This window comes from Pinus tabuliformis, chromosome 9, assembly GCF_031772625.1.
Source record: "Pinus tabuliformis cultivar Carrire ecotype Pingquan chromosome 9, CPIR1, whole genome shotgun sequence".
NCBI classification, from domain to species: Eukaryota; Viridiplantae; Streptophyta; class Pinopsida; order Pinales; family Pinaceae; genus Pinus; species Pinus tabuliformis.
In genome coordinates this window covers 703,788,101-703,860,189 of record NC_142307.1, presented here as the reverse complement: position 1 = coordinate 703,860,189, position 72,089 = coordinate 703,788,101, and the positions used below count along the sequence as shown (strand labels likewise).

The following is a 72,089-nucleotide window of genomic DNA, read 5'->3' as shown; positions in this document are numbered from 1 at the left end:
TCATGTTTTAGTTGAGATGAATTGCCAGATGGATTCGAAGCTAAGTGATGTGGATCTCCAAAATGATAGTATGCATGGCCTAGTAACCCCCTAAGCCAGATTGTGGGTTGCAGTAAATCAATATTTTGTGTTGCATTAGATGGCCTAGGAATCCTTGCTAGTGAATGGTAGGATATATAGTAAGTCCAAGGGGTCATTTTCTCATCATTGGGCCTAGTAATACTAAGTTTGGGATATGTGATAAAGCCTAGAGAGTAGGTCTCAGTTTAGGGCCTAGTGATTTGAGATTGGATTGCAATAAAGCCTAAGATACTGGGAGTTATGAAAATTCCTCATGGTGTAGGTGGAGAAATCTGGTGGCATCCATGCTTGTTTGGCCTATTGATCGAGTGTAGATCATGGTAAAGCCTATTATGATGTGTTCATTATATTGGCCTGGTGATCCAGGATGGATTACGGTAAAGCCTGGTCTCTATTAATGAGGGTGAGGTGGTTTAGGCTCGGAATGCCCTCGTTGGTTCTTTTGGTTTGAGTCCCACATTCATGCTTGGAATATGACACAGGGGTGAATGGATGAAGAGAGATTTGGTTCAGCCATTCTATGGTTGGGTGGAACATGGAAGTCACACCCCAAGTTTGGTTTTGCATCATTAATGAAAGGTTATTTCTCCTTGTATTTATATGAGTATTTTGATGGATTATATGTGGTCTATGTGGCTATACTTTCATGAGTATTTTTGTTGTTATTATGTTGGTTAAATGTGTGTTTTATGACAGCATCTATGTATGGCTCTCAACATGATTTTACTTGTAAATGAATGGATAATTCATCTATGGCCTAATAGATGATAATGCAAAAAATGGCATGAGGGAAAAATGGTTCAGAGAGATTCTCAGATAAGTATGAGATCCCTAAAATTAATTCTGTTGTTTACACCTGTAGGTTACATGTTGATGATATGTTTAATGAAATTCCTGTCATGGCTAGTAGGGATTAGATTAAAGTCTTGTTCAACTTATGGATTTTGTATCATTTTTCCCTGTTCTCTTACTATTCCTCAGTTATCATCCCATTTTGGGCAGTGACTTGGGCTTTGGGCCTAAAAAATTGGCTCAAATCTCAAGGTCGTTGGCAACACACTGACAAATTTAGTCTTTGGTCACTAGTAGGCAAGCCTATGAGAGCGACTTTGGATTTCTTAACACTCTCTTTCCTATAGCATGGGAGCGACTGAGCCCTGAGATATCCAGAACATCAGTGGGACCCAAATATAGGATGTTTGAGTGGTTGAAATATCTCTTGAGGGTTTTGTTGCTGATATGGATAGGTTGGTTGATGTGTTCCATCGATTCCACTACCTTAAGGTCACATAGGAGGTCAAATATAATCATAGTAGTCTCTTGTCACATGTTTACTTGGTTGGCATGGTTACTTAGGTAGATGTGGGAGGAGGGTGTTACAACACCTAAGGAGTTGAGGAGATAAGATGATCATCAAGCAAGAAAACGAAGGAACACTGGATAATAATAGAAGTTGTAAGATCAAGATCACATTGAAGACTCCTTATCTTCAAGTCATAAGGAGGAGGAAGAAGACAAACAACCACCATCATTTCAAGAAGACACAAAGAAAGCAGCAACAAAAAGTGACTTGACATTGCCATGTTGTCATGCATTCCATGTCATCAGTGTCATGTTATTTCAGGTCATGAACCATCATGTTCCACATCATTTGTGGATTATGTAATTCTATATTGGAAAATTTAATGTAAAGTGGAAGTCTAAGAGTCATCTATGTGATGTGAAGAGTCATGTAGGAAGTCGAAAAGTCATGAGAAGTTGAACTCTCATGAAGGTAGTCCAAGATTCATAAGGGAGGTGAAGGATCACCCTATTTGTTATATATACACCCTCATTTTTCATGCAAGGGAATTTTCACCTTGGCTTCTCCCATAAGGCCTCAGAAAGACAGAGTTAGTACTTATAGGGAGAAATTCGTGGCTCCAATGCTCCACTATTAGAGCTAGTGATGTTTGTTGTATTCATGTATCTTGGGACTTTTACTTAATACTTGAAGCCTGATGGGCAAAAACCTTCATGCATGGATTGTGAATATTTGTAAGATTATTTTGTGAATTCTTATGATCCATGATTTCTTTAACCTATAGTAAAGTATTTGAACTATTTTGGTTATTTTAGTGCTTATCTTATTGAAAATATGTTTTAATTGTTGTAACAATCATCGCATATATGTGGACTATACTCCTTGATGTTAGGCGATTCTCTTTTGCTTGTGTGCACCTCTACTATTGTGGTACTATTACCTCTCTCTTAGAGGCTCACCTTTCCTCCCTCTCCTATAGAAGAACGTTGATAAAATTGCAACTGAACATTCACCACACACACTTACTTGCTTTTTGCAAAGGCACATACACGGTTCTCTCACTTGTTGACAGCTAAATCCAAGGAAAAGCTATAATAATATATGGAAACTAGGTTGATACTCTGGATGGGGCTCCTATTTGGGGAGACCCCCTTGGTTAATAGATTTCCAACATCACAAACAAATGGTGCTAGAAGGAGGGCCGAGCGATAGCCTGTGCCTATTGAATCTCCTCTGAATCTCTTATCCAAAATGGTTCTTCCCAAAATCATAATCGAGAGATGTTTTTCTAAAGATCTTAATCTTTCCATTCCTGTGGAATATTTTCATAACCTATCCCAATTTAAGTTTGATGGCAAGGTTGAATTAACTCTTCATGAACATTTGTTTCAATTTATCCATTTTTTCATTTCTAATGGAATAAATTGAAAATATGCGATGGCTAGATATCTCACCCTCGCATTTGAAGGTCATGTTAAGAGATGGTATCACACATTACCTATTACTTATATCCATTCATTCAACTAGCTTGTGAAGGATCTTCATAAAGCATGTGATAGGTATGATTACTAGAATGTTCTTAAAATAATTAGTCAACTAAGAATGAATCCTAACGAATCAATTGATGATTTTTTTTATTGATTCCTTCACCATTTTTATGAACTTCTAGGAGAAGACAGGGATTTGGATTTATTTAAAAAAAAATTAAGCATTTGGTTCATATCTCTTTGAACAGTGAATCTAAATCCCCTCGTGTTTTTACTCCCCCAAATCTTGTAAATCATGAGACACATTGAATTTGAGAGGAGGAACCTACTACTTCTCTTGTTCCTTGTCCTCATCCTTTTCCAGTTTTGATGAGGGTGCCTCCTTGTGATGATAATAAGTTGGGAAATATGTTAATGAAATTCCTAATCCAACTTCTCATTCCCCTTCCGATTTTCATGATTAAGATCCCATCAAGGAAATCGCAGAATGGTTCATGAAGCTTACGATGAAGACTAATTTCTCCATTTCACAAGATATTATTACTTCTCATAATTTAAATCTTGAATCTAACTTGGGCACTTGTCATTCTCTACCATCTCCTTCTCATGACCCCTTTCCCCTCAATCTGCCCAATCAGTCTCATCCAAATCTAAGCAATGAATAGGTGCAAGGTAGTCACATTTCGTACGTAAAGGAGCAAGAAGGTGAGGATTCTTTCAATCTTTCTTCTCTTTTCTAGAGTCTTCTATATGAAGATGGTGCTGCTTCACTCTTGGCTGATAATGAATCTAAAAATCTTGGTGATGAATCCAATAGAATAAACTTGACTGATCAATCTGAAGTCTTGGACAACCATCATCCTAATGATTCTGACTACATTATTGTATGGGATGATGTATGCCCAAGCGCACCAATTGATCTTTCAGTTTCTCTAGAAGATGTTGAATCTGATCTGGCCAAGTAAAATGTTCTTATTGAAACTTCCTCTTCATATATCTATCCCTTGCGCTCTCTCATTTGTAATGCATCGACTTGCAATGAAGATCCTCCATGCTTTTCAAATTGTCCATCTAAAAAGTTAAATTTTCAATTGACTCATGTTGTTGATATTATCCATGATGAAAATGAGAACAATCGAATCATTGAGTATTATTTCCATCCCTCATCATCTCTTGTTTTGCATGAAGACATTTTTTTCAAATCAACCTGCTCATGAAATTTCCCCGATTCATTCATCTTTGGAGTTGCGACCAAGATAATATTCCGACTTGAGTAATTTGATTATTCTTGTAAAATTAGATAAAATCAATAACAAAGATGGCTTCCATCCTGTTGGTAGTAGTTTTATTGAAATCAATGGTAGTAGCTATCCCCACACCATGCACGATCTAGTTCAATATTCAAAATGTGATTTACAATCCTTGAAAGTTCTGAGACTTGTCAGGGAGTCGAGGCACTTCAACTTTTGTTGATGGATATGACAGGATCTTGCGACTTTGGTAAGGTCCCCGAACTAACTCGGATATGGTTTCTCTCATGAAATCATTCTCTTTGCATGGTTTCACTTGATGAAAATTTCTTCTGAAAGATGTTTGGTATTTTAGATGTAGTCTTCCAAGAATTCATTTTTCATCGAATTCATGAATCTTCCTCGGTTGATTCAACTTCTTGCAAATTTCTTGTATCAAACTCGGGTTTGGAATGTGTATCGCTCATAGAAACATGGAAATATGAAGTTCATCATTTCAAAAATAATATTTCGCTGAAGCAATCATGCTTATCAGATTCATTTTAGAATAGTCAGCTCCTGGTTTTTCTTGTGAATGTTATGTCACAAATCTTGTTCTTCATCGCACTTACAATCCTCTTGAGTGCTCATGAATGCATGAGTTATTGTGTGAATCAAACTCTTTTGTGTTCACTCTATATTGATTGGTCTCATGTTTTTATTTTACTGACATTCCTTTTCATTTCTTTCGATGACTGCCATGCTAGTACAACATGCGACCAGTCACAAGGAAATTGTTTGTTACATTTATCATGTGAGGGAGATGATTCCCATGTTCAAGGCATTCATAAATATGTTCAAACTGATATATCTTTGTTATCTTCTAATTAAGGATCTCTTGCCACAAATGGTCCATCTGATCATAATATTGACTGCCATTCATTTTATGATTTTCCCACCAGTATATTTTATGACAGTTGTTTCACATAAATTAATATTTATGGTCTATCTCACCATTCAAATACTTGTCAAAAAGCTGAGGCACTTCATCCTTTTTTGATGGTTATGTCAGGCCCTCACTATCTTGACAATCCTTCTGAATATGATAAAAATAATTTTCCCTTCAAATATTCTCATCCTGATCCCGCGCTTTTAGTTTCAAATTCATCTTTTCAAACGTTTTAGGATTCTCAAGAGGATTGTTTCGAGTTTCATGATCCAATCGTTGAATGGCTGGAGAAATCTTACTCAGAAAGATCCATCATAAATAAAAGGTTTCGGCCTTTTCTCAGGCTCGCTAATGAGTATAGTTCAAATGAAGATACATTTGCAAGAAGCCCTCTTATTACGGTTTTAAGAAAAAAGGTAAAAAAATAAAAAATAAAAATAAAAAATTATTTTTTCAACTCGTACTTTCAACTTATCTCCTTTTGATTTTACTCAAATTTGAAGTGGGAGCACTTGTTGTATGGACCCTACTACACAAAAAATGTAAAATACATGAAAAAGTGTGATTGCAATCTTAGGGAGATAAGTTGAAAATACGAGTTGAAAAAATAGTTTTTTATTTTTTCCCTCCATAACTTAATGAGGTAATTTAATATTATTTTATTAATTCCACTATTATTGTATAATATTCTTTAGACGACCCATTTTAGACCTCAAAACTTCTCTAATGGTTCCTCCATATTGGCATAGATGTTCTAACAACAAATTGGATTATGGGTTATATCTCGTTTGCAAATTTTTTGGTGCTTATAATTGGAGCTTCATCTCCTTTGTTCTCTTCCTCTCATAGCTTCAGGTAGGGATGTACGATTTCACCATTATTATTCCTCATAGTAATCAAAGTTCTGAGTAGGATGATTATTGTAGCGACGAATGAAGGTCGTCTCAAAAAAGTGAAAAGTTTATCAATCTAACACACATGTTTTTTTTAAATGACATTCTTATCCTGGGTGATGGTACTGAAGTTGAGTGGAATACCTTTATAGCATCTTCACTATTTATTGCTCGGCCTCGGCTATGAAAATAAATGAACAAAAGTTTTCATTTTTTCTTTAATAGTGCCTCTGGTCAGAGTACCCATTCCATTGAACCTATTTTCCCGTACAAGATGTTGCCTGTGGATTAAGGTTTTCAATATCTAGGCTACTTTCTCAAACCAAATTGCTATAGGAATAAGAACTAGATATGGCTTCTAAAAATAATTGAAGGTAAGGTGAATAATTGATGCTATCAGTGGCTCTCAATTGGAGGAAAATGGACATTGACTGGGTCAAATGGGTCAGCTGGTGGCATTCCAAACTTTGGAATTGGCCTGTTGTGCCAAAATTAAAGTGTTTTATTTGGCTTTCCTTAGTAAACCACATTCTAACTTGGGATCACTTTTTGAGGAAGGTTTTTCAGGGGCCAAATATTTGTGTTCTTTGTTCAAAAGATGAGGAAACAGTCAATCATTTATTCTTCTCCTGTGATTTCTCAAATTCCCCTTGGTCTAAAGTTCATGGTTTTTAAAAATTACTGGAAAATGGGTCAATTTCGCCTTGGGAACAATGTTATTTATGGTGGGACCAAAATAGAGGCAACTATAATGCTTTTCCCATTTTCATTGCTTGGGGAATTCGGAAACTTCGAAATAATTTTATCTTTGAAGGTAGACCCTAGGATATCAATGGCATTCTGGGTTAGATTGTTGGTTTATTTTTGGATTTCTTCAAGCCTTGGAACTTGACCAGAAATCACTCTTTTCATTTTCTCCCAATTCCCTTATCTATAAATGCAGGTTTCTTGATGGAGCTTATCAAGATGGGGTATGTGGAGGGGGTGCCACCATTCTCCTTCAAGATCATGTTTCTTATTACATCTAGTTGAATGCAGGAACATGTAATAATACAAAAGAAAAAGAGCGGTTTCCTAGGCTCTCTTATTCTTTTCACCCTCATTGAATATTCCCACTATGCAGGTTTTCGAGGACTCTAAATGTGTGATTAATTGGGTGACGGGTAAGGACCAACTGAAGGTAATTTTGTTAAAATACTGGAGAGGTCATGTTTTGATTCTTAGAATTTAATTTCAAAATCTACTCATCCAACATATTTTGAGAGATTGGAACCATCAGGAAGACCTCTTATCTAAAAATGTTTTCCAGGAGAAGGATGGCGACATATTTTTTTAGGAACATAAAGATATTCATAGAATGAGAAGAGGCTCTCTTCAAATACCTATGGATTTGAAGGTGGCCAAGTTGGACCATTTCCATTAAAGTTTTCTCCTGTTTTGTGTCATTGACTTGTCAAGTTATGTTTTGCATCTACAAGTGTCTAGTTATTGTGCATCCTTGTGGGGTCTGTTCTTTTATTAGCATGTGTATTTCTAGTTATCTCTCTAAATTACTTTGATTTTTGTATTACTCTGTAAGTCTATCGATGATGTTATCTTGCTTTTAATTATTCTGATGGTTTATTACTCTTGGTTTCCTCAGGGGGATTCAATGTGTTTGGTTTCCCAGATGTTTGTTTCATATATGTAATTGTACTCCTTTTTTCATTAATGAAAGTGTGGTTTCTCTCTTTTGGAAAAAGTATATCATTAATACCTAGTGGGTTATGACAAAGGAAAGAAGCCTTCATTGTGTAAAGATTTATATTATATTTGTGATGCATATATGAGTTACTAAGGTGTGATTTGGTTGTGAAACTCATACTATGAGTGATGATGGTATATATGCTTTTTGAATTGAGTTCACGCATGCTTGTATGAAAAAAAAAATGCATGATTGAATGATATAAAGGAAATATATTATAATAATTTTAATGTATTGTTGAGTAGTGGAATGAGTGGCATGAATACCTCATCCTACAAAGTAAAGTGGAAGCTAATTACTCATGAAATTAGAGATATGTTTCTTTTAGTTTTCACCATTTAGTTATTGGAATAAATGTTTGAATGGATTATGAAATGCTTGGAATGATTGCGATGCAAATAAATAATGCAATGATAACTTCATTTCAATTTTTTTTTAAATCAATTGAAACTTATTGAATTGTTATGTGTATAAGAATTCTAAGATCGCTTCAGGGGATGTTATAAATATTGTAATGAAAATATTTTATGTGTGAACACTTACCACTATTTGGTTGATTAGAAGTACTAACTACAGTTCAAATGGACTTGGTTATGTAATTTCTACCTTGGCCCACTACTGGTCTATACTAGACTTTACTGAGGTCTAATTTTGTCTCTGATGTCTCTGATAACCTATAATCTAAAAAATTTCCCCTTTTATGGGAAGTTCCCCACCTGATGATATGCATATATAAATTCATACTTGAATGAAATAATTATGCACATGCATATTCTACATGATTATCATATGAATATGTTTCACTAAAACATATAGATCATTGCAGTGGAAATAAACACAAAAGAAAAATACTTATCTTTTAATTGTACCCAACTCATTCTAGAACATCAACATTTCACCCAACCATATACCACATTGTTTGTTTTCTTTTAACAATGAGTCACGTAAATGGTTTATTGGTTTATTGCATACAAACTGTTGGATGAAATGCTCCAATGAAAAAGTTTTTTGTGGAAAGGGATAGTATTTTTGTATGTTAACATTTTTGTATGATAGTATTATAGGTTACTTATTCCTATTTTCATGCAAGACGTTTGAAGAAATGTGTTAAAGGTGTTTTATTACAATTTGCATACAAACTATTTGATAAAATACCTCAAAGACAACAAATCGAAAGTTGCATGATTTAATGGTATATTTCAGTTAGTATGTTACAAGTGGAATGCTAGCAATGTTACTTATTTGATTTCATACAAAATGTTTGAAACAATGTCTACAAGAAAAAGACCACTTAATTGGTTGTATACAAAATATTTGAAGAAGGTTTACATGTAAAATGTCTGAGAAAATGTATAAGAGATGAAAATTAGTAGGGGTACGTCACAAAGTGGTATCAAAGCTTATTTTCAAGCAATTGAAAAGAAAAAAAAGTTGGGTATCTCTTAATCTCCACAAGTCATTGATTGAGAACTGGGTATGTCACAATATTAAGGCTAGTAGCCTAGAACTAATGTCCTTGAGCTGTAATTGTATTTCTTACAACTATCGTATGAGTATCATTGGAATAAACATTTCAACCTAGGTTGTCTAATATACTTACAAGTATGAATCCACAAAAACATGTGACATCCCAAAAAAAGTGATCGACTCTAATTATTGCAAATGCGTAAACTAAAAGCATTAACACAACAATTAAAACTAGTCAATTATTGGAAAGTTAATTCATAGTCAAGGACTTGAACCTCCATAGTAGTATTAGAAAATCACTAATGACCTAAGTGTGTTGAGGCTATTAGTACAAAACTAACTTCTTTCAACTATAATTGAATTTCATCCAGCTATAATAGGATCTCTTCCCTAGCTTCTTGCTCATTCCATCAACAATTTCCCCACAAATATTTTCATGTGAAAATACAGTGCATAATTTTCTAGTATTTGTTTTACCATGTCTTTGTGCTCCTTGTATGAGGGATATAATTCCCTAATTCAACATTGATGTTTTGATCAGAGATAACTCCATGCTCCCTGAGGACATGATTTTCCCACAATTTTCCATTGTCTCAATTTCTATCGCATATGTAAGGGGGGACCTGTTCCCTCAAAACCTTGGATGAATCCTTGGTCGATGCCTATACTAGCATGGATGCGCTTCTAGGATACACTCCATGGGAAGAGTTTCCAACATGACCGCCACTTGTACTAGAAGGACCAACTTAGACTCAATGACTAGGTAAAGATGACTTCCCATGCGTCATCAATAATATTCCTTCATAGGGTTGAGACCACAAAATATAGGAAACCAAAAAGAGACAAAATGTAGTTCAAAGAATTGAAGAGTGAATAAGAAACAAAATGAAAGTGACAATTACAAGAACTAAGACTTAGATTTAGAAAAATCCATATAACCTACCTTCTCATGCTTCCATCTAAATCATGAAACCAAAGCTTTATCGTAAGCATTTCCTTATCCATTTTGCATGATTGAATGCTAAATAAATCCTTTACAAAGACATCAAACAATAGATAGGTAAAGTGTTATCTCCATAAACATCAAACATTAGAGTGGTCTAGCATTATCCCAGAAACCTCGGTGTATAACACACCTTGCATGTCCTCCATGTTTCCAAGTTCACGCATTCTATTTTCAAATAGGGGAATCGTGTAAGGAGGTTAGTACACCTTGCATCCTTGTTCCCTAGATTTTATTTATGGATCTCTAACAAATTAGGGAAAGCAATTAAAATTTCTTTAGATCTATTTAGAATTTTTAAATTTATTTTTGAGATATATATATAAAGTTTTTCTATATTAATTTATTTATGTAATTATAATTAAAAATATAGATAATAAAAATAATTAATATTTATTAATATTAAATTCTGAAAAATAAAAATATTTTATACAATCCAAATTAAAGGAAATATATACCACTCCCATAAACTAATTTCTAAATCAAGTTTTAATATTTATTATTAATTCATTATTGTTAGGTAATATATTGTATGTATTCTAAAAATATAGTTCATGAGAATTTGGACTTTCTTCTTTATTTATTTATTTATTTTTAATTTCTATGTGGTTCATTATTTTGAGAGATCAATGGTTACATTTTTATTACGCAGATTTACCCTGAAGGATCACTTCCAGATGGCTCAACCAAGGAACTTGACCCTACAGGTGACAAGAGAATTTGAACCCATGACCTTTGAATAATAGATATGAGAATTAAACTTTTAGTCTTAAAATAATCAAATCGATCATCTTGTAGATTAAGATACAACTCTATAATTTAAGATAATTACCAGCTTAGATCCATCTTAACTTAATCTATCAAGTGCCAAGAGAGATCAAATCCCTCAAAGTGCAAACATCTTTTTTGAGTGCAAAATCTGAGAAAAAATTTGTTCCTCCAAATATTTGATCCCTCCAGGCACTTATAAATTATGTGGTTCCTGAAAGTGGAGTAGAAAATCTAGTGGTCTCTGGAGAGAAGAACATGTTGTGGCATCAAAGGCTTGGACATATTGGAGAGAAGGGCCTTCGAATACTTCATGGTAAAGGTATGGTAGAAGGTATGAGTAATAGCTCTCTGGATTTTGATTTCTGTGAAAATTGTGTATATGGGAAGAAGAATCGGGTGACTTTCCCCTTTGGTGGTAAGAGGGCGAAACACATATTAGAGCTTGTGCACAGTGATGTGTTTGGACCTGTAAAGGTCCCATCACTGGGTAAGTCTGTGTACTATGTATCATTTATAGATGACTTTTAAAGGAATACATGGATATATTTCCTTAAGAAGAAATATGAAGTCTTTGACAGGTTTAAAGAATTTAAGGCTCTTGTGGAAAACCAGACAGAGAAGAAGATAAAGGTGTTGAGGACAGATAACAGTGGAGAGTTGTGTAGTAAGGAATTTAAAGAATTCTATAAGAAGTGTGGTATAGCACAACAGAAGATTACTCCATATACACTTTTAGCAAAATGGAGTTGCAGAAAGAATGAATAAGATGTTGATGGAAAGGGCAAAAAGCATGCTCATTGGTGCCGGGTTAGGACAGGAATTCTAGGCAGAGGCAGTGGAGATAGCATGTTACCTAGTCAACAGATCACCTTCATTAGTGTTGGAGAATAAAACTCCACAAGAAGTATGGACTGGTAAGAAACCCTCTCTTTCACATCTGAGGGTATTTGGATGTGATGCATATGTACATGTTCCAAAGGAGAAACGAGCCAAGTTGGATAGTAAATCTAAAAAGTGCATCTTTATTGGGTATAAGGATGGTTTAAAGGGTTATAAGCTTTGGAACCCAGTAACAAGGAAGGTTGTGTACAACGAGATGTGGTGTTCAGAGAGGTGAAATATGTTATTAAACATGAAGTCCAACCAAAGGAACCTGAGAAGATAGAGTTTGAGCTAAAGGAGGAAGAATCAGACTCTACAACAGAGGAGGAATTAGAAGATGAAGAGCCATAAACTCCGGGTGTGAGAAGATCAGTTCGAGAAAGAAGGCAGCCAGAAAGGTATAGTCCATCTACCTTCTGTTCAAATTTTGCTTTATCTATTACTTATGATGATACCAAAACTAGGAAGGAAGCAGTAGATTCAGAGGATGGAAAACTATGGAAAGAGGCCATGGTTGATGAAATGGCATCTTTGCACAAAAATGAGGCTTGGGATCTGGTGGTGTTGTCGGCTGGAAGGAAACCCATTGGCAGCAAATGGTGTTCAAGAAGAAGACAAATGCAGAAGGAAAGGTGGAGAAATACAAAGCTCGGTTAGTAGCAAAAGGTTCTTCCCGGGTGCTGGGAATTGATTTTGGTGATATTTTTTCTCCTGCTGCCAAGGTAACTTCTATTAGATTACTTTTATCTATTGTTGTTGCTTTTGATTTTGAGGTAGAACAGATGGATATGAAGACATCATTTCTTCACGGGGATCTGGAAGAGGAAATCTACATGAAGCAACCGAAAGGCTTTGCGGTGAAGGGTAAGAAAGATCTAGTATGCAAGTTAAAGAAGTTTGTGTATGGGTTAAACCAGTGACCAAGGATTTGGTATAAGAAATTTGATACATTTATACAGGGACTTGGCTTCACCAAAAAAAAAGTAGATCATTGTGTGTATTTTAAATTAATTGGTGATCGTGTTATTTATTTGGTCTTGTATGTGGATGATATGTTGCTGGTTGGAAATGACAAAGAAATTATCCAGGATTTGAAGACCTAATTTTCCTTCAAATTCGACATGAAATATCTTGGTGCTGCAAACTACATTTTGGGCATGGAAATTAAAAGAGATCGAGCAAAGAGGAATCTCTTGTTAAACCAGAGGAAGTATGTCGAGACAATATTGCAGAGGTTTAATATGCAGGATAGTAAACAAGTGAAGGTTCCTATTCCTGTAGGTGTAAAGTTATCTGCTAAACAGTGTCCAAAGACACAAGAAGAGGAAGAGCACATGTCCCGTGTTCCATATGCAAGTGTAGTCGATAGCCTTATGTATGTGATGGTCTATACTAGAATAGGCATTGCACATGCAGTGGGAGTATTGAGCAGGTTCATGTCAAAACGAGGGAAGGAGCACTGGATAATAATGAAGCGGGTTTTCAGCTATTTGCACGACACTAGTGATTATGGTTTGTGCTACCAAGGAATACCAGGATTGGACAGAGTGTTGGATATTCGTGGCCTTTTTGATGCAAACTGTGCTGGAGATCTGGATCAGAGAAGATCTACAAGTGGGTATGTGTTTAACCTATTTGAAGGTGTAGTTAGTTGGATAAGTAAGAAACAATCTGTAGTGGCACTATCAACTACAGAGGCAGAACACATGGCAGCCACTCATGCAAGCAAGGAAGCAGTTTGGTTGTAGAGATTGTGTTCAAGTATGGGGTTAGTACAAGGAGCTATAAGGATAGACTGTGATAGCAAAAGTGCAATTTTCATGGAAAAGAAACCTGCATATCATTCAAAGACAAAGCACATTTATGTTCAGTATCACTTTGTGAGGGATATGATAGAAGACAAAAAGGTGTTGCTGGTAAAGGTGGACACTTTGAAGAATACTACAGATGCATTGACAAAATTTGTGAGCTCTGAGAATTTCTCTTGGTGTAGAGAAACAATGGGCGTTGCAGGGTTGGATAAATCACTAAGCTCTCTTTCAGCCCCTTGTGAAAAGAAAAAAACAAGTGGGAGAATATTGGGTTGTGTTATATTCTTTCCACGACTAGCCCGCGTAGTTAACCAGGGGGTTAGAAGGGGGGCAGTTTTATGAAACCAGCTCACAAAAAGATAGAAAATATAGACCAACACCTTAGAATTTAGCCTCTTCGAGGGGGAAACCTCCTTTACATTACATAAATGAAAAATTCTTGGATGATACAAATTAAAAGACTTCATTTCTATATATAGGAGTCTAAGGGGTCATAACATAATCAGAGCCGACATAACAATAATAATGTAAGGGCACAATAATAACAATAGTGGGCTTCTATGTGGCACAATAGTAACAATATGGGCACTACATGGGTAGATCAATATAATAATGGGTTGTACTAATAACAAGAAGGGGTTACACTAGTAGTATAGGGGCCTAACATGCCCCTCTCCTTCAAAAATCATTTTCCTCAACGCTTGAGTAGTTCTTGAAGCTCCTGTATAAAATTCTTGTCCTCCCATGTGGAATCTTCAGTAGGTAAGTTCTTCCACTTGATGAGATACTTTGAAATTGATTGATTTCGTCGCTGTTGGGTTCTTGTTTCTGTGACTGCTCTAGGTTCCAATATGATTTTTCCTTCCTCTTCAATTTCTGGCAATATTGTTTGAATTGGGATCTTTTGCAACTTTTGAATAAGTGGCCATCCTTCTTCTTCCTTCTTCCATTCATCCCTTGCTTCATTTATCCAATCTGGTTGGATAATAGAAATAGCACAAAACAATGCTGGTATGATCGCACCCTTCACCCATCCCAGTACTACTCTAGCCCAAGCACGCTTAACTGCGAAGTTCTGATGGGATCCGGTGCATTAACACTGGTATGATTGCATCCTTCGCATAAGCTCAAGGTCAGTCGATGATGCACCGTCAGCTTCCTGGTTTCCATAATTTTGCTTTCCACTATGTCACAAAGCCCTTTTATCTTTCCAATTGTTGTGGTGTTGCTCTAAAGAAGGTGTTGCTCTTTGTATCCTCATAATGTGCTATCATTTCTTCCATGAAAATTGACCATGTAACAAGTTGTTTACAAGAACAAAGCCCTTCATACCTGGTTGATCTTGCCAGTAGTCATATGCTTGTCTCAAAGATTAAGCCATGCATGTCTAAGTATGAACTAATTCAAACTGTGAAACTACGGATGGATCTGATACCAAATGTTATGAAACCAGCTCAAAAAAAGATAGAAAAGAGAGATCAACGCCTTATAATTCAGCCTCTCCGAGGGGGCAACCTCCTTTACATTACATAAATGAACAATTCTTGGACGATACAAATGAAAAGACTTCCTTTCTATATATAGGAGTCTAAGGGGTCATAACATAATCAGAGCTGACATAACAATAATAATGTAAGGGCAAAATAATAACAATAGTGGGCTTCTATGTGGCACAATAGTAACAATATGGGCACTACATGGGTACATCAATATAATAATGGGTTGTACTAATAACAATAAGGGGTTACACTAGTAGTATAGGGGAGTAACAGGCGGAGCCCCCCCTTCGATGCACCGATTGCGTAGTGGGGGGAGTCATAGGGGGTTTGAGGGGTGTAGGTAACCCCATTCTATGGGGTCCAGGGCAACGCCCTGAAAAATTTTGGTTTTAGACCCTTTGTTAGGTTGGGCGGAACTACTTATGGTTTTGTGCATGTTTTTCGCACATGGTTTTGGACGGATGGTTTTCAGTCCATGGTTTTGGACGCGATGGTTCTTCGGTCCATGGTATTGGATGCTTCGACATGTGTAAATATGTATTATAACATTGAAAGGAACATAATGAAAAGTCAAGCTGGTAGTCCTAGTTTTAGGATCCAGGGGAAAATCTCTGTGTATATGTGTTTTATGCGTTATGCTCTCGCATTGTTTATTTTCTGTGTTTTAGAATTCATATGCAGGTAATTTCTGTACGGGGTTAAAACCTACAATAGAAACATCATAGAAACTATATTCACAATGGGATCCTAGTCTATGCTATAGTGTAATCTACATTTTTGTCTAGTTTTATCTTTGCTTAATTTCAAAAATAACATTTTCTAATTATTAAAATATAGTAATTTTTTATAATTTTAATTTGTTTTGTTATTTAAAATTTATAAATAAATGGTTATTTTGAAATTGAATATAATTTATGGTGGAAATTCTCAAAGCCTTGATTGAGAAAATCCAACCAACTTCTAGGACGTTGTGGTATTAGCAGAGAGTAGCAACTAGCAGAGATGAGACATGGATGATAAAACAAAATTCCTATCCACAAGCCATCAACTCAAGGCAAACAGGTTATCGACTAACATGATTCAGGTTTGTATCTCTGGTATTATCTCCACATTTCCTTACATCCTCTACATTATCTACTGGTTCTTATAATATGACGTTCCCACCCTACAAAATTCTTCTCTCCATTGTTCACTTTGAAGTCCTCCACATCATTGTTCTTCTCTGCATTGTTACATACCTCCTCAACTACTTAATTCGTCTGCACCTACTGCCTCCTCCCAGACATCCATATGCCCCTCTGGACTGACCTCCACAACCTCATTTGTCCTGAGTCATTCCCGAGGGGGGATGATTGTCTCCATATCACTGGTTACAACATCCTCTGTTATCGTTGGTATAATTCCTTCATCATCTCCCACCCTTGCAACTCTTTTGGTATCCACCTTTGTGACAAATGGTGGACTTGCCCCGGTTTTTGTTGTTGTTGCTACTGTGATGGGCATTAATTGAATTCACTCCTTACCATTGATCCACCATTACTCTCTCTATGCCTCTCGTGCTAAGCTCTGGATCGATTTCGACCTGATTCCAAATTTTCGGCACTGGCTTTTCTCGATTCCGACATAGTTTAAAGATCATCTGGCATTGTTTTGGCTCCATCTGCTGAGACGTGATAGGGATCTATATCCCACATCCTTTTCTTCCATTCGCCATCTGCCCACCTAGATTGGGATATCCACCCACCATCCTTCTCCATATTCTATATTTAACCCTTCCTAAGTCATGTTGCTTACCACATTTGGACTTTATTTCTAGTGGCGTCCCCCTCTGTTTTCACCTATTATGGGTACTCTCTTCGAAGAAATTTTTTTCCTTGACTACTGACAACTGCGGATCCATAGACATCCCTGTCAAGGACTCATTTACCACCCCACCTTCCTTTTGTCCTCTCATTATTGATCACACATCCTACATTCTCTTGGTTTTATTGGTGCCTCTCTACCTATACATGTGGCAATGGACATTCTTGCATTGGACGCCTCAGCTCAGGAGGTGTAAATTCGCACCACGATGGATGTGGAGAATGCATTCGAGCAGCGGGCCCCTTCCCAAGACACTTGTCATTCATCCCCTCCATCACTCCTACATCCAGATGGAACACATGCAGCCTTGCCTTTGCATGGGCTCTCACATGCAGTACATGACCACCGATCTCGCCACCCAAACAGATCTATTAAGATTACCGAACTTGTGCCAGCTCTGGTCTTTGGCCAAGATGTGCTCACTGATCGTGTAATCCATCTCCAGAAATACGCTCTTGTGGGGAAGTGGCATTTTACCGATATGGGAGACGCAGACATGTGGGTCTAGTTAAAATCTAAATGGAGAATTCTATTAGACTACATGCCTACGGTGGTTCATCTTCTCAATGAATGGTATAGTTTCCACTTTCTCTACCAGGAAGAACTTATGAAAATGAAGTCCATTCCTTGGGTTAATGGGCGGAGTTTCCTTGCTTTAAATTCCTGTTACATAGGTTTCAACCCGCTGAAGTATACTCCCCAGAACAAGCTCATTTGGGTTAAACTTCCTGTCTTACCCATAGAATTCTAGATGAAGCGAGTCTTCATTGATATTGGAAATTTTATTAGTAAGTTCATGTATGTTGATCCTCGGTGTTTTGGGGCTCCTGATAAATGGGTTGCATGGATTCTCATTGAAAAGGAATACAAAGGTGTTTTTTCGAACAACATTGCTCTTAGCTAGGGTGATACACATCTGATTCAACGATTGGATTTTTGGGGCATTCCATTTCGCGGTCTAATTTGTCATCACACCGGGCATTTACTCGATCATTTCCATCAAAATTTGGGTCCTAGACCCATGGTGACTCATCGTCATCGGAATGGATACTAGCAAAAATTCAAAGGTGTACCAGTTGCTGCTTCATCTCACAGGGGGTCCAAAACCCTCTCACTTGGCTCTAGCTCTCCTTAGATTGAAGGTAACTCTAAGCCCACTACTCATAGTCTCCTGTTCAATCATTATTCTGCTAATCCATTAGAATCTTCCCTATCCCCATTTTATCTTCTTCACTATATTCCAAAGAGTCAGATTTCTCTTCCATTGATGCCACATCACCACATCCGACTGCTCCTTGCATATCACCCCCTCGTGACTGTCTGTCACCCCCGCCAGCTACTTCACGACATCTAACGTCATGAGATCCACTCTCCTCCACTGACATTATGTATGTCCCAGCATAGACACCCCTTCGCATCATCTGCTCTTCCCCGGCTATTGACCCGTCTTCAGTATCGCCTCACTCACCCCTATACTCTCCCACTAACTTCGTGGACAGTGACCTGAACTTCCTCCTTTAGAAGAAAACATTGGACCTCTGGTCGCTCACTATCCACAAACCTGTTGGCCCCTCTTCCCCACATATTAGCCCCACAACTGTCGAGAATATCACCATTCATCACAAAAATCCCCGTGACAATCGGCACTTTCATGGACATCCACGTCCCCTTCCCTCTTTCAATCTTGTTGATGCTGATACCCTCATTGATGTTCCCATTGTTGATTCTACCCCTACTCAGGCCCTTGGAGCATGGAGCCCACACACGGCCAAACATGACCTTAATCCTCTCTCTCAATATGAGGGGATTGGGGGCCGCCCCTAAATTTCTGGCCCTAAAGGAACTTTTCTCCTCTCTTTGCCCCTACATCATTCTTCTACAAGAAACTATGTGTGTTGCTCCTTAGGTGATTGATTACTTCTATAAAATGCTTCCAGACTGGCATATTGCTGCCACAGAAGCATAAGGTCTCTCGAGTGGCCTGGTCGCTATTTGGGATCCTCGGTGGGTCAAGGCCCGTGATTTCTCTTGTTTTGCAGGGATTCTCCTTATTGGTCACATTTGTGGCCTCATAGGCATAACTAATGTCCTTATGTATACGTTCCTTACTGTGATTGGGATAATTTTTGGAAACATCTAATTGAGACGGAGTTACTTTATCTTTCTTTCCTCGTCATTGCGGGAGATCTTAATTGCATTGTTGGTTCACATGAGAACTGGGGTTGCACTAGAAGGGCTAATGTCATGGTTGACTAGTTTAAGGATATTATTCTGGAACACAATTTGGTGGATATTTGTCCCTCCACTATTATTCATACTTGGGACAATGGGAGGTCGAGTGCGGGTTACATTGCAAAGCGACTTGATTGCTTTCTCCTGCATGAACAAATCATTGAGAGGCTCAACATGGTTTCCTCTGAAGTTATTAGCTACCACATATCTGACCATCGGCCTATTGCACTCCACTAGCGATGGGATGAGTACCATGGTGGCTTGCCCTTCAAATTTAATGCGTTTGGCTGGAGGATCCCACATATACTGACCTTGTTAAATATGTATGGCACAGAGATGGGATTCAGAGCTCCTCCCATATGCGGCACATTCTTGATAAGCTTGGGGTCCCGTGGAAGGAAACAAAGCAATGGGATAAAAGGAAGAGGCGGCATATGAACAGAGAACTCACTGCTATCACAAAGGAACTCCTAGAGATCCACCCCCACTTATCAGAACATTCTCTCTGGGATGAAATCTGAAGCTGCGTACATGTATTGGAATCGCAAAGGTAGAAACTACTTCATATCAAGGAGATTACATGGAGATTAAAAAGCAAAGAAATCTAGATCCAGGAGGGTGACTGGAATACCAAATTCTTCCACAGATATGCTAATTACAGACACCGAAAAAACTCTATATGGGAGATATTTGACTCAAATGGAAACAAACACAAAACATAGCAGGATATCACTCGGGCCGCTGTCTCCCACTTTCAAGAAGCTTACAGTCAAAGAACACTTGACTTCCTAGAGGATCAAATCTGGGGAATACAACACTTCCCCACCATGTTCGATGCCGATGCAATTGGGCTCTCTTCCAATTTGTCACGACGACGAAAATATTGGAGGTTCTCAAATCATTCAAAGGTGACAAGATCCTCGGCCCTAACGGCTGGACCGTCGAACTTTTCACTCATTTTTTCAACCTCTTACAATCTGATCTTGTATACATGGTCTAGGAATCTCGTGTTTTGGGCTATATTCATCCCCACTTAAACTCCACTCATATTGCATTGATTTTGAAGAAGCCACTTTCCCATACTTTCTCGGACTTTCACCCTATATCTCTATGTAATCTTGTCTACAAGATTATCTCCAAGTCCATTCCAAATCATATGTGGTTCATCCTCTCCACATTCATCTCTCCTCAGCAATTCGGTTTTCTAAAAATTCAACAAATTCATGACATTGTTGCAATCACACAGGAATGTCTACATTCGATCCACTCAAAGAAATTAAGTGCAGCTATCATGAAAGTGGACCTTAAAAAAGCCTTTGATTGTCTGGATTGGGGTTATTTGAGATTGGTTCTCCACAAAGTGGGTATACAATCCTGTGCTGTTGAGTGGATCATGGCATGTGTATCAAATGTTCAATTTTCTGTGATTATAAATGGATACCCGATGACATACTTCAAGGCCGCGAGGGGACTTTGATAGGGTTGCTCTCTATCAGCCCTCCTTTTTATTCTAGCTATGGATAGACTGAGCCTACACATTACAAATGCTGTAACTGAGGGATAGTTTCATCCACTTCACATCGGCAAAAATATTCAGATCTCCCATAGTATTTTTGTCGATGATGTGCTTATCATTGGGATCCTCAACAGGTTTTCTTGGCTACGCATTTTCCATATTTTCACGAAATTTGGGAATGCATCTAGTCTTATAATGAATCAAAGTAAATCCTCTATTGTACATGATCAATGCGATATGGAGATTATTGACTAAATTTCAAGGTTGTTTGGGGTCATTTCTGAGCATATGTCTAGAGGTATGAAATATCTTAGTTTCCATATTAAGCCATGTAATTACAGGATCCTAGATTGGCAATGGCTTGTCGACAGATTCTATTAAAAACTTTTGGGTGGGAAATTTAGATTCCTTTCCATGGGAGGCATTTTCACTTTAACACAAGCTGTGATTACTCAGATGGGCATGTACTAGGCACACTTATTCCATCTACCTATCACCATCATAAAAAAACTAAATGGGAACATAACTAACTTCATCTGGTCCGGTATGCGACAAAAGCATAAATATCATCCTTCCAAGCTAGATCACATCTCCATGGTGAATTGCCTGGGTGGCTGGGGAATTTTGAATTTGAAGAGATTCGGTTATGCTCTTCTGCTCAAATCTTTATGGCGGGGGATCTTTGGATATGGCACTTGGAGTTTTATCATCAAACATAAGTATTTGAAGGACATCGACTTTGTGGTTTGGCTGCGTAGAAGGTGTATCGGATGTAACATCGGATCTATTGTCTGGCACAACTTTACAAAAGTCCACTACTATTTTCTGTCACTCCTCTCTTGGAAACTGGGTTCCGGTCACCACATTGCTATTGGACAGGATTACATCCGGGGTCTTGATGATCTCGACAATATCACGGATCCCCTCCTTCTTCTTTTTTTAACGAATTCGGGTACTTATCTATTATAAAAGCCTGAGTTACAGAGATCTATTACATTGTAGAGGAGAAATTTTGATCTGAGGAGCAAAAGCGGGTTCGCAGACCCATATTCCTCAATACTTCTCTTGTTTAATCTGAAAGCAAAATGAAGACGGCTGTACTGCCTTACAAAGGAACCTCCTAACCAGCTAAATTTACATTGCATCTATTAAGGGAAGTGTTGGGTGACAGAATCCTCCTGGTTCCTTGCGCTTGCCTTTGTTGATGCTTCAGCCTGGTAACTCTGGGTAAGGGAGCGGATGTGGTCCATGGCCGCCTCCAGATGGCTGCAGCGTTCTTTCAACCCTTCAATCTCATTCTTCCTCTTGTCCAGTTTTTTACGCTTGGAGTTCCTATCTGCATGGTAATCATCTTGCAGCTCTTTAAGCTGCCTGGTTAGCCGATTGATCATAAAAGTGTGGGCCTTGCACATGGTGCAGTCCCTGTTGTTGAAGATGTTGTCCAGTGGTTTGGCTGGTTGGGCTTGGTCAGCTGGTTGGTTCTGTTGTTCGGCCATATTAGCCAACAGAGGACTGAGATTCGAAGGAGGAGAAGTTCCTAGATGAGCGAGGAGCTGGAGAGTAAAGAGAGGGGGCGAGGTGTCACAGTGATGCTGTCTCAGGCGAGGGGAGAGCGAAGGGATTAAATCCCGTGGAGAAGTGCTGCCTTCAACAAGGTATTTTCGACTTGAGAGAATGTAAGGGAGATGCAGATCATTGCCCGAGACTGTGCGAATACAAGAACCCTGTGTTCGATATATAATACCATGAGAGGTCCTCCCGATCTCGAGTAGAGTCTGAGCAGATCTAATCTCGGGAGAGGGAAGATCTATAGATTTGATATGGTTGCTGTTGAGGGGCGTGCTGAGAAGATGGGCGCAGCCCCCGTTTCTGAGAATGTCTGCGCTGCTTTGTCTGAAATTCTTGGGAGGGGCAGCGGGAGAGACCCGCTTATGGAATGTCTTTCTCATAAACCATATCATTTTCCTTGACTTGACCCGCTTGCCTTTCGGTAGCCTTGTTTGCCTGAGCATCTGCTTCCACATTGTTTGTTCGTAGGATGTGTTTAAAGGTGGCTCCTCCAATAGCTTTGATGTTGCCCATTATCCTTCCTTTGATATTGTTTAAGGCTGCTTGATTGAACTCTTTCCCTGTTATCATTGAAGCGATGATGATGGCAGAATCGCCAACGATCAGTAGGTTTCTTATACCCAGGTTCCTGGCGATGGATGTCCCCAGAAGGAGGCTGTATGCTTCTGCCTTATTGTTAGTCATAATGCCCAGACCCCATTCATACGTGACTACATTTCTTCCTTGCTCATCTTTGATAACTCCACCTGCTCCCGCTTGGCCTGGGTTGTTCTTTGATGCACCATCAAAGAAGAGGGTTGGTCTATTTTGCTTCTGAATCCAATTTTTAACTTCTTCCTTCGTCCCTCTCAATTTCCATTCCATATGCCTGCTTCCTTTGTTTGCTAATTTGTGAGCGCTTCTGTCACAGTTGAATTTGTTAGACCACTCTTTTATTTTTGCATCTGTCAGTTCCAATTCCTCCTGTGCTATACCGTTTGCCTCTAGGGACTCAGAGATGAGGGCCATCGTTTTGGCTAGAACATTGGAGGTACTAGGCTTTTTGTTCTTGAAAATGCATTTATTCCTGGCAATCCAAATCTGCCAGCAGAGGTTGGCAGGGATGTTGTTCCAGATCCTTTTTGCTAGGCCCTTGCACTTGCCAGATTGAGGGAAGTTGTTTCCCCATTGTTTCTGGAAGAGAGTGATCTGGTTGGGAAGGTCCCTGATGATGAGAGGGCTGGTGATGAGTTTCCAGCACACTTTTGCGAAGGGGCAATCCATGAAGAGATGGTTACTGCTTTCCTCTTCCTTCCTGCACATGCAGCAGATTGAAGGACCTTGGATGCCCTTCTTCCTGAGGTTTTCAGCGGTCAGGATTTTGCCATGTAGAAGGGTCCAGTTGAAACACTTAACCTTTGGCAGACATTCGGTTTTCCAAGTTGCTTTGTGAAATGGCCAATTGTTTAGAGCTGAGGCATTTTGCAAAACTTTATATCCCTCTTTTACTGTATATCTGCCTCCATTAGGGTCCCAAACGAATTTGTCTTCCACCGTTCGATTTGTTGGGGCTGAGCCTGTCAGCGAAGTCTTGAGCTCGGCCCAGAGGTTCTTGAGGATCTCAGGGAGAGGTAATGGTCTCCAACCTGTCCAGCAGTTCTGATCCCAGAGAGAGATATCGAACAAGGTTTTTAGCTTTGCCTCGTCCATCCACCTTTGAAGGGGCTTATATTTGATGATCGTTGCCCTTGCCTCCGTGCCCATTATCCTGTCATCCCATATATTAGTCTCTTTGCCATTACCCGGGGCTCTTGAAATGTAAGATTTGAAGTGAGGAAGAGTCTTTTTAATCAGCTTCCATACGGGAGTACACGGTCTTTCGATGATGTTTTCTGATAGGATGTTGCTATTGATCCCATTTAAGTACTTCCTCTTGATGACCTCTGTCCACCAGGTCCCTCTCTCATTAAGAATTCTCCAAACCAGTTTGTAGCCCATTGCCATGTTTGCTAGCTTTGGAATTCTGATGCCGAGCCCTCCTTTTTCTAGGGGGAGAATGACTTTGTCCCACTTAACGAGGCTGAACTTTTTTGTGTCCTGCTTTCCACCTTTCCATAGGAAACCTCTGATAATCAGCTCCATGTGTTTGTGAATGCCTGCCGGGGCCAGAGTAGTAGCGAATTGATAGATTGGGAGGGCTGAGAGTATGGCCTTTATGAGGATGATTCTGCCTGCCAGGTTAAGCCAGTACACTCCCCAGCTCTGAAGTTTCCCTCTCAATTTCTCAATTAATTTTGTCCAGATCTCGGCTTTAATTGATTCTTTAGCCAAAGGTAATCCTAGATAAGTGAAGTGGGACCAGTTCCCTTGGGCAGGGATTTCCATGATTATAGAAATTCTCTGGGTGATATTTCTTGGGACATTCCAAGTGTAGATCATACACTTGTTGTTGTTTAGTTTGCCGCCAGAGGCTTGGAGGAAGAGATCCAAAGCTTTCTTGAACCTTCTAGCCATTATGCTGGAGGCACCCCCTATTAGGAGAGTGTCATCTGCGAAGAGGGAGTGATTAATTCCCTTAGATCCTCGGACTATCTCAACCCCTGTTATTTCTTTGACTTTGCGCTTGTTTTCCAAATGTAAGCTGAGGGTTTCAGCCATTATAATGTAGAGAAAAGGTGACAATGGACACCCTTGCCTTAGGCCTCTGGAACTCTTGAAGGCGTTGCATGGCCTTCCATTGATGAGGGGTGCTGTCCAGTTATGGGAAATGCATTCCATGATCCTGCTAGTAAAGTGCTCTGAGATGCCAAATTTCATAAGGACTGCCTGGAGGAATGCATGGTTAACCCGATCAAAGGCGTTTGCCATATCCAATTTGATGATCATGCCCTTCTCCTTCCTGGATATGCTGCTGTGTATTGCCTCCTGAATGAGGATGACATTATCCGTTATATGTCTCCCAGGGACAAAGCCACCCTGATTTTCGGAAATGAGGGAGGGGAGGACCTTTTTAAGCCTGTTCGCCAGGATCTTAGTGATAATTTTGTACGAGACGTTACACAGGGAAATAGGGCGGAATCTGTCAAAGGATTGGGGGCAAGGATCTTTGGGGATAAGGGCTAGATGAGAGGACTTAATACTGCTACCCAGCTTACATTTTGCAAAAAAAAAATTTGCCATTCTGACGTAATCCTTCTTGATAGTTTCCCAATGGGTTCTATAAAAGGCCACTGTAAAGCCATCAGGGCCAGGAGCCTTTTCCAATGGCATGCTGTAGATGGATTTTTCAATCTCCTCCATTGTGATTTCCTTATCTAGATCTTTGTTTTGAGCCTCTGTGATTTTGCTCTCAATTATGTTTAGGAATTCCGGATTCTCCATGTAATGAGGGTCAGCAGTTAGAAGGGTTTGGAAATGCCGGGACGCTGCCTCCTTAATCTCACCTTGCTCTGATAACACTCTGCCCTCAACTGATATTTTCCCAATGTTATTCCCCGCTCTCCTCATTTTGATGCTATTATGAAAAAAGGATGTGTTTTTATCACCTGATTTGAGCCAGAGGCACCTCGATTTTTGCCTTTGCTCTTCTTCTTCCACTCGATTCTGCTTGTACAGCTCCATGTACAGGTCATTTTCTTTCCTTATGTCATCTTCTGTGTCTTGGCTTTTCTCTCTTTCTTGATTCCACTCCGCTAATTTACTTTGGAGATCGATTTTCCTTTTCTCTGCCTCTGTTGCATAGTTCCTCGCCCATTGTTTGATGGCTATCCGGAGGAGTTTTATCTTTGTTTCCCATACATAGTGCGGGGATCCTTTGATTTCAGTTGCCCAGGTGTCCCTTACCAAGTTCCTGAAGACCTCGCTGCTGTCCCACGCTCTGTTGTATTTGAAGGGTAACGGTCCCAGGTTTTCCCTTTTAATCAGGTTCAGAGCTACAGGTTTATGGTCTGAGATAAAACCTTGTATTATTGAGCTTTGGATCCTTGCGAAATTGACCACGATTCTTTGCTGAACTAGTATGCGATCCAGCCTCTCTTTGATGTTGTTTTTACCGGTTCTTTTGTTTGACCAAGTGAATCGCCCGTTCTGAGGTGGTATGTCAACAAGACTGTGCTCTTGAATGATTTTTTCTAAAGCATCCCTTGAGGGGTCTGCAAAGAAATTTCCTCCCATTTTTTCCTCCGCATTCCTTATTAAATTCAAGTCTCCTCCTAGGAAGATGTTTCTGCCCTGAGCACTCATTAAATCAGCTGTAATTGACTCCCAACAAGCGGCTTTTTCTCTGAAGTGGGGTGGGGCATAAACATTGTATATGGTGTATTCCTCAGTCTTGGAGACATTTTGCACATCTGTTCTTAGCCACCACCTATTCTGTCTGCTGTCCTTGAGATTCCATTTGTTTTTGTCCCATATTGTTCCTATTCCTCCTGAGGCCCCTGATGCGCTCAGTGCCATTCCTTCATAGCTTCTGCTTCTTTTCACACTGTTCTGGAATTCTTGTTCATTTATTTTGGTCTCCTGAAGTAGTAGAAAGTCTGGGTGTTCCAGTTTGAGAAGGTCGCGGACTGCATTAGTTTTTAGGGAGGAGCCCATCCCCCTACAGTTCCAAGAGACCAGATTCATCATTTACTATATTTGTTGTGTGTTCCTCCTTTCTCCTTCATCTTCTCCCCGCTTCCTTTGGCCTTGTCTAAGTATGTATCCATTGGCTGTTGGGTCCCTGTTGCCATTTCTTTTGCTGCATTCTCATCCCTGATCTCTTTATTTGATTTCCTTCCAACTTTCCTGGGTGGATCGGTGGATGTGATGATTTCCTTCGTCTTGTTCCTTGTTAGGATTCTTTCTACTGTTGGGGGAGGGGAGGACTGAGGGGGAGAGGGAGGGGTTGTTCTGGGGCCTCTCGGTGAGGGGGGGGGGATGGAGGGTCTTCTATTGAGAGAGATTCGAAAGGGTTAGAGGAAGGGGGGGGGAAGAACCAGATCCGGAGGGGTGAGAGGGAGGGGTAGGGGTTTCAGATGAGGGCTTTGAGGAGGTTCCAGGGGGGGGGTTTGTTTTCTTCTTCTTAACTATTTCCCATGCTTCTTCAGGGGTTTCATCATTGTTTTCAGAGTTTATAGGTTTGTTCTTACTGCATCTATTAGCGAAATGCCCATATTCATGACATACCTTACACTTGAACGGCAGCTGTTCATAGTCCACTTGCTGAATGTGCGTCCACTGGTCGACCTTGAGCTTGATCGCTTCTGGTAGCCCTTTCCCCAAATCCACTTCTACGCATATCCGGGCACATGCGTGCATGTTTTCTCTTGGCTCCGATCTGTCGATGTATTTCCCTACTGCGTTACCTATAGCCTTCACCGATTCGTCTCCCCAGCAATGGAGGGGCAGATGGGGAAGACGGACCCAGACCGGTACAGCGCTGGGGACGTCCATCTCGGGGTCAAAATCGGGAGTCCATCTGTTGAGGTAGAGTCCTCTGGTGTCCATGAAGTATGGGCCATTCCTGAAAATGAGATTGCGATCTTCCACCGTTTCGAAAAGGAAGGTGAAGAACCCCCCCCGCAGAATCTTATTGCAATCTTCCCTTGGACCATTGTGTTCCAGTTCCTTTCTACCCAGCGTTGGACTGTGCGAGGAGAGGGCCATAATCCCGTAAACTGACCTACCAAGCCCCTATCTGCCAGGGCGACGGCTGCTCTCCTCGGAAGGGCAGGAGGGAGCGAAACTTCTGGGATTTCATCAAGCTTCTTAATAAACTTGGAGGCTGTAGGGCGAACTTTCTCATTGGTATTCTCATGGATGAGGGAGGCAAAAGACTTCTCTAGATCCTCCTGATCGTGGGATGGGGGATCCATTGCGGGGCTGGTCAGAAGCGCAGGGGGCGCTCCAGCTGAATGCAGAGAGAGGGAAGGGCCGTAGGCCCCCGATGGAAGCGGGCAGAAGGCCCCAGGGTGACAGGGAGGGCAAGCGGCGGGGGAGAGCAGCCCAGCAGCAGCGCTGCCAGGCGCAGGCGCTCAGAGGGTCAGGCAACGCAGCAGCAGAGGCTGCGGGGAGCAGAGCGCAGATCTTCTGAAAAACTTTAGCACTCCACGGATCCCCTCCTTCATGGACTAAAGAACAAAGGCATTTAATTCTAGCAACAAGTCATTTCAAATTGGCATAACAGAGGCCACATTTGGAAATGATCTGTGGAGCTAGGACTTATTGGACAGAATGCATAGGAATGGGAAAAGCTACGCACACAGCTACAACTGGCCGGAATCTGCAAAGATGCGAAAAGAGATTTGATTGTATGGAGGGGCAAAATGAAGTGCACCAACATTATGGTGGCGGATACATATCACCTTCTTTTTTGTTGGGACACCATATATTCGGAGGTATGCTGGCTTCTAAATTCTAGAATTCCTACATTCCTTCTAAAATCACTCTTTTTCTCTGGTTAGTCTAGCGAAATAAAAATTTGATGTGGGAAAACCTCCAAAAAAGAAATTGGTCCAGTCCTGGGATATGTGTTCTTTTCAAGAATGTGGAAAAGGATAATCTACACCTGTTCATTACGTTCCTTGTTGCTTCTAAAATTTGGAAAAATATGGCTACCATTTTTGGTTTCCAACTCCCATGGTTCATCTGCATTTTTGACTACCTTGAATGGTGAGGTCAGCGAAATGTCACCTGGCACTACATTCCTCCTATTTTCTTTTGTGAGATTTGGAGGTGGAGAAATAATATTATCTTCAATAACTACGTAGAAAATAGTGCATTGGTGATAGAGAGAATTAGAATCACACTCTCTTCTGGACTACAAATTGGCATGGACAATAAAAATCCAAAAATCACTATCATGCGCAGAGATCATATACCCTGCAGGGTTTTTTGATGGTGCATCACAAACCAGCAGATGTGGATGTGGGTTCTTGATCCAATTTTCACCCGAGAAGGCATATCATGTTCACTGGGGTGCAAGTATAGGCACTCATATAAAGGAAGAGGCCATGACATTATGGGGCCTACTCTTGTTTTGGAGAATTCGGTATCTACGGATAAATACTAATTCCCTAGATAAGTAGCCATATCTAGAACAACAGTTTAAAGAACTTTAGCATTTTCGTATAAGCAATAGATAAGACAAAGAAGATGATAAGACCTACTTGTAGTTCTGCTTTCCTCTTGTCTCTTTTGTATCGATCCTGTCGCTCCTTCCCGTACTTAACACACTTGAGAAGTACCTGTAAACACCAACAAAAGACAAAGAACCGATCAAAGAAAAAGATCTATTGAATACAAGTGAATGGAATCAGATACATTTCACACATATAAACATCATATAACAATACAAACATATGGGAAAAAGGTTCAAATACTTTATTGAATAGAACAAGGAATTACAACCATCGTGTCTGATTCAAAGTCATTCCTCTAGCTTGGATCCCATCCACATCACATCAAAAGCATGACAAACTTGTAGGATTACAATACTTACCTCAAAACCAATTCTCATAGCAACATTATCTCCCTACAATTCAACATAGTCCAGCCTCTAATCACTTATATGAGTGTTCAATTTATAGGAAGATGAAGGCAGTTATGTCATAAATGGGGGTATTGAATGTCCTTCCATACTTAGAATTAGTTCCATGGAGGAAGGGATGAGAGGATAGGATGCATCTTGACTCATTCCTCATCCATTTTCGAGCTCATAGGAGTTGATAAGTGAGGGAAACTTCTATGTTACTCCAAGAGATAAGAATATTTCCCAAATCCTATGTGAATTTTGCTCAATCTCGCCCAATGCAGGTGAATGAAGGTCTAAGTGCTCTACAAAGCACCGTGGCATGGATTTAACTGCTCTGCAGCACACCCTTACATGGGCATAACTATGCTAGTCTCTCTAGAGGTCATTTTAGGATGTCTTCAGGTCATGAAACTGTCTGGGAAGGAGGCATTCAAAAGAGTGACTTGTTTAGGGCATGAAACAACTGAAAGTAGGGTTTGATGAGCCCTAAAACACTGATCTAGATGGTGGGAGTGAGTGATGTGCCCAAATGGATCTGTAACAACTACCCCCTAAAGCATGAAGTCGAAAAATGAAAATGTTGAATGACATGCTTTACGATGTGATGAGGAGGTTTCAAAGTGGAATGTGACCTGCATCAATTACAATACATATATAAAGATATTTTCTTTTTACATGAATTGCTGAGGGAAGGCATACCCATGCTCAGCATATGAACTTTCATGACATGTACATAGACAGTCATCTACAGATATAGACCCATGATCGAAATGACTATCAATGTAAAGCCATTGTACACATGATTTAGTACTCCTGAAATTGCAACCCGGATGGATGAAACTAGGTCCGGGGTCTTGTATCTCATTCAATCGTTCGCTCAAGTACAATTCTAACCATGTGAATATATGATCTGAAGTCAAACATGGTAAGACACCATCTGATTACCAACGAATGATGTAAGATGTTAACAGATATGAGAGAAATCACCAATAGTGATAATGATCCTCAAGGTACTGAAGTGCATTCTACATGGTGTGAATGGATGATTTGATATCAAATACCATACAAAGTCTTTCGGTCGAAGGCCATTAATGTCAACCTATCGACAGAAGAAAGAAACCTACCATTGATTTATGCAAGCCTCAAGATACTAGAAGGGTGTTCCTAAGTCAACTTCTTAGATAATGTGCTAATGTCGACAAGAAGCGACTCGTCACAGGAGAGCCTTGATGTATCCCACATCAACGACACGAAACGAGTGTAGTGATTTTGGAGATGGAATTTGACTCGTGACACAAGTTTCAGTAATGGTGGTCATGAAAATGAAGGTTTATGGTATTGTAAAGGATGAATTTTAATTGGATGACTTCTCTTGAACATGTCGGCAGCACTAAAATGAATTGGTATCATTGACCTAAAATAAATTGATGGATGGTATGATAACCATCAAGTTGATAACCAAACCCAAATAGTCATAGTGATGGAGTGAAAGTGTCATGTTCAAGAGCGACGTGCTACCATAAAGTGGTTTTCCACTTTTTCCCATTTTCCCCAGTCATTTCTGACCAGTACCTCTTTATTTTTATCAAGCTTGAGGAGGATAACATGTGGTTGTTGTATAATTCCACCCTTCGGTTGAATCCATTGCTATGTGATGTTTTAACGAGTCTAGCGAAGGTGAAACTCATTCTTGTCTAGATGGACAAGTTTGTCGCTATTTGATGTTTTAACGATTTTAACGACAAAGATAGCTCGGTCCTTTTCATGTTTAGAAAGTTTGAAAAGGGACAAAAAGAAAACTCCACAAGTAATTTTTCGTAAATTTGTCTCTCAAGTCCAAAAAAGCATAAAACAATATGAGAGAGAACCTATTGACCATGTTTGGTCAATGTATTTCTTTTTTGTAGTTCATTTATCTCAGCCTGAAAAAGGGTTAAAATTATACTGAGTAGATGTCATTTCCAATCCATTAACGAGCTGAAAAGGAAAAGCGCTAAGCAATATTTTCATATTTCAAGAGTCTGAAAAGAGCTTAAAGAGGATATCGCTTTGAGGAATGAGTGGTGTTTAGGATAGAAACTAGTTCCGGTGATGTTGGAACTTCTCAAAACATGTTGATTTATGTGAAGAGGCTGGCTAATAAGACCACTCATTGCAACTATTCCTCAAAAAGTGTAAAACAACTAAGTGAAAATGTATGATCGGGCAAGCAGATAGCGATGATGGAAGGAGAAAAACCAAGGCTCATCTGGCAGAAGAGGCTGATAGAATGGAAATCACGAGGGTTAAAATGGAAATGGGTTCATTTTTAGACAAGCTTGAACCATAGAGAACTATGTTTGGATTTAGTTTCATGTTTACACAAGCTTGAAATGAAAAACTATGCTTGGATTCAATTTCATTTTTACACAAGCTTAAAATGAAGAACTATGCTTGAATTCAGTTTCATTTTTACACAAGCTTGAAACAAAGAACTATGCTTGAGATTGGTTTACATGCCCCCAACATGATGAAAAGGAGAGTCTCCTGTAACTAGATGGAAGTTGTTGCGGTGAAGCAAGACGATTATCCAATACCTTTTTGGCTTCGTCCAGATAGGGACAAAGGTGAATGGGGTGATTCCCTTCACATAACCTACAAGAAAACTTAACTTTACCACTAGGTGCATGCCCACCAGGCTTCATTACATTCACCCAAGTAGACTACTCGTGTCTATTAGGTGGATGGAATGAAGGTTCGTTTACGAGATCAAGTGAAAGATTCGATTGGGATTTTACGAGATCTAATCAAAGACTCAAATTGGAACTTTGCTCCAGGGGACCTTGTTTCATTTTTTAATGAGCTTGACACAAGACAAGGAACTCTGCTTAGATTCCTTGTTTCATTTTTTAACGAGCTTGACACAAGACAAGGAACTATGCTCACACTCCTTGTTTCATTTTTTAACGAGCTTGACACAAGACAAGGAACTATGCTCATATTCTTGGTTTCGTTTTTTAATGAGGTTGACACAAGACAAGGAACTATCCTCATCTTTCTTGTTTCATTTTTTAACGAGCTTGACACAAGACAAGGAACTACGCTCGTGGGATCCGTTTCATTTTTTAATGAGGTTGACATGGTAAAAGAACTATCCTCATATTCCTTGTTTCATTTTTTAACGAGGTTGACATAAGACAAGGAACTGTCCTTGTATCATTGGTTTCATTTTTTAATGATGTTGACTCAAGACAAGGAACTATCCTCATATCCTTGGTTTCATTTTTTAACGAGGTTGATACAAGACAAGGAACTATCCTCGTATTCCTTGTTTCTTTTTTTAACGAGGTTGACACAAGACAAGGAATTATCCTCATGGGCCTGTTTAATTTTTTAACGAGGTTGACGCAGTAAAAGAACTATCCTCATGCCCTTTCTTTCATTTTTTAATGAGGTTGACATAAGACAAGGAACTGTCTTCATATCCTTGGTTTCATTTTTTAACGAGAATTTGTTTTGGAGAATGGTTGCCAATTTGTTTGGGAGAATTTGGTATCTACGGATAAATACTAGTCCCCTAGATAAGCAGTCATATCTAGAACAATAGTTTAAAGCACTTTAGCCTTTTCCTATAAGCAATAGATAAGACAAAGAAGATGAGAAGATCTACTTGTAGTTCCACTTTCCTCTTGTCTCCTTTGTATTGATCCTGTCACTCCTTCCCGTACTTAACACGCTTGAGAAGTACCTATAAACACCAACAGAAGACAAAGAACAGATCAAAGCAAAAGATCTATTGAATACAAGTGAATGGAATTAGATACATTTCACACATATAAGCATCATATAACAATACAAACATATGGGAAAAAGGTTCAAATAATTTATTTAATAGAAGAAGGATTTACAACCATCGTGTCTAATTCAAAGTCATTCCTCCAGCTTTGATCCCATCCACATCACATCAAAAGCATGACAAACTTGTAGCATTACAATACTTGCTTCAAAGCCAATTCTCATAGCAACATTATCTCCTTACAATTCAACATAGTCCAGCCTTTGATCAATTAGATGAGTGTTCAATTTATAGGAATATGAAGAAGGTTATGTCATAAATGGGGGTATTGAATGACCTTCCATAATTAGAATTAGTTCCATGGAGGAAGGGATGAGAGGATAGGATGCATCTTAATTCATTCCTCATCCATTTTCGAGCTCATATGAGTTGATAAGTGAGGGAAACTTCTAGATGACTCCAAGAGATAAGAATATTCCCCAAACCCTATGTGAATTTCACTCAATCTCTCTCAGCTCAGGTGAAGGAAGGCCTAAGTGCTCTGTAGAGCACCCTGGCATGGACTTAATTGCTCTCCAGCGCACCCTTACATGGGCCTATCTGTGATGGTCCCTCTAGAGGTCATTTCAGGATGTCTTTAGGCCATGAAACTGTATGGGAAGGAGGCATTCAAAAGGGTGACTTGTTTAGGGCATGTAACAACTAAAATTAAGGTTTGATGAGCCCTAAAACACCGATCTGGATGATGGGAGTGATGTGCCCAAATGGATCTATAACAACTCTAGTTCACTAATTTCCTAAATATTCCTTCTATCCACATTTTCGGAGATTCCAAGACCATCATTCCATGGCCACGCTACAATATGAAATTCCACACTACAAGGTTGGTTACAACAAATTACAACTCTATGGAATTCACAACATCTCTCTTCGAATCAACATATTGGTAGGGAGTTCAATCATGCTGCAGACAGTCTCTCAAAGAAAGGCTTACTAGACAACCTGGATGGTTTACACATTGAGATCAAGATGGGAGACACATGCATGGAGGCCGGGGTGCTGCCACTGCCAGGATAAAACTTCTCACCCTGACTTATTTCTTTTTTGATTATCAGATGGGCCTTCTCTGACTATTTTTGTCTAATAGTACTATCTGCTCTATTTCTGAATTCCATACTTTTTGCCTATTATCAGCCAGTCATGATGTTTTCAGGAATCATTAGATCTTTCTGTTATCTTCTAAATTATCTATACCCAGGGTCTATGTACATGGACTAGTTATATGCATGACTGTAGCATATGAGTCTCCCCCTGTTATTACTGATATTGATGCTATATTAGAAGCTTCCTATGAAGCAAATGTAACTTTTTTGAGATTGAATATAACGATTTTTTCACACTTAAAAAATGGTTGTTTTTAATTTACGATTAAAATAATAATAATAAAACTTTATTTACCCTTAAAATTTAAATCTCGGAGGGAAGAAAAACAAAATTATCTACCTGATGATGTGAACCATATTTCACTGACCTATACAATAAATATGTTATTTTTTAATAAAAGTTGTTCATCACTGAACCAGGAAAAGGGCATGTCACAAGGAATTTGTTAAATTTCTTGAAACATTTATTAAAAATGTGATATATTATGAACATCGAAGCGATATATGCTCTTTGTGTTTGTTTTCTTTTTCAATTTTATATATTTTTCCATTAAAAAAAGCAATATACAATTCCAATATTACAACTTTAAAAAACTTGTCACCTCAACTATTGTAATGTAAAATTCAAACATAAAATTTAGCTTCAATATATTTGAAACATTCTTGAACCATCTCGCGACAACGCTAGTAAAACTTTTGTGTTGTATACCATGTACGCGATGGGGATGTTTTTGTAATCCTCCCTTTATTTATTTTTGTGATTTTTTTCTAAATTCCTCTGTGTAGATGACGTCCCGAAAGACAGTACCATGACCTCTGCCTCGGGATTATCATTACCCGGGCTGTTCAGTAGCCGCCGGCTACTCAACTCGATTTGGTCTATTGGAAAGCCAAGCAAGCAATGACAAGCCCGGGGAACGTTTTGAATAGGGTTTTCCCCTAAAGCTTTAAGCGGGATATACATAGGCCTGGACCGATACATGTCTACCATCTTTGGTGATCTCAATATGATGCGCATACTACGTAGAAGACTGCTCCAAAATGTGTCCCCTCGAAATGTGTCCCCCCAGGATGGTTATATATATATGAAATCAGACTTAGTACAGACAAGAAGCTAAAGCAGCAAAGGTGTATCCCAGTGGATGGTGTGATATATAAAATATGTGAGTAATGAAATTCAAACAGATTTATTGCAGAGGGGCGAAATATAGCCACTCTTCTGTTTGGATCCCATCTTATCTGCATGAATCCGCAAAGATTCGAGGCGTGGACAGTGTTTGAGTCACATCCATTTTACATAACTCCACAGAGACTCTAAGAGTGTCGTTTCACCCGGTGTCCAAGAAAAAGAGTCGTTGTGTGCATGCGATTGCAATATTAGTTTGACTTTTCTGGCACGTGCCTGGTGAAAATGGACTACAAATTATCTCCTTCAGCGGATGTACACCAATCTGAACAAACGCTGGTAAGTAGTCAAACCTTTACACCGATGGACTTCAAGATAAGTAGGAGACATAATGGAACTTTGATGCGATCGATAGCAGGCAGAATGGAACTTTTGGTCACCACATTGCTATTGGATAAGATTACATCTTGGGTCTTGATGATCTCGACAATATCACGGATCCTCTCTTTCATGGACTAAACAACAAAGGCATTTACTTCGGGCAACAAGTCATTTCGACTTGGCATAACAAAGGTCCCATTTGGAAATGATCTGTGGAGCTGGGACTTATTGGACAGAATGAAAAGGAATGGGAAAAGCTACGCACACAACTACAACTGGCCCGAATCTGCAGAGATGCGAAGAGAGATTCAATTGTATGGAGGGCCAAAATGAAGGGCGCCAACATTATGGTGACAGATACATATCACCTTCTCTGCTGTTGGGATGCCATATATCCTAAGGTATGCTGGTTTTTAAATTCTGGAATTCCTACATTTCTTCTAAAATCACTCTTTTTCTCTAGGTAGTTTGGGGAAATAAAAATTTGACCTGGGAAAACCTAGAGAAAATCTGGTCATGAGATATGCATTCTTTGCATGAATGCAAAAGAAATAATTTAAACCTGTTCATTACATTCCTTGTTGCTTCTAAAATCTAGAAAAATATGGCTGCCATTTTTGGTTTTGAACTCCCACAGTTCACTTGCATTTCTGACTACTTTGAATCGTGGAGTCAGTAGAATGTCACCTGGCGCTACATTCCTCCTATTTTCTTTTGGGAGATCTGGAGGTGGGGAAATAACATTATCTTCAATAACTATAGAGAAAACAATGCATTTGTGATGGAGAGAATCAGAATCATACTCTCTTCTAGGCTACAAATTGGCATGGACAATAAAAAAATCCAAAAAATCACTAACATGCCTAGAGATCATATACCCTGCAGAGTTTTTTGACAGTGCATCACAAAGCAGCAGATGTTGATGTGGGTTCTTGATCCAATTTTCACCCGAGCAAGTATATCATGTTCACTGGAGTGCAGGTATAGGCGCTAATACAAAGGCAGAGGCCATGGCATTATGGGGCATACTCTCGTTCACTAATTTCCTGAAGATTCTTTCTATCCACATTTTCGGAGATTCCAAGATCATCATTGATTGTGTCCATGGCCACGCTACAATATTGAAGCCCACACTACAAGGTTAGTTACAACAAATTACAAATCTTTAAAATTCACAACATCTCTCTTCAATTCAACATATTAGTAGGGAGTTCAATCATGTTGTGGACACTCTCTCCAAGAAAGGCTTATTAGGTAACCTGGATGGTTTACAAATTGAGATCAAGTTGGGAGACACATGCATGGAGGTCGGGGTGCTCCCACTGCCAGGGTAAAACTTCTCAGCCTGACTTATTTCATTTTTGATTATCAGATGGGCCTTCTCTAGCTATTTTTGTCTACTAGTACTATTTACACTATTTCTAAATTCCATACTTTTTACCTATTATGAGCGTTGCATGATGTTTTCTGGAATGATTAGATCTTTCTGTTATCTTCTAAATTACATATACCTAGGCTCTATGTACATGGACTAGTTATATGTATGACTGTAACATATGGGTCTAGACGTGTTATTATTGATATCGATGTTGTATTGAAAGCAGCTTAGTATGAAGCCAATATAACCGATTTTAGATGGAATATAACGCTTTTTTCATGCTGAAAAAAAATGATTATTTTTAATTTACAATTAAAATTTTATTTACACTTCAAATTTAAATCTCGGAGGGAGAAAAACAAAATTATCTCCCTGATCACGTGAACCATATTTCAGTGACCTATACAATAAATATGTTATTTTTTAATAAAAGCTGCTCATCAATGAAGCGAGAAAGGAATTTGTTAAATTTCTTGAAACATTTATTAAAAAATGTGATATATTTTGAACATCGAAGCGATATATGCTTGTGATGACCCTGAAAAAATGTAGATATTTAAATTTTACTGTGGTAAAATATAGAATTAAGAATAACATTAGAAGACTGTTTAAAAAAAAAAAAACCTTAATAGTATTCCTTTCTATTTTATATGTGCATTAAAATATATTAATAAAGAAATACTTATGATAGTGTTGGCGACTTCCGAGAGGGAGTTGGAAAAGGAAGTTAGTTATCGAAACTACATATAACTACCTTCCCTAACTGGAAATGCTTCCAGGGAAAAGGGAAGGGGGATGGCAAAAATCTGCACTGTAGGGATAGGCAGAAAAAGAGAAAAAAAAAGAAAAGAAAAATGGAAAGACTAAGTCTGGTAAGGACCAGATAGTCGAGCACGAAGTGCAACCTTGTTGAGGATAGTGATCCGGCAAGAGAGAGCTAGGGGGGAGACTTTGGTCTTGAAGGACAAGTCTCACGAATGGACGGTTAAACAGAAATGCACAGATTCTGCAGGTGATCTACTGAGGGATTTAAGTGCTGGCAGCGACCAGGTAAGTAAAACAAAGAACCTTGAACATCTGCAAGTTATCTGAGTTTTTTATTTCCTTGAAAAGACATAATTATTACTTAATAATGCTGCATTAGAAGGGCTGTAAATGATAGATAACTGAACATAGAAAACTGTATTCTTGCACCCTGTAAAGGGCAAGGGATAAAGAAACGATGCAGGGCAGAGAACAACCCTGAACTGCAAAAATTTACAGTCTCACTGTCAATAAACAAGGACAAAAACTGTAAAACTGGTTGTAATTACAGTTACCAGTAAAACTGTTCCCTGAGTATTCTAGAAGAGAATCTTTGCCAGAACTAAGAAATTTGCAGGTATAAATGCACTGGAATGAGACAATAATAATAACTCAGAGCCTAGTACATAAAAAAAAAAAAACGATGGCAAACTCCCGAAATTTGTAGCGAGTTCTGGATACAAGTAAGATCAAGGAAGGAATAAGACAGACTGTAGCTGCATGCTAAGAAAACCGAATTAGGTTGTTAAACTGGAAATTAAAAAAAAAATAAACCCTTAGAGCTGGGTAAATTTCTGTGGTACAGAACCATTCCTCAATAATATTGTAAATAAAAAATACGTAAACATGTAGTGAATATCTGAAGTGCGATAGCATATTCCGACAATCCACAATCTCACGAAAAAAAAAACAGAGCTATATTTAAGCTATTAACCAAGGAATCTTTGAAATAACTGAGCAATATTCAAGCTATTAACCAAGGAATCTTTAAAAAAAAAAAGAGTTATAAAACGAGCTATGAAACTGAGAACCAATCTTGGCCTGTTTGGCATGAGCGAAAACAACAGTCTACTCACTTATACAAGGTAAAGCATAAGGTCGAAACATGACCGAGACTATTTAAATCAATCATATGAAGCAGCCATGAAATATTCTTACTAAAACCATAATGAGGGTTTTGCCAAACAAATACATACATATATGAACCTTTACCAATTAAAAGAAGACTATGCAATATGTTTAGCGAACAACGAGTGACTATTGCGGATATGCACAATATCTGGGTCGTTAGTACCCATAATAACTCTTTAAACTAACACTCCAGTCATGGGAATAAAGGCAGAGATTTAATGGTAAAATAAGCAACGGCCGCAAGGCTGCAACATTTTGATTATAAGAAACAAAAGGGGTTTGGGTCCAAACGACTGTAACCAACAACATTGTGCTTCGGAATTCATTTCCAAATACATATTCAGAATACCAATTCAGATTTACAACTATTTAGATAGGCTGTTACAGGTATTTATAGTTAAACAACTCTTCCAACTCAGAAACTTGAAGCATTAGGGTTCCACCCGGAACCCATATCTTGCAAACAGAGGAGGGAGCGGGTCAGATGTGAGCCTCCCGTCGCCATCTGCGACCAACCATGGTAAGGGTAAGGTTGGGCTATGGCCAGGCACGAGGGAGACCCTCTGCTGTCAGGTATAAAGAAAAACGAAAACATTAACCCAGAATTAAGTACCTTACGAATGATTGAAGGAACGCACCTGGTGGACAGCCGATTAACCGTAGCTCTTCAAAAAGACCCTCCTCTTCCTGAATCGAACTCGGAAGTGGGACAACCGCACCCACAAAACAACAAATCAGTAAGATAACCATTAGTTCTGTTCACCTCAGGGGAAAATCTTAAAAATACAGACAGAAGCCGAGAACGATAAAACCTAAAAAAAAACACATATGTTTAGCCACTGTAGCCTTACCAGAAATTCATCAATGGGTGTATATAATGATCAGGATGGTCGCTCGGCGGTGTAGATGGTCGCTCGGCGGAAGGAGAACTCCAATCAATCCTCTGGCCGCTGCGAGGTGAAGCGGATGGAAGCAGGGTCGCCAAGCCTTGCAGAAATCTCGAAGAGCCGAGAAGAAAACGGTGATATAGTGTTAATCTCCGGGAGTAATGCCAGGGGGCAGCGCAACCCTTGGATCCACACCAGATCATCTTAACCGTTGAATGAGGCGGTAAAACCTAAGGCGGGAACCCTTGCACACCCGGACCACACCCCCTTCACGTGAACAGGCCGGCGGAAATAAATGCCTCGGCCAGATGTTAACTGTTGGTAACGCCAGCAATGCCGCTGACCAGTGCTGCATCGATTTGCTACTTCCGGCAACGGAAAAGGGTGAAGATGATCAACCTAGGTTTTATATGCGGAGGTCTTATATACGGTGGTTTGGTGCGGAACATTAAATTGAGTAGTATTTCACACAGAACCAATATCAATCCATGGTAATTGTAATTTTAAAAAAAAAATTGTCCAGGTATGTGACAAATTGGTATCAGAGCAGAGGTTTCCATACTGTAACCTCTGGGACAAGTCTGAACATGTTAAACTTGTGGTAGTAAACACAACATTTTTTTTGCAGTCACTAAAATGTACAAAATAACTAATAATGCCAAATATTCTCCTGATTTCATTTTAGGCGAAGGCAAAAAAAAAAAAAAAAAGAGAAGAAAAACAGCGAGACACTAGACAGTGACAGTAAGTATGCAGAGAGCTAGCAGTGCTCCGCACAGATCGATAGTAGGTCAGGAACCTGCAACAAATCCTAGGAACAACCTAAAGCTGTGGGTACAACTTGGCGAGGATACACGTAGCACGAACCTGGCCATATTAGAGACGGTCCAGGAACTGAAAAATGAGATGGCCTGGTTGCGAGAGGATAATGCACGATTGACGATGGAGCAAGAAAGAATTTTAAAGATTTTGTCTGATAGGCAGAACCCGCCACTAGCCAACCCCAGCGCAGAATAGCAGAGAATGACATAAGAGCAAAATTATCAAACAGAACCTAAAAAATTAAAAGAGGGAGAGGATCATTCTGATAATGCATCCGAACAGCAGACCTCAAAACGTTAAAGGGTGGAATTACAGGGAGAATTTCGGAAAATTAAACCCCCACACTTTGACGGGGAACAAGAGGAAGCGGCTGAAGCATGGCTAATTAACATGAACAAATATTTTCAGCTGTATGAATATGACCATAACCTGAAGGCACGATTGGCCATCTTTCAGTTACAAGGGAAAGCGACCCTGTGGTGGGAAGAGGTTAAGATCGTCAAGGGGGTAAGTGAACGAACCATAACGTGGGAAAAGTTTCAGAAGTACTTCAAAGAAAGATATCTAACCGAGCGCTTTTATGATGAAAAGGCAAGGGAATTCCACGACTTGCGGTTAGGACAGCAAACTATGGACGAGTTTATTAATTGTTTTACCTCCCTGCTTCGCCATGTGCCCTACCTTAAGGAAGAAAAAGCCAAGGTGCAAAGATTTGTTAGTAGTTTACCCATGTATATACGAGAAAGGATTGAGTTTGACAATCCTAGGACGATGGATGAAGTTATCCGCAAGGCCAGAATCTGTTATCAGCAGAACAAACAGAAAGGGGACGCTTCAAATAGAAGATGGAATGAAAAAAGGGGTAGTAAAACCATTGGAAACAGTAAAGGAAGTCGCAGTGGTGGAGTCAAGGGAGGTAGTAAAGGGCATAACAGCAGAACTGTACAAAGAGGTTCGTTCAGATCCAACAGTCTGCTAGGCTGCACCCAGAAAAATGAAGATATTTAAATTTTACTGTGGTAAAAGACAGAATTAAGAATAACATTGGAAGACTGTTTAAAAAAAAAAACCTTAATAGTATTCCTTTCTATTTTATATGTGCATTAAAATATATTAATAAAGAAATACTTATGATAGTGTTGGCGACTTCCGAGAGGGAGTTGGAAAAGGAAATCAGTTATCGAAACTGCATATAACTACCTTCCCTAACTGGAAAGGCTTCCAGGGAAAAGGGAAGGGGGATGGCAAAAATCTGCGCTGTAGGGACAGGCAGAAAAAGAGAAAAAAAGAAAAGAAAAGAAAAATGGAAAGACTAAGTCTGGTAAGGACCAAATAGTCGAGCACGAAGTGCAACCTTGCTGAGGATAGTGATCCGGAAAGAGAGAGCTAGGGGGGAGACTTTGGTCTTGAAGGACGAGTCTCACGGATGGACGGTTAAACAGAAATGCACAAATTCTGCAGGTGATCTACTGAGGGATTTAAGTGCTGGCAGCGACCAGGTAAGTAAAACAAAGAACCTTGAACATCTGCAAGTTATCTGAGTTATTTGTTTCCTTGAAAAGACATAATTAATACTTAATAATGCTGCATTAGAAGGGCTGTAAATGATAGATAACTGAACATAGAAAATTGTATTCTTGTACCTTGTAAAGGGCAAGGGATAAAGAAACGGTGCAGGGTAGAGAACAACCCTGCGCTGCAAAAAATTACAGTCTCACTGTCAATAAACAGGGACGAAAACTGTAAAACTGGTTGTAATTAGAGTTACCAGTAAAACTGTTCCCTGAGTATTCTAGAAGAGAATCTTTGCAAGAACTAAGAAATTTACAGGTATAAACGCAGTGGAATGAGATAATAATAATAACTCAGAGCCTAGTACATAAAAAAAAAAACAATGGCAAACTCCCAAAATTTGTAGCGAGTTCTGGATACAAGTAAGATCAAGGAAGGAATAAGACAGACTGTAGTTGCATGCTAAGAAAACCGAGTTAGGTTGTTAAACTGGAAATTAAAAAAAAAAACATAAACCCTTAGAGCCGGGTAAATTTCTGTGGTACAGAACCTTTCCTCAATAATATTGTAAATAAAGAATACGTAAACATGTAGTGAATATCTGAAGTGCGATAGCATATTCCGGCAATCCACAATCTCACGCAAAAAAAAAGCATAGCTATATTAAAGCTATTAACCAAGGAATCTTTGAAATAACTGAGCAATATTCAAGCTATTAACCAAGGAATCTTTAAAATAGAAACAGAGCTATAAAACGAGCTATGAAACTAAGAACCAATCTTGGCCTGTTTGGCATGAGCGAAAACAACAGTCTACTCACTTATACAAGGTAAAGCATAAGGTCTAAACATGACCGAGACTATTTAAATCAATCATATGAAGCAGCCATGAAATATTCTTACTAAAACCATAATGAGGGTTTTGCCAAACAAATACATATATATATGAACCTTTACAAATTAAAAGAAGACTATGCAATATGTTTAGTGAACAGCGAGTGACTATTGCGGATATGCACAATATCTGGGTCGTTAGTACCCATAATAACTCTTTAAACTAACACTCCAGTCATGGGAATAAAGACAGAGATTTAATGGTAAAATAAGCAATGGCCGCAAGGCTGCAACATTTTGATTATAAGAAACAAAAGGGGTTTGGGTCCAAACCACTGTACCAACAGCATTGTGCTTCAGAATTCATTTCCAAATACATATTCAGAATACCAATTCAGATTTACAACTATTTAGATAGGTCGTTACAGGTCTTTATAGTTAAACAACTCTTCCAACTCAGAAACTTGAAGCGTTAGGGTTCCACCCGGAACCCATATCTTGCAAACAGAGGAGGGAGCGGGTCATATGTGAGCCTCCCGTCACCATCTGCGACCAACCATGGTAAGGGTAAGGTTGGGCTATGGCCAGGCACGAGGGAGACCCTCTGCTATCAGGTATAAAACAAAACGAAAACATTAACCCAGAATTAATTACCTTACGAATGATTGAAGGAACGCACCTGGTGGACAGCCGATTAACCGTAGCTCTTGAAAGAGACCCTCCTCTTCCTGAATCGAACTCGGAAGCGGGACAGCTGCACCCACAAAACAACAAATCAGTAAGATAACCATTAGTTCTGTTCACCTCACGAGAAAATCTTAAAAATACAGATAGAAGCTGAGAATGATAAAACCTAAAAAAAAACACATATGTTTAGTCACTGTAGCCTTACCAGAAATTCATCAATGGGTGTATATAATGCTCAGGATGGTCGCTCGACGGTGTAGATGGTCGCTCGACGGAAGGAGAACTCCAATCGATCCTCTGGCCGATGCGAGGTGGAGCGGATGGAAGCAGGGTCGCCAAGCCTTGCAGAAATCTCGAAGAGCCGAGACGAAAACGGTGATATAGTGTTAATCTCTGGGAGTAATGCTAGGGGGCAGCGCAACCCTTGGATCCACACCAGATCATCTTAACCGTTGAATGAGGTAGTAAAACCTAAGGCGGGAACCCTTGCACACCCGGACCACACCCCCTTCACGTGAACAGGCCGACGGAAATAAATGCCTCGGCCAGATGTTAACTGTTGGTAACGCCAGCAATGCCGCTGACCAGTGCTGCATCGATTTGCTACTTCCGGCAACGGAAAAGGGTGAAGATGCTCAACCTAGGTTTTATATGCGGAGGTCTTATATACGGTGGTTTGGTGCGGAACATTAAATTAAGTAGTATTTCACACAGAACCAATATCAATCCATGGTAATTGTAATTTTAAATTATTTTTTTTTGTCCGAGTATGTGACAATGCTCCCCGTGTTTGTTTTCTTTTTCAATTTTATATATTTTTCGATTAAAAAAAAGAAATATACAATTCCAATATTACAGCTTTAAAAAACTTGTCTAGGGTCGACTCCACATTAGGTTCCAATAATATCTGTACGTTACATTCCACATTTATTAAGAAGTATGTCTAGGGTGACTCCACACATTTATTATTAAGAAGTATGTCTACGATCGACTCCACCAATTAAACTAGCCATAGTCTAATTAGCTGGAGGAATTGCCCACGAAATTTTAATTATATTTCGAGAAATTTTGGTAATGATTTTTGTAAATTCAAGTTATAGTTGTTAAACTTTAAAATTTTAGGTTTTTTAGATGGCCACCATCAAAAACATGATTCAAACACTGCATTTACAAAAAATTTACCCAAATTCCAACCACTTTTAATTATACTGTCTATCTCTCCCTAGATAGATGACCCCATTAAATTAGCACAACCATATAATAACAAATTGATGAACGCGTCGTCTCCCACCTGTAAGAAATATAGAGAACTTAAGCACGCACCTGTAAGAAATATAGAGAACTTAAGCACGCAACAATGTATTTATTTTTCTTCACAAATTAAGTTCATATGCTCACGATCTATTTCACAAACCATGATGTTATTTTTGTGATGTGAATAATGTTCTTTAGAAATTAAATTTATATACTTACCGCATTTTATTAGATGATAGTAATTTTGTAATTATTAATTTCTCACATATATAATTATATTTATAATACATAAATAAATTATAAAAAAAATTATTTATGGATTATAGTTTTTTTTTTCTAGTTTAAGACTAACCTAAGTACCCACGGGGGATTTGAACCGGTGACCTATCGCAAGGAGTGCCTTAACAGCGCACCCATTCACCGTCAATCCAAAGCCCCGTGGGCATTTATGAATTATAGTTATAAATTATAAAAAAAATTATTTATGAATTATAGTTATAAATGTGTTTATTTTGAAAAAAGATTTTTAAATTTTTAATTTAATTAGATAGATGATAAACATCTAATCTCTAGAAAATATTTTACAATACTTATAATAATATTCATAAATCAAAGATTAAGATTTAGTTGTAAAGTAGTTATATCTATTTTGTCTTATTAATTAAATTGATTAATTAAAAGAATATCATATGAACAAATATCATATAAATGAATTATGATTTTTTGACATCTAATATTGATAATTCATAATATTAACCTATAATATTATTACAAAAACTATTTACAAATTAATAATATATATATATCAATTTTTTATAATTAATAATAATATTAATATTTAAAATAAATTTTAATTTAATTCTGACTTTATTTTAAATTAAAATAACTTAAAACTTCCTATAAAATAAATATTTTAATACTTATTATAAATTAATAGATTCACCCATAAAATTTACTCAACTTACTCAACTGCATTTATTTATAAAAAAAAATAAAAATATATTAACAATATAAACGAAAATATATTAACATCTTTACTTCTTTATCCCAAAATGAAAATTGCAATAAAAAAGAGGTGTGTATTTTACCATCCTCCAATACGAGATACCTATAGCCTTCGATATTTATGAATACTAACAGCATTGAATAATTTTTGCTACAAATCACAGTCAGTGATGACTTATGCATAACAGTCTCACGTGGAGCGAGGAATAAAGACGAAAAGCCCGGAAGGGTTCTTCGTCCGATTATTATGACATAACTGTTCCTTGTTCGGTTCTTGTTCCAGTGGACCCTGCCCTTCCTGTTCAGTAGTGCTCTTCTGCATCGCAAGTGGAAGACTCGACATGCAAAATTTGTTTTATTCAAAATGGACGATGTGGACCATTATTCAAAGTGTGTGTGAATGTCACATATATCACATAGAATAAGACGGCATGATCCTGCAACTTGCACATATGAAAAGAATCCGATTCATGTGTGCCGTGGATTGAATGAATGTCAAACGGTATCGTGTCCGCTCTGCAATGTTTATCCTAAACGTTAATCATTATAGTTTTACCAACATAATAATAATAATAGAATTTTAGTGTCACTGTTAAACATCAAATTAATTGACTTCGTTCGTAAATTTGGAAATGGGACAAATCAACTTATTCCAATAATGTGATGTTGGTGTTCTTTTATTAAACATATATATATGGTACAAATTTTGTTTGAAAATTGTGAAGAAAAATTTAAAATTTAAATGTTAAAAAATAAGATAAACATTTTTGGACTAAAACTATATATATTGTAATAACCCGAACACAGTCTCACTTCAAATTATATAATCAACTCTTAAAAATACAAAAAAGATATCTATCTATTAAACAATTACCACGCACTTTGTCACTTGATCGACCTTCTAAATCAAGAGAATGCAATTGTGGTACCCATTGCCACTTGGGTAATATACAGACAAACAATAACAGGAAAGAAAGGCAAGCGATAAACAATAAAGTTCGACGATGGGATTCAAATTCACGGGAAAAAATAAGAATGTTTGACTATTTGTTTCGAATATCGTATAATTCGGTGAAATTCGATTTGTTTCTGAGAATTCTGATTTGGGTTTGCTATTTCGTGGACATAGAATACTATGAGTTTGTTATTTTGTGGTGAGCATAGGATGTTAACGGCAGTTGAACATAAAATAGACAATTATGTGCATATAGAAATAAATAGATAGTGGAAAAAATCGACGGAACTTTGATTAGTTATTATATTAAAGTTTACATAGTTCATTATCAACCCGCACAATTCATCATTGTCTACATAGAAATACAGCTACAGACCAAAAAGATAACGGATGCATCTGCAATGTTAGAAACCGGCATCCTTAGTCCTGATAAAATGACCGGATAATAGAAGACCAAAGCACAAAAAATAAAACTAGAAATAACAAGACAACTAACAGAACCGACTGTAGACAATCTATCAGAAATGGGCATATCATATAACCCCAGCCAGGAGATTATCTACCCTGGTTATTTCTATACAGTTGTGTGCATATAGAAGTAAGAGTAAAGGAAATGGATAGTAACTACGAAATTGGAAAAAAATTCATTTTCTAATTTCACTTTTTCTTTGCAGGGCTGAAAACTCAATAAAACAGGAAATGAGAAATGAGAAAATTAGTGAAGTAACTTTTGAAAAGAAAATATCAAATTGCATAGCATGTTATTAAGTGGAGCAATTGCAATGGATGAACAAATATAAAATTCGGAAGCTTCCATCTGCGGAACAGGGAACAGGAGTCGTCCCCACCACTCCCAACTTGAGTGAGAGAGTGGAAAGAAACAGGGGAGTCACGACTCACGCGCCAGGGGGTCCCGCCTCGATAAATCCTGCTGTGCAAGTAGGGTTATATGCAATGAACAAATATAACATTCGGAAGCTTCAATCTGCGGAACAGGGAACAGGAGTAGTCCCCACCACTCCCAACTTGAGTGAGAGAGTGGAAAGAAACAGGGGAGTCACGACTCGCGCCAGGACATCTCGTCTGGATAAATCCTGTTGTGCAAGTGGGGTGCATATATAATATGCTATATATGATTGTCAGGGTTTCCTCATGATAGGTATGTGTACGCTCTTACCAGTGGAGAGATGTCATAGGACATAATACAAGCAAACGGATAGCGGAAACTTCGTCAAAAATATGAATCTTGCTTTGCTCCCATTGTTAGGATATGCGTGCTGTATTATAGGTGCTCGCGCTGTTTTATATATGTTCTGAACGCAATTCCGTTTATCTAAAATATCCTCTGAAACAACCTGAGGCGGAGCCCTTTTAGATTCCTTGATATTATCGCCAACCTTTCAAAAGAATATTTGATGCTCAATTATTGTCTTTCAAAGAATATAATAATATATCGATAATCGACAGATAAGATGAACATCACATCAAGAACTGTGGCGTCTTTGGCTGTTGATGTCTGCTAGGTTTGTGAGCACATGAGTTCCCATAATTAATTTATATATTGAAGTAGAGATTCAAGTCTGCGCAGGTCTGTGCGTTATGATGGTTTGCATGGTCGGGCCAAGAAGTCTGTTGCTCCAACCACTCTGAAGAAGTCGGAGATGGACTGTCCCAGTGTGGTTCTAAGCTTGGGGTACTGTCCGATGGACGCTGAAATGAGTTCTATTAATTGCAGGAAGAAGAATACTTCTCCATCTACCCTTGCCTCGGATGAAGTTGAAGAGCCGACCATGAAAGAGGCAATGGAGGGTGACTCTTCCACTGAACACAATCAAGACAATGAAGTGGGCAGCGCTGTGACTGAAGAATTCACCCCTTCTATCATGGGTTTCTCAGAGAACGGAAGACAGCTAGAGTTGGAGGAAGATCAGTTCAAGTACTGGGTTTTAGCAAGATCGAAGGGAAAGAATGTTCGAGGGCTGGAGAGTCTGGGCGGTGGAATAAACTTAGTACTGGAGTCTGCCGGAGAGTCGCACGGATTTGAGGTTATGAGAAGATATTCATTAATGTCGTTGCAGGAAACTGGTAAGCTGCAATCGTCTAAGTACAAGGGCGTTGTTGCGCAGCCCAATGGCCGATGGGGTGCACAGATTTACGAGAAACACGAACGCGTTTGCTTGGGAACGTTCAACAAGGAAGAAGACGCTGCCATAGCTTACGACAGAGCGGCCCTCAAGTTCCGGGGTCGCGACGCCATGACCAATTCCAGTTCGGCTCGTGGCGGCAATCCGGAAGCCCGATTCATGAGGGAGAACACCAACGAAGAAATCGTCGACTTGCTTCGAAAGCACAGTTATGATGAAGAATTTGAACATAATAGCAAGAGGATCATGATGACGGCTGCTTGGCCAGCCAGTACGAATAACGAGGAGCCAGGGTCGGAGGGGTGCGGCAAGAGAGAGACGGAAACCAGGTGGCCGGACGACGGAAACGAAAATTATGCGATAGCGCGTCTTCTTCGAGAGCACCTTTTCGACAAAGCCGTCACGCCCAGTGACGTGGGCAAACTGAATCGCCTTGTTATTCCCAAGCTGCATGCTCAGAAATATTTCCCTTTGGTAATAGATTCCAGCGAGAAGGGGTCGCTCTTGGATTTCGAGGACAACACGGGGAAAATCTGGCATTTCCGTTACTCATATTGGAAGAGCAGCCAGAGCTACGTGCTGACCAAAGGGTGGAGTCCGTTTGTGAAAGACAAGAAATTGAAGGTCGGCGACTTTGTTTCGTTTCACAGGGGATCGCGGGAGCCTCGCCAGCTCTACATCAGCTGGAGACACAGGGCATCGGTTCGGCCCCAACTTGGAATCGGGCCCCAATCCCGCCAATCTAAAGCGGAATTTGTGCATCCAGGATCGTTGTCCTGGGATAGTTTCAATTCCGGAACCCAGGCTACCGTCGTCGGTAACGCTCAATGGTTGCCCATCGTCTGGCCCAGTTATAGTATTCCAGCCGCCTTTACGCAGTTCAACTCTAATTATATCCTTCCCCTGGTCAACAAAGTGAAAAATTTCGATCACCTGTGCTCACATATCCCGGAAACTTCTCTTAACGAAGACTTTTCTTTCCGTTTCTCAGAGCTGCCGGCCACAGAAACGGACCAAGACAGATTCCTCAATTCCGGCGACGGAAGTACAAATATCAAATCACTGCATCAGCCCTCCGCGGCACAAGAAATGGAGACCCCGGAACACAAAGCGACATCGAGTCTCGAACCTGCGAGCAAGAAAGGAGTAAGACTTTTTGGAGTGAGTTTGACGGAATCTTAATGATCGTCACTATAGCCGAATTTACGGTGAGATATCTTCCCATCCCTTCATTGTCCCATGACGACGCTGCAAATAATAATAGGCAGTACTTAATAAGCGACACCGCAAGCGAAAAGTGCGAAATGTCTCCCACCGATACGCATAATGTGGAATTTCTTGAGCATTTTATTCGGTAAAATTGAGTCAGTGAAAGTGTTAGGGCGTTTTTATGCACTTGTACATTGCAGTGAAAGTATAGTTGTTTCGAAGTACTTGGTATTGGTGACGTGAGGTACTGAGCCTGGTTAATTACTAGTTATTATATATAGTTAATGTTTTTAAAAAGTTTGGCATTTTCTATTATAATGTGTTAGAGTTGAGCAAAAGCTTTAGTTGGTCTAGGTCATTTGGTAGGTAACGTATGTGTGGTTTTGATTACATTTAAGTCAAAAATAATAATAGATTTATTACTAAATGGGTTTTTTGAGGTTGCAGTTTTATATAGTAAATTATGTGTACATATTTTATATGTGTGGGGTTTTATAATTATTTTTCTTCTTAAATTATTTTATTATAACAAGATATCCCAAATTTAAATTTGAAGGGAATCATTTAGATCTAATTCAAAAAGATTTTATGTTCCTTATCATCTAATTCTACCATTAGTGGTTTTCCCATTTACATATTTACAAATTTCCATCTCAAATATAATTTTTTATTTTTGTGGTTATTGTTTTTTTCCAAAGCTTGCTCACACCAAGGGCTCTATTCATGCCACTTCATTGCAACTAACTTCCTAATTTTGTTTCCATCTATATTGGCTTTATTCTTTTTCCTCTACATCAATCTACTAAACTAACAATCTTATATACATTATTTTATTATTAACAAAATATCTCTACTTTAAATTTGAAGGGGGTATGTTTAAATTTGAAGAGGGAATGTTTTGGATCTAATTCAAAAAACTTTCATGTGCTCTATCTTGTGCGCTTATGTTTAGCCCCGCCCTGAGAATTTACCAACTCTTATAATCGTTTTCCCATTTACATGTAGTTCACAAATTTCCACCTCCAAATTATTTTTTCTTTTTTTGGTTATTGCTATTTCAACATATTCCTCACACGAAGGTCTCTATTCATGCCACTTCATTCTAAGCAACTTCATGATTTTGTTTCCATCTACTTTGGCTATAGTTTTTTTCCTCTACATGAGTATATTAAATTAACCATCTCATGTCATCTCCAAGTTGGTTGTCCATGTACTTCTATCAAGCCATTTGGGGCTTGACCAAATACTAGAGTACTTTCTTCAAGAAGTAGTAACTTCTCCTTTTTGGCCTTTATTTTGATTAAAAAAACGAAAAAAATAAATTGATGCAAAAAGAAAATATTAAAAAGATTACATAGATGCGAACACACATATGATTACCTTGTAAAACAGAAACCAAGGAAAAACTATCCAACAATTGATCTATTATATTATGGCTTAGAAATAGTCATTCTTTGACTTAAATGCAAACACTCTGGCCTATTCAAGTACCTTGTTCACTCATCCATCTTACTTTACTAAAACCACCATGGTTGACCTAACAATATTGGCTCTTTCACTTACGTGATAATACCCCTTTACAATTAATTAGAGAAATTGTTTTGACCCAATCTGAAAAACATGCATGCTCCTCTCCCCTCTCAGTCAAGTCTACATCAAGACTTTACCAATAGGGTTATGCATGCTTGAGGACTGTGGTATGTCCATTTACATATAATTTAAACAAAAAAAAGTTCATCTTTAAAGTAATTTTTTAAATTTATTTTTACTATTCTAACTCTTAAATTACCATTTTTTAACTTTACTAGTTGTTCACACTAGATGCTCTCTTTATGTAACTTCATTACAACCAAGATCTTGCTAATTTGATCTTGGCCCCTATATCATTAACAATTTCATATTATTTTTAAGTGAGTTGTCCATACACTACTCTAATTCCTTTGTGACTTAACCAAACACAAAAATAATTATACATAAAACATATAATTTATCTCGGAAAGCTTCAACTACGTAAAAACCAAACCATCTAAATCCATAATTTTATGGCTTAAAAACAACTATTCATTAATTTAAATAGAGTAAGTCTACCCCAAATACCTTAATCTCGAGTAACTATGTTTTTCTCTCATTTTTAACTTATTACAATGAAAAATACGCAAACATTTTAAGAAACTTTAAATACATGTAAAACCACCGGCCCTGATATTATTGACCGAAAACCATCAACTATTATTGACTTTTACTCAACATCGACAACTACACTCTCAATTTATTTTGCATTTTGTTCTTAAAATTGACTCTCGTACAAAATGGTTAATCGTATCATATATGATGTGAATTCGGTGTCTTAACGTCAAATATGCTTTGTTTAAATACAGGTAAAACCACAGGCCATGATATTATTGACTGAAAACCATCAAACTATTATTGACTTTTACTCAACATCGACAGCTACACTCTCAATTTATTTTGGATTTTGTTCTTAAAATTGACTCGTACAAACTGGTTAAGCGTGTCACATATGATGTGAAATCGGTGTCCTAACGTCAAATATGCTTGGTTTAAATACATGTAAAACCACTGGCCATGATATCATTGACCGAAAACTATTGACTTTTACTCAACATCGACAACTACACTTTATTTATTTTGGATTTTGTTTTAAAATTGACTCATGTACAAAATGGTTAAGCGTATCACATATGATGTGAATTCGGTGTCTTTACGTCAAATATGATTTGTGTTAATTGTATACACTTAAATAAATAAAAAATTATATTTAAAGTAATTTAAATTTAAATTTAAATTAAATTTATTTATTTATTTATTTATTAGTTTAATTATATGATGCGGTTGATATAAGTTGATAGGTTATATAAAATAGGTGCACAATCATATTAATGTGTTAAATAGTTGCAATGTATTAGTAAATGTGGTTGATATACATGATTGTATTTTTTTTTTAATCTTCTAAATAGGTTAAAATTGTCTCACTCAATGAAAATTTGTGTAAGATTTCTATCATAAATTTGTATTATAAGATAGAAAAAGAATACACTTATATTATGTTTAAATTACTAAAAACTAGTTATTATCCTAAAATATGTTTAAATTACTAAAAACTAGTTATTATCCTAAAATAAAATAAAAATAAATAAAAATAAAAAACTTTTGAATAGTAATAATTTAATTTTTTAATCTTTTTAAAACTTATTTAAATTTTTTATATATTCTCATGAAATAAAATCCATTATTAGTTTTTTAAATATCTCATTCATATTATCTCTTTACCAATCTAATAATATTATATTATTAGAGAGTCCCACTATTTGATAATTATTGTTGAAATCTAATAATATATAATATTAAAGAGTCTCACTATTGACAATTATTGTTGAAAGTAAGACTAGTACAACCACATTAAAAATATTAATGTGGTTGATATAATGGAACACTTTTTAAATATAACAAAAAAAACTATTGCAACATGAAGAATGTCTTACTAATACAAACATTTTCTTGATTAACCATGTATAAAAAGGTTATGGGTCAACTTTAACTTGAGAAAAAAAATTTATACATCTTATTGTAAAATGGACCATTTTGCTAAATAAAATTTTCTTGTATATTAATTTCCTCACCTAATTAGAATATGAACTTATTCGAATTGGAATAATCTCAAATCCCTAGGAAATTGGTGGGCGGGCAGGTAGTCATCTGGCACGAATCTAATTTAATTTGAGAAAAAAAATGAATTACACATCTTATTGTAAAATGAATCATTTTGCTGAATAAAATTTTGCTTATATATTAATTTCCCCATCTAATTAGAATATGAACTTATTAGAATTGGGATGATCTCAAATCCCTAAGAAATTGGTGGGCAGGAGCCACGTGGCACGAATTTAATTTTTTAAATTTATTAAAATTTAATGCAACCTAACAAACTTTGTAACACAGTACAACTATTTATAAGCATTAGGAATAAGCATATCCTAAGCATATTCCCTTGAGAATAAATCTAAATCGTTAATTAAAAAAATAAAAAATAAAAGTCAACAAATCTTCATCCACCTTAAATTGAAATAACAATCAATAACATAACTTTCATACAAAAAATAACCTATCATACAAAACGTGAACCAAATAAAAGATATCACAAAGATAAAAGCCTTCATTTGAGTTTCTTGTTACTTTTAAAAATGCAAAGCCTTCATTTGAGTTTCTTGTTACTTTTTAGAAATGGCTGCAAACATTAAAAATAATAGATAACTTACATTGTTCTCGAATTTTGACCATGGTTATTATGATTACATTGTAGATGCAACACTACTCTTCAGTCGAGAACACCACATAAATGAATGGCATGAAAAAATGAATGAAAGTAATGAGGAATGAAACAAAGGGAGGGAGGAATGAAATGATTTTTTCATGAGAAAAAAATTACACGTTAATATTATATATAAATACCTAATACAATTCACTTCATATTAACGTTCCATTTCAATTTATTGTTTGTTATAAATTATTTTGTTTTCACAATAAGTATGATAGCAAATGTAGTTTTCTCAAATTAAGGATAGACATAATATCACTAAATCTAATTATAAAAAAAAATAGATTTTTCATTTAGTAAAATAATATAACCAAAAAAATTGTTTATATTCCTCACTAAACTTTTAAAGTTGAGTTATAAAGCCACACATTCAAGGCAACAAATAGATGGCATTCGATAATGCTTAATCAAAGACTTATAGAGCAAATATAACAACTTAACAAACTTGAGCATAATTTGATTATAGTTTTGGTTTAACATACTGGGGTATAATTTGATTACAAGTTTGGAAATTTGATGGATATGGAAAAAATAAAACAATTAGTTTTTCTCTTCCATTGATCTTATGGATTTATAAAATATTTCATTATAGCGATGCAATGTAACCCTAATATTAAAGAAGATGAAGAATGAAGCCTATGTGTTAGTGAAGTGATTCCATTATAGCAGATGATCATATGGAATATGGTCCTAGACTAAAAAAAACCCAAACCAAAGAAGAATGTTGGTGATGGAGCAGCAGAAGAGAAATTTTGTGGGCCACGAAATAGCCATGGCATTCTGGGCCTGGTCATAGAGTCCCTAGGTAGTTGTTGACGCGCAAGATTTTATAAGACACAGGATTTTCTATGCAATTGGCCAACAAACCCACTCAGCATCAGCCCTTTTGGCATCATCCGTGAAGTGGATGAAGTCTCACCTCAGATGCTGATGAGGGACTACTAGAACTAGGTTTATGTAGTCATATGGGATTGTTAGGATCCTAAAGAATTGTAACTCGTACCCCAACACAAGACTCAAACAACTACCAGATGAACACCTAGAAGTCATTAAGATATTGCACGTTACAGAAGACTTCACTGATTCTCGCACGTACTAGTTAGTGCACGATTCATACTCTACCATAAGATTGAGGCCGAGAAATAACACTCTTCCTGGCAACCCTTTCAGTCTCATTACACGGATTACCACTCACCACAACAATGCCTAATCATATGAAGCCATTACCAAACTATTATTCTGCTTAGCTATTTGAAACATTAAGTGACATTCAACCCAATCGAAAAATATTCAACAAATAGTAAATGAATAGACAACATTAATAAAACCATACATATCTATACACCAAGATAATAAAATTAACCCATTAGTATTTCTATTACTTCATAAGAGAACATAAAAGGGCAGAAGGATCTACAACACAAATCATACATAATTCGACTCACCAACCTCTATTGATTGTTCATAATACAACATAATGACCAATACAGTGTTAAAACATAACGACTCTCTATACTATGTTATTTTTGTTTCATTCATGTTGCATAGAAACTACAGATGCAAAAACTAACACTTGAGACTATTGTAACCAAAAAGATATAACAACAACAATAATTTCATCTGCGGTAGCCTCAGTTTGATTATCCAATCATCCAACTAATGATATGTCTCAAACATGTCCATATATTGGCTCCTGGAAGCTTCTTGTTCTTCCTTCATCCAAATTCTCCACCCCTCCACAAATTCTCAAGTTGTCCCATGTCTCCTAATCGCTTGCTGAAAATATCTCATGCTCGCTCATCCCACTTTGTTGACCTTCTTCTTCCTGCAAATATCTTCAACACCTCGTTCCATGGTGTCACTCTCTTCCTTTGACCTCAACTACAAAGTCCTAACTACCTAATCTTATTCACATGTGTCCTGTCTCTCTAGACGCTACCATCACCTTCGTGCGTGGTGCCTCCCTGCGCTGCAACTCTTCCTCCTGTGCCAACACTCACTATTGCGCTTCAATTGCTTCTCCTCTAGTGCCACTCTATCCTCCATGTCACCACCTACATAACACTTTAATAATAATAAAAAAAAAATCGGCCACTAACAAGCCCCCAACACAAAACTGTGGCTCGTCCCGAACCACTCAGTCCTTCTCCTGAGAGGAGATTTTCTCCTCGATGGCCTTCTGCAATACACTTAAGGCTTCCTCATGTGTCATTCCAATGGTCAGATCCCGGGTGATAGCACCAACGTCCTCGTTGCTTACTCGTTGCACTGTTAATAGTAATTCATTACACTTATCTATAATTGCAAATATCCAATTTTCAAGATCATTCCACTACTATTTGTCCTTACTGAGCTTCTCATTATGCTATTTATGCTGAAATGTTTCTTGCGTTGTGTTACACCTATTAGTAAATCTCATAATGCGTGTGCTCTTTTCAATCTCATGTATTCCCTCATCATCATTCAAAATATGGTTAGTGACCTATTCTACAATTATAGTGTCTAACATGGCACTCCTGTAACAACCCTAGTTAAAGGTCATGTAAAAATATATAGGGCCACTGTGATGGGACACATATTCCACACTAAATGGTGGGGGAAACAACCTAGAGGGTGTTGATTCAGTTTATTATGGGTAAGGAAATTGGAAAAGGTAATGGCTAAGGCTTTGGAAAGGTGAAATGGAATTTTGGCACATTTATTTACGAAAGTAATGGAAATTAGGAGAAAAAGAAGGTGAAAGTTCATAGGTTTCGTGTGAGGAGGAAACTGAAGGAAAATAATGGAAAATGAAGAAAATAGAGGCCTCACTAATAAAAAGGCTTTTGAGGATTAGTGGGCAAGACTTGGTGAGTTCAGTGTTGGAGCTCTCTCATATTCTCTCTCTCTCATACTCTTGGATACTTAGAGTTTTCTTGGAGCACTCTTGGAGGGTGTGGCCAACACATAATGACTCTCTATACTATGCTATTTTTGTTTCATTCATGTTGCATAGAAACTACACATGCAAAAACTAACACTTGAGACTATTTTAATAAAAAATATATAACAACAACAATCATTTTATCTTCGGTAGCCTCAGTTTGATTATCCAATCATCTAACCAATGATATGTCTCAAACATGTTGATATATTGGCTCCTGGAAGCTTCTTGTTCTTCCTTCGTCCAACTTCTCCACTCCTCCACCTATCTCCCCCTACTAGCTAATCGTTAGGATATTTTCTGACATCCTTTCTCAAGTTGTCCCACGTCCACTAATAGCTTGCTGAAAATGTCTCATGCTCGCTCATCCCATTTTGTCGACCTTCTTCTTCCTGTAAATATATTCAATGCCTCATTCCATGGTATCACTCTCTTTCTTCAAACTCAACTACAATTTCCTAACTACCTAATCTTATTCACATGTGTCCTATCTCTCTAGACGCTACCATCACCTTCGTGCATGGTGCCTCCCTGCGTTGCGACTCTTACTCCTGTGCTCCTACGCCAAATATCACTATTGCGCTTGTGCTTCAATTGCTTCTCCTCTAGTGCCGCTCTATCCTCCACGTCACCACCTACATAACACTTTAATAAAAAATTAAAAAAAAATTGGCCACCAACAAGCCCCCAACAGAAAACTATGACTTGTCTTGAACCACTCAGTCCTTCTCATGAGAGGATATTTTCTCCTCTATGGCCTTTTGCAATGCATTTAAGGCTTCTTCATGTGTCGTTCCAATGTTCAGATCATGGGTGATAGCACCAACATCCTCGTTGCTTACTCGTTCCACTGTTAACAGTAATTCATTACACTTATCTGTAATTGTAAATATCCAATTTTTAAGATCATTCCACTACTCTTTTTCCTTACTGAGCTTCTCATTATGGTATTTAAGCTTAAACTTTTCTTGCATTGTGTTACACCTATTAGTAAAGCTCATCATGCTCGTGCTCTTCTCAATCTTATGTATTCCCTCATCGTCCTTAAAAATATGGTTGGTGACCTATTCTATAGTTAAAGTGTCTAACAAGGCACTCATGTAACAACCCTGGTTACAAACTCATGTGAAAATATATAAGGCCACGATGACGGGACACGTATTCCATGCTGAATGGTGGGGGAAACATCCTAGAGGGTGTTGGATCGGTTTATTATGGCTAAGGAAATTGGAAAATGAAATGGCTAAGGCTTTGGAAAGGCAAAAAGGCATTTTGGCACTTTTATTTATGAAAGTAATGGAAATTAGGAGGAAAAGAAGGTGAAAGGTCGCAGGTTGCATGGGAGGAGAAATTAAAGGAAAATAATGGAAAATGAATAAAATAGAGGCCTCATTAATAAAAAGGCTTTTGAGGATCAGTTCAGTGTTGGAGCTATCTCATTATTCTCTCTCTCTCATACTCTTGGATACTTAGATTTTTCTTGGAGCACTCTTGGAGGGTGTGGCATACTTGGAATTTTGGAGCAGGAAGGTAAAGGAAGAGAAAGTATTGAGTTGCATGTATGATTTATTCACTATTTTTTCCATGCATGGAAAATGCATGTGGTTTCTTGGTCATGATATGTCACTAGCATGGAGGATTGCCTGGATTGACAGTGGATTTGCCTAGCCTTGCCATTTTTTGGATAGCCATGGTGTTGTGGGTTTATTTTCTTTGTTTTCTGGTTGGTTCTCATGTCTCCTTAGCTTGTGTTGAGCTATTACTTCGTGGAAGCCTTGGTTGGAAAAACACTCTAGAGCCCTGTCACGACTTGGGCTGAATTACTAGTCCTGTAGCCTTGGTTGGACAAACACTCTGGAGCCTTGGAACATCTTGGGTTGAGTTACTAGTCTCGTAGCCTAGGTTGCACAAACACTCTGGAGCCCTTGGTGGGTTGAGTTACTAGTCCCGTAGCCCTCATTGGAAAAATGCTTTGGAGCCTGGTAAAAGTTGTGGGTTGAGTTACTAGTCCCATAGCCTTGGTTGGAAAAACACTCTGGAGCCTGGTAAAAGTTGTGGGTTGAGTTACTAGTCCTGAGAGTCAGGTTGGAACAAACACCCTTGAGCCCTGGAAGGTTGGGATAGAGACTGATCTGATGTTGGTTTTGTGATGTCTGACCATTAGGTGGAATCATTGTTTGATGGGTTGACGTGGATGGCCTCTGGAAGCCCTAGATGAGTTTTGATTGATGTGTTCTATGAGATCCCACATTCATGCTTGGAATATGGCACGGGGGTGGATGGCTGAAGAGACATTTGGCTTAGCCATTCTATGATTGAGTAGAACATGGAAGTTCCATCCTGGGTTTTGATTTTGCATCATTAATAAAAGGTTATTTCTCCTTGTACTTATATGAGCATTATGGTGGATTATATGTTGTTTATATGGTTGTGACTTCATTGGTATTTATGTCCCTATTATGCTAGTTATGTATGCATTTTATGACAATAGTTATGTATGGCTCTCATCATGTTCTTACTTGTTATTGAATGATCAATGCATCTATGACCTAATGGATGAAATGGCAGCTAATGTGATAAGGAGACAATGCTTCATAGCGAATCTCAGATAAGTATGAGACCCCTATGCTCAGATATGTTATTTACACCTGTAGGTTGCATATTTACTAAGTGTTTGACAAAATTTCTATTATATTTAGCCTTGGTTAGGTTAAGCCCTTCATCAAGTTTTGAGTTAGAGGCTTTTCCTTGATGTCATTTAATGTCTTGGAGAGTATCATCAAGTTCTAGGCATTGGTTTGGAGGCTAGCCCTGAAAAACTGGCTTAAATCTCGCAGTCTTTAGCACAAAACTGACTGATAGAGACTGCAACCTCTCCCTTGCAGGCACTGTGGGAAGGACTATATGTTTACAGTCACATGCATGCCTTGTCATGGAGCGACTCTGGGTTTATTCATGTATATTCTAGGTTAACTTAGGGGTGGGCACATTAAGTGGTGGATTAGCTCCTGGGGGTCCTCAAGCGACTGAGGGAGGTCTGTGTGTTGTGTTTCCGTCGATTCCATTTCCATAAGGTTACCTAGGAGGTTGAATCATATCATAGTAGCCTCTCGTAGCATGTTTACCCCAGTTGGCCAGTTTCTTAAGTAGATGTGGGAGGAGGGTGTTACAACTCCATAGCTAATTTCCCCACTCAACCATGCCTTGACAATGTCTCTCATATTCAGCCATTTCCTCCATAGCTTGTCGAATAAGCTCCCTTCACTCACATTCATTTACTTATCAAAACTTATTTTTTGGAGGTGGCCTCCAACATTGTGCCCTGTCTATTCTAATGAAAATACTATGTAGAATCCTCCCTGATGTAGAGTGTTCTACCAATTTTTACCTCGGAAAATTCAAAAAGAACTACTAACTCCTAATTTGAACAAAACCAATCCCAATTCCATAAAACATTCAACCATTCTCGCTTATTTATGTACAATTGGTAGATGACTTCGTGACTCCTCATACAATTTGTACAGGAGCTCGATTATCCCTATATAGTTTCAACTAGATCCCATTAACAAACCACTCATGTGATGTATTCTCCAAGTTATTTAGTTGCATTGAGCCCACATTTGTTATGTGTTGGATTATATATGGCCCCATCTAATGCATCTGAAACATACTCAGATGCTTGGAAAACTTATTGTCGTATAGAAATATTTAGTCCCCAACTAAAATCACCTTTTGCTTAATTCTTATATCACTTCAGGATTTATCTTAAGCATTCTTCACTTCTTGGTGGAAACTGGCCAATGCTTGGTTTTCTTCTAGATGTAATAAACCATGTAACCTCTACTCCATTGTGCCAAAATCCATTAGCCATGTGCTATTGTGATGCATAGGCTCAAAACTAAATAATCCATTAGCATGATAGCTTCTTGTTCATATACTAAACGGAAGGGTTTTTCCCCAATGAACCTTTTAAATGTAGTCCTATAGGTGCACATAATTGTTAGTATCCTCAAGTCACAGTCATCACACTGCACATTGCACACCTTGGTGAGCACGGTCTCTAGTATATTATTAAACGACTCCACCGTACCATTAGTTTGAATATGGTAGGGGGTACTTTTCTAATGATAAATTTCAAATTCCTTCATCAACGCAGAAATAGTCTTATTCAAAAAGTGATTGCCTTGATCACTCATCAAAATTCATTGGAATCCAAGTATGGTTACCACATTTTCAAATAAAATATGTGCAGTTGTCTCTGCATTGCAATCCTTCATTAGTGTGGCTTCTACCCATTTGGCTAGATAATCAGTGGCAGTAATTATGTATCACACTCCAATATTCTTTTTTGGTGGGTTGATTGGTCCTACATAATCAATCGCCTATTTTTCAAATTCTTATAGAGTGAGATGGGGAGTGAATGACATTTTGTTTGTTGGGACGACTTCCATACTCATTATCATACATCACAGGTCCTACAAAACTCTTTAGCATTTGTATGTAGAGTGGGCCACCATATCCCCATGTGCAACATCTTCTACATTGTGGCTAGTCCTGCATAGTTTCCTCTTGCGACACCTGCATGCACCTATATCGAAATCAATTGTTGTTCATGCACTGAAACACACTTATACATAATTCCATCTACTCCCAACTTATATATCAAACCCGAAATCAACTAAGAGTCAATAAATTTCACCACTACTTGCTGCTTTTTTGTAACTGTATAATCATTTGGTTCCATTATTGTACTTAAAAAGCTCACAATCTCTACAAAGTAGTCATTTTCCATGGTCACAACAAAAAGTTTCACATCCAACAGATTGTCCTTCAATTTCTGTGCCTCTTCTCCTGAAGTCAAGAGTGACAAATGATCAAGTATCATGTTCAACTTACTAGGCTTAACCACCACTTTAAAATCATACTTCTGGAAATAGAGAAACCATATGCAAATTATACCCCCCAACAAAGGCTTGTTGGTGAGGTAATTTAATGGATAATGATGGGTGAAAGTATGGAGCTGGGATACACTTTTTGGCAAGTGAGGGCACATTTAGGTGGAAAAAAATATGACTCGATTGAGCCATTTAAGTGCTAGATCAAGATTTTTTTAAGCACTCGATCGAGCTCCTTGGGCGCTTAAAATGTAGCTTGATCGAGGGTTAAAAACAAACCCTCGATCAAACTTTATGGCTCGATCGAGCTATAGTTGTATAATTATTTAACATAACCTAACATTATTTAACACACACACACACACACATATATATATATATAAAACTAAATTATAACTTAGTTATTACATAGTTATAACATCACATGGCTATATAGTATAGTTATATATATTGTTTATAATATAACATAGTTATATATATATATATATATATATATATATATTTCATAACTTTATAACTATATAATTATAAATATAACTATATATATTTAATTATTATAAAGTTATAACATCACATAACTATATGTTATAGTTCTATATATATTATTTATAACATAACATAGTTTTATAACTATTTAACTTAACATAAAATTATTTCTCACACACACACACACACACATATATAACTATAACTATAACTAGATAGTTCATAACATATTTATATGATTAGATATATAATTTAACTATTATAACTATAACATCATATAATTATAAGTTATAGTACTTGGAATAATGTATTCTAATTCTTACATTAATATATAGGTAGATTTAGTTTGTTGGATGGTTGGGTTGTTGAGATATTTTCTCAACAAGAAATGTACTAGTTTGAAATCTGTTGGATCTCATAAGCACTATTTATGTGGCTTGTGTTTTGGTCTTGATTGACAATATACAAATAGTTTTGTGTGCACAATGTCTTCTCCTTCAATTTTCTTTTTAGTATTAGGGCCAATTTCCTTTTTGGTATCAGAGCTAGTATGGGCTTGACTCCCAAACGGGATTGCCCAGGGAGATGAAAAACATGCGAGTATTTATTTTATGTTCATAGAGTAGTCATAGGTTTAAGGTAGAGTGTGAAAGTACATAGTCTTTCAGTGTGGCATTTTTTTTTTGTCGTGCGATTTTGAGATGAAATGAGCAACCATTGCTTGGAGGAGAAGTGCACCAATGAATCTCTAAGAAGGAGTCTACATCGAATCTCTAGTTGGTTGTTCCTATGGATTTTGTTAGTGGATTTTGATGTGTTATCCACAAAGTTAGAGAGTAGTAAGACATTGTTAATGTTGCGATGTTGGTGGGTTTGATTTGGCATATCTGAGCATAATCCCTATCCTCAGATCAAATGGGTTGGAGAAGTCAACTATGGGAACTCTGGCCTACATTTTAATTCCTAATAGTGTGTTTGGAGAGATCGATCTAATGCTAAGCCAAAGACTGTATTTGTGTTTGTTAAAATCTGTGTGGAGCTAAGCTAGGACAAAGTAAAAGGTTTTTTATTTGGAATTATTGGCATCAAAACTGGAGATGAGATTTAATTTCTACTTCAGCATTTAATCTTGATATTATAATAATTGGATGTTATCCTTAGGTTACTACATATAGTGTAAGTCTGACGTTGGTTCATGCTAGCAAGTTCCCGCATTTCATGATCTTTGGTTCTATAATGGCATTCTGTTGTACGTTGACATCCTTCCTCGGATCATCCTAACTTCCTGGGGTCATCACCGTCTTGACCATGTTCCACTATATTATAACATTCCATAAATTATCATACCTACTATGAATGTTTATGGGCATAACATAGCGGTACACTCTTGAGCACTATCGATTCTCCCATGGTGAAAAATATTCTTCCACAAAACTTTTAAAGCTTCATGGAGTGTTGGTTCTTCCACCTTAAAGGTAAAAGTATCCTTAAATATTTGCATCATCTCATTCCAATCCTTTATTCTTCTGCGTGCATCCATCTCAATGTACCAATTTTCAAGAATGGTGTCCAACGTATGTACAAACCAGTTTACCTACTCCTATTGTCGTACACCTTTTAAAATAGGTCCTTGGGAACTCCTTTCCCAAATAATTCTCCCCAAGGACCCTAGAATTGGTATTGAATCTAATACACATCAACTATCTACATTGTTGCCATATCGAGACCTGGTCCTTGTGCACAACCCACCATCTCGTTGGGGTTACGTGCATCACAACATCCAACGCATGTATCCTCATATGCTTAGGTATTTGATCCTCAAATTACTGTAAAAATATAGTTACCTTGAATAATCCATCAAAGTGAGGGGGATTATGTACCTCGATACCTATCCAGTGCATGACTCTAGTGATGTGTGCGCACCTTTTAGTGTTAACCTCATGCAACTGATTCTGCCAATTTTCCAACAATTCTTCCAAATTAGAGATACATGACCCAATACTATGCCAACTCAACATCTCAACCATGGTAGGGTTAATGTAATCCTCTCGACAGGTTGTCACATTGTAGTTGTTTCTAAATCATCCATATTTATTTCACCTTTAAATGGTTCAATGTATCAGTCCCCTTCTCATGCATCTAGAGGTGATATTGCTAAAATGTACCCATATTCAAGAATAATCTGCCTCTTTTTTAAATTAATGATCACCTGATTGTCGAATGACTAGTTGATCCCCAGTAAGGCTGAGTATGGGTCAGTGTCATCAATGATATCTATAAAATTGAATTGGAAAGTACTCATAACTCCATCAATATCAACTAGCACTCCCATCAGACTATAGATGGGAAATATATGATGATGATTCACTAATCTCAACTGAATGGGGGACCAGACTAACTTTGGTTTCTCCATCATCTCCCAAGTACTCTTTAGAAGAATATTTACATCAAAGCTCAAGTCCACTATGAAATTATCCATTTCGTATACCCCAATATGTGTGCCAAAAATGAACTCCTTAATTGTTCTCTTCTGTTGGGATACCTAATTTATAGAGCATGAAGATGTATGTGTGATAAATCCTTCGGACTCTATGGCACATTGTTCCACTAGTTTCCTAAATTTCTCGATTTCCTGTGTATCCTTCACTAAATCCACACAAATTTGAAGCAGATTATGAACTGGATCTGCCTCTATCACAAGCTCCCTACATACAATATCATCATAGATACCTGGCATAGCCACTTCATGAACTACCCCTAGATTGTCCCATTATGTAGAAACTATCTACCTTCATGCTTCTTTTTACATCATGTTTTCCTAGACAGGATCAATGTTGGGAGGAGGTCAGGCACCCTTCTCATCTATTTTGGTTATGGTAATTCGTAATTCACAACATCTGCTCCAATTCTAACACTTCATTAAGTTGTTGTGCCAACCTGCTATTGGGTTCAATAGGGCTCAACAACTATAATATTCACATTTGACCCTTTCTTCTCTTTCCATTTGGCAGTCAATTGTGGAGATTTTTTGTTGGAATGGTCTAACACCCTGCAATATGTACATGTACAACAAGGATTAGGGAAATCCCACAAAATATGTCCCTACTATCCATAATTGTAGAAAAATATTGTTCCCCGACCTCATCCAAAGCCTACTCTCCCTCAGGTTGGTCCTCCTAAAGCTCTAGCTACCAGTATTTGTCCTCGAACTGACTTATTGTATTGTTTATGTTGGTTGTATCCTGGTTGATTGAAACTAGCTAGCACAGTTTCAATCCCTCCATGTCCGTACACCTAAAATGAACGAAAGGCGCATTCACACATCAACGCTAAAGTGAGGCAACGGTGGATATTATGCCCGTCTGATTTACAAAAATCACAAAACAAAGCATGGGCCATATCTTCATACTTTTTCATAATCGAACAGTTTTGTGAAGTGTGGCCCCACACTCGACAAACTTCACACCATAGTCATCTTCCCTGTGCAATTGGATTCACTGCTCTAGTCACCATGAAGCTTGTCAACAATGTACACTCGTTGTTATGGTGATCCTTTGTCCTACAAATGGTACAACACACTTCGTCCCACTTCTATTTCGCTTTGGTCAAATCTTGAAGCTTTAGAGTCAGCGCGACCAACAATGACTATACCTGAGCCATACCATTACTCTCTCCACTTCTTGTTCATGAAGCCTTCAGCTTCAACATGAGTTATAAGGCCTTTCAATGTGAGTTGATTTGTTGTTGTGTAAACAATATATTGATATGGGGAAGTAGTCTAGCAATAAAACACTCTTTATGTTTCGCGTTCAAAAATTTGAAACGTCAACCTATCCTTGAAAATCTTAAATCATTGATCAAAATCCCACAGACTTGCTTAAGCCTTACTTAATATCCTTCAACTCAGTAATACACTGAAATTCATACTTTGACTTCCAAAACTCTTTTATCAAAGCTTGATTAATCTCATTCAAGGTTATATTCCACCCAACTGGGGTCATGCTCTTAAATTTCATGTACCATATAAACATGTGATCTCGAAAGGTTGCTTCCAACTATGCAATATTCATTGCCTTGTCCTGGACTTGTTTAGCTGTCCATGTGGCCTCACATAAGAAAAATGTTCTTCTGTATCTTCATTCCCAACACCATGGAACATAGGCATTCTTAATTGTATGCCCACCATTCAACTTTTTGCAGTACTTCTCTACAAAGTAATCCCATTTACACCCATATAACCACTAGAAAATTGTGCACCCAACTAATATTGAGCAAACTATGATGCTCCTCCTATGGCTTGACCAACTCGACTACTACTAGTACCTCCACCTCCTTAACTGTAATTTCCCTCTATGATATTTGTGACAATATGTTTACTACTTACCTCTAGATTAGTAGAAGTGTGCAGGGTTGTGAGTTTGACAACATGCACAATCTCATTCTTTTGTCCAGGATCTAGGGACTCCATGCTACATGGGCTTAGCTGCTCTGCTCTTCCTCCTCTTATCTAATACAAGAGGTTCTAAATTGCATTCCTTCATAACTTTAGTCACTTTCACTACTCCTCATCTTTCGATGGCCTCTCCTTGTCCCTCTCCATAGGCTTCTCCCTTTTGCAGGCATTGACATTGACCGACCTCCTTCCACATCACCTTGTCGAAACTTCCATCCACTTCTCGAGGTTCCTCCCTCAAAAATCTCTATCTCCATATTTCCTTCCATGGTCACTTATCAAGTTCTATACTCACTATGAGCCTCCACCATGATCTTTCCTCCTTTCCTCCTCTTTTTCCTTTTACCCCTGATTTATTTTGTTGGATACTCATTCTCCTTATGCTTAAACCATTGAGTAATCTCTTCCTTGGTGGGGTTCTGTAACATCCCCTGGTTAAAAGTTCATGTAATAAAAGTTAATAAAGGAAAAATAAGACCACAGTTAAGGGATACTTGTTCCAAGCTGAATGTTGGAAAAATACATCCTAGTGGGTGTTCATTTGGTTTATTATGGTTGAGGAAATTGGCAAAGGAAATGGAAAAGGCTTTGGAAAGGCAAGAGGCATTAATTAGAATATTATTTATTAAAATAATGGAAATTATGAGATAAGGAAGGTGAAAGGTCACAGGTTGCATGTGAGGAGGAAAATGAAGGAAAATAATGGAAATTGAAGAAAATAGAGGCATTACTTATAAAAAGGCTTTTGAGGTTTAGTTGGCAATATTTTTCTCTAGCTTTTTTGCTCAATCTTGGTCAGTGTAACCTTTTGTCAGTTCAGTTTTTGAGCTCTCTCATTATTCTCTCGCTCTCATACTCTTAGACACTTAGCATTTTCTTGGAGCATTCTAGCTTTGGAGCAAGGAAGGAAAAAGAAAAAAAGGGAAGGAAAAGGAAAAGAAAGGAAAGAAAAGAGAAATCAAGGAAGAACAGGATCAAGCAGCTCCAACAGGAATACTTGCAGGTAACATATTTCATGTGTGATTTCCAAGCTGGTTTTGACATGCATGGATTTTCATGTTGGTATTTGGTTCTCTAGTTGTCGGTGGCATGGCCTTAACAGTTTATGACACTGGATTTTAAACTTGCATTTCCTTTTTTTGGATAACCATGGTTTGATGATATTGTTTCTCGGTTTTGAGCTTTGGAATGGCTGGATTGTTTTGGAATTCGGGGTGGAGGTGGTCTCAAGAAAATTCCAAAAGGCCTAGGAATCCCTTAACTGATTTGTGTGGGATACACGATAAAGCCTGAGGGTGGAGTCTTAGTTTACGGCCTAGTGATTCGGTGTGGATTTGGGTAAATATTGAGAGACAAGGAGATAGAAAATTCCAAAAGGATTGCGATGGAGTCTAGAGGCATTCCAAGCTTAGTTTGGTTTTGTGGTCTCAGTGCCGATTTTGGTGATATCATGGTTTGGTCAGGGTGGAGGTGGTTTAACCTCTGGATTACCTTAGTTGTTTTTGGATTAGTTTATCCATGAGATCCCACATTCATGTTTGGAATATGGCACGGGGGTGACTGGCTGAAAGGAAGGTTTGGTTCAGCCATGTCTATGGTTGGGTGGTATGTGGAAGTCTCGACCTTGGTTGACTCTTGCCTATGTTTAATCAAATATAAGTTCTCCTTGTTTACTGCTTGTTATCTTGTGGCTTTAAATTCTATTATCTCATTTTTATTTACATGGTTTAATGATGGTTATATGAATGGTTATATGACTAGTTATGGTAATGGTTATTTCATGTATTTACTTGTGACTGAAAGGATAATGGATGCAAAACCTAATGGATGTGAAAACAATTAAGGGAAGAGGGTGGTGATCCTTCTTGTCAAGTCTCATATGACTTCTCATTCATTTATGCTATGTCTTGTATTCATGTCCTATATATTACATTGATGCCAAGTGTTTGAAAAAATGTCGTTCTAGGTTGGGGATGGTCAGGCCTAGTCCTGGAGCCATTTTTTGGCTTGCAAGTCTTGTTGTCATGTAAATTATGAATTCTAAAAGCTACAGGGGTTTCTGGGTAGTGACATGGATTATGGGTTTAAAAAGTGGCACAAATCTCGAAGTCACAGGGATAGGTATGAGGAGAAAAGTCCCCAGACACACCCATGCCTTGCTGTGAGAGCATCTGGAACCTCCTAGACACACCCTTGTCCATATCAAGGGAGCGTCTAGGGGTTTTATGCACTAAAAAAGTAGTGGAACCTAGGGACTGGTCATGGGGTTGATTGGGAAGGGTTTTGGGAATCCTGTATTGGGTATAGAAGGTTTGCATTGTGGGTTTACATCGATTCCACTTCCTTAAGGTCACTTAGGAGGTCGAGTCTTATCATAGTAACCTTTCATCTCATGTTTACCCCGGGTAAGCTGGTGAAAGTGGGTAGATATGAGGGGATGCATCGTTACAGGGTGGTATCGGAGTGGTTTGCACTCTCTTTGGGTCATATATGATACCACAGAGTGGTATCAGAACAAATTATGTTCTCTTTTGGGGTATGTGTTACAGGGAAAAGTGTCTACTCAGAATTGCTTATCCCACTAAGGTGTGATAGCTGCCTTAGAAACAAACAAAGTAAAGCTACTTTCATTTTTCCTTTATGAAGTATAGATAGAGAAGAACAAAGAAGACCAACCTCTGTCTTGTGCTAATCTCCTGGTTCGATTCCTCTCTTTCTTGATAGCCTTTCGCTACTTGTTCCCTTGCACGCCCAGCTTCACAGAGCACCTGTAAGATCACAGTAGCATAGCACTATACAAGAACATGGATCTATAATCATAAACAATCTAGGATCAGATGTAAATTGACCATACAAATGCAGCAAACATAAATGACACAAGAGTATGGAGGAAAACTTGAATAGCTTTTATTGATAAAAAAGAAAGAGCCAAGGCGAGTTACAACCAGTTGTTCTGACCCAGGATCATCCTCTCAGCAAGGAAGCCCCTCTTCACCTCATACAAAGCTTAGATCACCCAACAATCTGATGTTTGTCTCAAGAAACCAACAACAATTCCTTACAATATGCAAAATTCCAGCCTCCTGGATCTCTGGGATGAGGGATCCATATATAGATATCTGTAAGGGAGATGAGTCAGCTTGTGATTTGATTAGTGTCTTCCCTATGATAGTTCTTGCTTCCACTTGGAGATTGATGATCTCTTACTCATCCTTGGTCGAATTCAGAGAGGCAAGTGTCACAGGATAAGTTTCTGGAAGTTTCCATGCCTCTCCACCTTGTGGAATGACACTGCCATTTGTCACTTCTTGCCCATCGCACCCCATAGAAGGGATTTTTGAAATGAAACGCACCCACAAAGTGTATTTAGGTGAGATGCAATGCACTTTGCCTATGGAGCAGCTGAAATGATCCTGTTTTGACCAATTCTGAGCAGTTTTTCATGGAGAACTTCTGGGAGAAGCTGTAATCAGTTGACCTTGTTCCTTTAGGGGTTAGAACAACACTTTTAGGGACTTAGGAGCCCTTGGTTTATGGACATTTCATGCTTGGGGTTGTAGTGCCCAAAAATTTCTATAACAGTTGCCCCCTAAAGCATGAGGTCGTTAATCTTTTGATGTCGGGTGAAATGCTTTATTATGAGGATCCGAAGTTCTTTCAAGCTGGGAGGAGACCTGTAATAAAATACAATACAATACATTACCTTCATAATATTTTCATGATCTAGCTGAGGTGGGCATTCCCATGCTCAACTTTATAAATTCATTTTTATGTACATAGGAGAGACAATCGTTTGAGTGTAGACTGATGATTCTGATAGAGCCATCACCCCTTTGATTGGATGATTATCTGTGCAGCAATGATGTACATTTGATGTCTTTATTTCCCTGAATATATATCGCAGCTCGGATGGATGAAACTAGATCCGTGGTCTTCAATCTTGTTCGATCTTCACTCGAAGTACAAGTCGATCCATGTGAGAGATGTTCTAGAGTCGAACATGGAAAGACATCGCCTGATTACCAACCAATGATGTAAGTTGTTAACAGGCGCGAGAGGAATCACAAATAATGATAATGACCCTCAAGGTACTGCAGTACAATTCACGTGGTGTGAATAAAAGACTTGGCGTCAAACAC

The 72,089-nt window shown here is 38.1% G+C and overlaps 2 protein-coding genes across 2 annotated transcripts; one reads left to right on the top strand and one right to left on the bottom strand.

Annotated features, from left to right (window-relative positions):
* Nucleotides 1–22,659: 22,659 nt before the first annotated feature.
* LOC149150618 (uncharacterized) lies at nucleotides 22,660–27,924 on the bottom strand. The gene is made up of 2 exons (XM_089442874.1): nucleotides 27,445–27,924; nucleotides 22,660–26,796 (listed from the first exon to the last, which is right to left on the bottom strand). The coding sequence occupies exons 1-2, from the start codon at nucleotides 27,922–27,924 to the stop codon at nucleotides 22,660–22,662; spliced, it is 4,617 nt and encodes a 1,538-aa protein (XP_089299000.1).
* Nucleotides 27,925–49,103: 21,179 nt separating this feature from the next.
* On the top strand, nucleotides 49,104–51,090 carry LOC149150617 (uncharacterized). Its single transcript, XM_089441410.1, has one exon. The coding sequence runs from the start codon at nucleotides 49,166–49,168 to the stop codon at nucleotides 50,828–50,830; it is 1,665 nt and encodes a 554-aa protein (XP_089297536.1). The 5' UTR covers nucleotides 49,104–49,165; the 3' UTR covers nucleotides 50,831–51,090.
* The last annotated feature ends 20,999 nt before the right edge of the window (nucleotides 51,091–72,089 follow it).

What these genes read in the sequence shown, in the direction of transcription:
- LOC149150617 (XM_089441410.1), top strand. Translation starts at nt 49,166, where the DNA reads ATGGACTGTCCCAGTGTGGTTCTAAGCTTGGGGTACTGTCCGATGGAC.
- LOC149150618 (XM_089442874.1), bottom strand. Translation starts at nt 27,924, where the DNA reads ATGGCCCTCTCCTCGCACAGTCCAACGCTGGGTAGAAAGGAACTGGAA. An exon ending in AGCTGCCGTTCAAGTGTAAG is followed by an intron (nt 26,797 to 27,444) that starts GTATGTCATGAA and finishes CTACTACTTCAG; the next exon opens with GAGACCAAAATAAATGAACA.